Raw genomic sequence first — 72,089 nt, forward strand, 5'->3', positions numbered from 1 at the left:
CCCTAGGAATTACAAGGAAGAATTGAAATGTGGTCACTTGACAGTTGACCCCGTGAGGTCTTCGGCCAATTGGTTTCCATTGGAAGGTCTGAATTCCACGTGGCCCACGTTGCTTAATTCAGGACAGTAGGACACGTTTGTTTACTTACAAAAAGGAGAAAACATAAACATGACGTCATAGCCTTGGCATCACAACCTTGTTAGCTGGTCATTTCATTAAGCTTTTTAGTCCTTTTTAGAAACAGATTAAAAAATAGTTTTTCCCCCCAATTTCTCATACTTGCTCAACGATTAAAACAAATAAACCACCAAAAATTATATAGAATTTAGTAATACTATGCATACAATATTTTCTTAATAGATCGTAGTTGATAAATTGTTATTAATTTTTTATTCTAAAAAAATTGTTATTAGTTTTGTAGGGACATAATTATTCAACGACCCAAGAATGACATTGGACTTGTATGTAAAGAGTCCGAACAATATAATTTGTAGAGTGTAGACTTGAAAAACTGGACATTGGTTACTGGTCAGCGGTTTAGTCGTGGTTTTTAGGGAGGTTTATATGAGAATGGGCTTGGCTTGACTAGTTAAGCCTTCCGTCGATGCGGCTTGTGGGGTTTAAGTCCTCCGACTACATCCGAGGAGCACAGCATCCTTCCCATTCTCCCTTTTGTAGGATTTTTTCTCCCCTGGGGTCCCTTTCCCCCTTGGCTCTCTTTCCCTTTTGTACTAGTATTTGCTTCCCATTTAGTGTCCACCTGTCAGTTTTGCTTTTTTGGGATACAGACCCGTCCTATCAATCCATACATAAGAGTGGTTGGGGGTGGTTGGGAAAAGTTAAATAGTATGGTTTGGTGTATAGCCTGTCAGATGTAGGGTTCCATATTACGGTGTTGGCAGCTTTCTCCCTTGTATTGCCCCTGTATTGAGTTTGTCATTTTCTTCAGGCGTTTTGTGAGGTGTTGAGCGTGAGGTCGTCCTCGGCCACATCCTTGGGCCTTTTGGGGCTTTCATCATGCGTCCTCCGCAATAGGGCTCGGCCTGGGTCTTGGGCCCTGAATGTAAAGTGGGCTGAGACCTCAAATTTTCCGGCCCCACAAGTTTTAATTTAAACCCACCAATAAAATTATTTTTTTACTCATTAGTAATAACTTGTTACCTAAAATTTTTTATAAAATTGATGTGGATGAAACATTACTCTATAAAATTTTTTTCTCACCACTATGTAGATACAAATGACTAAATACAAAATAAAATTTTCTTTCACTTTCTCACATTTTCTCTTTAACCAAACAACCCAAATCAAGGAAGATGACTCCGTGGCCATTGTAAAGGTGAACCTTGATTCTATGTGCCTTTCAAGTCTATAGACTGTAGCCCAAATAACTTGGATTATTTTAGAGTATCGTTGTGACTTGTGAGTTTGAGTGTGATTTTCATTTTTTGTGTTGACAGTAAAGTGCTTTTAAAAAAAAAAAAAAAAAAGATTTGTTGAGTTTGTTTGACCACCCTATAAATTTTCCATGACAATTAGAAAAAGGTTTGAAAATCTCAAGTGTCTCATAAAATCAAATTTCACCTTCACCATGGCCATGGAGTCATCTTCCTTGGTTAGGGAGAAAATCTAAGCAAGTGAAATAAAATTTTATTTTAATTTTTCTAATCATTTGTTCTAATTGGTTGGTGATAAGAATTTTTTATTATTATTTATTATTAATTTTTTTTGGTGGTGTGTATTTGGTTGGTGAGTAATAGAAACTGAGGAAAAAAAGGGTTTAGTTTCTTTATCTAAAAATTAAACTTATATCCATTCTTATTAAAATTTATTTTTTCAAAAAATGATTTTATTGTTTAAAAATAATTATAAATTTTTTTGCTATTTCAGTTTTTTTTTTTTTTTTAAATAATTGGTGACAGCTCTAGAATTTTTTTTTTTTAGAATGGTCACTAAAACACTTAAATGATAGAAAATTTAATAAAGAGATAACATAAATATTTTAACGTCACAAAAATGCAAATAAATAAATCATTACAATTTCCTTCTACTAACAAAGAGAAAAAGAAAAAAGAAAAAAGTACAAATAAGAGATAAAACGGAAAATGAGAAGTGAGAGAGCATGAAATGATAAGAGAGAGAGAGAGAGAGAGAGAGAGAGAGATAATACTTGTTACAATTGAGTTGAGTTACTAATGAGAGAAAAATTGCTACAAATGCAAAGCTAAAAATAGCATAGTTGCTGGTTAAGGAGAACTCATGATCACAGTATTTCTCTTATTATCCATTTTTTGAGGAAAAATGAAATTAAAGGTTATTTTTATGTAACAGATTGAACGAGTTACAAATTAGAATGATAATGTATTTTTAATTTTTTGTTTTTGAATAGGATTTTTGTTGAATTAATTTGTTCACTTGTTGTTTGGCCTAGTCTTGTTTTTGTTTGGGTGAATAATTGTTGTTATTTAAGCCTTTATTTTTTGTTTAAGAGGTTAAGGATTATGTTTAGGTCGTTTAGGGGCTAAAATTATTTTTGGAGTAATGCTATGTCAACAACATTTTCATAATGTGACATACTATTATTAGTGAGCAAAAAAGTGATGTTAGGTTGCCACATAGGATTTGCGGTGAACTTATTTGTGAAAATGTTATAGATATAACATTACTTTTATTTTTGTTGAACCCAAATTCTTGTGATTATCAAGTCAAAATGTTATATATTTTTTTAGGATGGTTAAAATAGGTTAGTTTAGTGTGTTTGTGTATATATATAATTTATTTTTGCAAAAAGACCTTGACTTGAACAAAAAATACTTACATAGTCTTGGATTAGTGCTCCAAGCTCTCACATAGGGGGTGGGCTGCATGGGAGAACCCACGTGGGAGGCCCACCCCTTGTGTGAGAGTCCAGAGCACTGTTTTGACATAACAAACTTTGGTTTTGATTAGACTGCAAGTCATAGCCTTAGCATCACAACCTTGGTAGTTGGTTAGCATTTCAACTATTCCACGACTCACCTAAGCCAGTCAACTTTTGGTACTTTCTAACGACAAACTATTTATTAGGGTTTGTCTTTTTCTCTCCTCTCATCTGAGGGCTTAAGGATTTAGATCTAAGGCATTCCCCTGATGTAATAGCTTTAGATGGTTGAAATTGAGAATTAAAAAAAAAAATAACTTTCAATCTTAGCTATTTAATAAAATAATGTAAAAAACAATTGAAAAATGAGTGTAATAAAAAATTTTGTGAGAGAAACTGGGTAATTGCACCCAATACACCAGATCCAAATCCGGCTTTTAAGGGCCTAGTAGTTTATTAATTATTGGTACAATTTGCTCTTAAGGCCTGACATTGACATTTAATTACTATGCTAGCCTAGGTTGTGACTTATTTGTTCGTATTAAACCCAATAAATCATATCTAATTAATTAGAATATGAAAAAAAAAAAAAAAAGACAAAAAAGTAAGGAGTGTTTGACACATGCACTTAAAAAATAAAAATAAATGTTTGAAAATATATGTAAAAATACATATCGATAAAAAAAATGTAAAAATATATGAAATATTATTTAAAATCTAAAAACATGTGGTTAGAATGGGTGTTTAAATATCCAAAGACTTGGATCTATAAAGTAAAGAACCAAGGTACAATTTAAGTCAACGACTGGAGCACATCACACGTCATTCCATCGCATGTGGCTAAAGTTGTCGGCATCCAAAGTACATATATTAGAGGTACCGGGTCTAAGTTTTGCTCTTGTTTATTCTGTCGACACAAGTGGACATATATTAGTGCATTCAATTCAACTCTCAATATTTAAAAAACTTTCTCTCTTTTTTTTATATGTGTGTGTAAAAAATACTTAGTGTTCTTAAAAAAAAATCGACTCTATTAATTTGTAAAGTTTTTAATGATTGAATTTGAGATTTGATGTTTAATTCTCGCATACAACAAAAACTAATCGATGTTTTGATCTGATAATAAAAAGCACAATTATTAAAAATGAACATCATACATCGAAAATCTATATATAAAAAAAAAAAATCGACTCTATCAAACATACTTAGTATTATTTTATACTCACCAAAACACACACACACACATATATATATATATATATATATATAAGAGATGCTTTTCAAAATATAATATATTTGTTATTCTCTTAGTTATTATACATCCAAACATACAAAAATAATTAGTTTACAATTATTACATACAAATTACAAATTTTAAACTAAAATTATAAAAAAAAATTACATGATTTCAGTTTAAAGACAAAATTGTATATATGGTGTATAAAATAGTGCGCTTCTAATACAAGACTCTAGGAATTACAAGGAAGAATTGAAATGTGGTCACTTGACAGTTGACCCCATGAGGTCTTCGGCCAATTGGTTTCCATTTGAAGGTCTGAATTCCACGTGGCCGACGTTGCTTAATTCAGGACAGTAGGACACGTTTGTTTACTTACAAAAAGGAGAAAACACAAACATGACGTCATAGCCTTGGCGTCACAACCTTGGTAGCTAGTCATTCCATTAAGCTTCTTAGTCCTTTTTAGAAACAGACTAAAAAATAGTTTTTCCCCCCCCAATTTCTCATACTTGCTCAATGATTAAAACAAATAAACCACCAAAAATAATATAGAATTTAGTAATACTACAACATACAATATTTTCTTAACAAATCTTAGTTTATAAATTGTTATTAATTTTTATTCTAAAAAAATTGTTATTGGTTTTAATTTAAATCCAATAATAAAATCATTTTTTTACTAATTAGTAATAACTTATTACCTAAAATTTGGGTAAAATTGTTGTGAATGAAACATTACTTTATAAAATTTTCTTTTCACTACTACGTAGATACAAATGACTAAAAACAAAATAAAATTTTCTTTTCCTTTCTCACATTTTCTCCTTAACCAAACAACCCAAATAAAGGAAGATGACTCTGTGGCCATGGTAAAGGTGAACCTTGATTCTATGTGCCTTTTAAGTCTATAGACTATAACCCAAATAACTTGGATTATTTTAGAGTATGGTTGTGACTTGTGAGTTTGAGCGTGATTTTCATTTTCTATGCTGACAGTAAATATTTTTTTTATTTTATTTATTTTTTATTTTTTTTTACGTTGAGTTTGTTTGACCACCCTATAAATTTTCCATGACAATTAGAAAAAGGTTTGAAAATCTCAAGTGTCACATAAAATCAAGTTTCACCTTTACCATGGCCATGGAGTCATCTTCCTTGGTTAGGGAGAAAATCTAAGCAAGTGGAAGAAAATTTTATTTTAATTTTTCTAATCATTTGTTCTAATTGGTTGGTAATAAAAAAATTTTTTTGTTTGTTTTTTGTGTTTTGGTGGTGTGTATTTGGTTGGCAAGTAATAGAAACTGAGGAAAAAAAAACTGTTTAGTTTCTTTATCTAAAAATTAAACTTATATCCGTTCTTATGAAAATTTATTTTTTCAAAAAATGATTTTATTGTTTTAAAATAATTATTAAAAATTTATACTATTTTAGTATTTTTTATAATTGGTGACGGCTCTAGAAATGTTTTTTAGAATGGTCACTAAAACACTTAAATGATACACAATTTAATAAAGAGATAACATAAATATATTAATGTCACGAAAAATGCAAATAAATAAATCATTACAATTTACTTCTACTAACAAAGAGAAAAAGAAAAAAAAAAAGGATAGATAAGAGATAAAACGGAAATTAAGAAGTGAGAGAGTATGAAATGATGAGAGAGAGAGAGAGAGAGAGAGAGAGAGAGAGAGAGAGAGAGAGAAATAATACTTGTAACAATTGAGCTGAGTTACTAATGAGAGAAAAATTGCTACGAATGCAAAGCTAAAGATAGCTCAGTTGCTGGTCAAGGAGAACTCATGATCAGAGTATTTTTCTTGTTATCCATTTTTTTAAGGAAAAATGAAATTAAAAATTATTTTTATATAACAAATTGAACGAGTTACAAATTTGAATTGTGGGGCCCAATAATTTAAGGACCAAGCCCAATTGCTCCTGGAAAATCCGAAGGCCCAGTCCGAGGAGAGCTGTGGCCCAAGCTCTACAGTACAGAGCACAAAACAACTTTGGAAGGCAGCCGAGGACTGTTTAGTCCTCGGCAGATCCAGAACCCCATCAGAATTAAGGGGTAAAACTGGTATAGGGACGAATTCGTAAGGAGATCCAAAATATCTTGGAGAAGTTACCCTTACTACCCTTCCAGATAAGATCCAACACATGACAGAGCCGTACTCTGCAGCCTTATCAACCATACCCAACAATTCTGGGATTAGACTGATGGGACAAATATCAGTCTTGTAAAGATTGACCCTACACGTGGACGAAGGACAATGAACACGGACGAGTATAAGAGAAGAAAGTAAATAAATCTAAAGGGATCCAATCTGACCTCCAAGAAAAAGAGAGATCACATGGGGGAGAACATCTCAACAACACCGGACTTCACTGAAGAAAGTCCGTCGTTGGATAACCGGGGGAAGGCCTCAATGGTCCTCGGATCAACTCCGAGGAGTCCCATCCCATAGGGTGCGACGTCTTAGGGCTTAAATGTTCAGGCCCAACTCCTTTTTCTACCTGAATTCCTATAAAGCCAGGATCGGACATCGCCCCGTGACCAGCGGCTAGCTTTTCAAGCCCACTCTCTACAAATCATATTGTGAGGGATCTTTCGTACGCGAGCCCAACATCTTGATTGGGCCGCCGGAGAATTGTGTCCTTATAATTGGCGCCGTCTGTGGGGAAGCTTGCGCGTTGGCGCAGGTGGCGGTGGAGTCAGCTCTCTAGCAAGCAGAAATTTCTGGGATTTCCCCCGTCTCCGACGACATATAGTTGTTGCTCCGACGTAAGCTTCTGCTAGGGGCTACGCCTCGCAGTGCTGAGGGCGCGGGCGTCTCTAGGGGCTTTCAGCCTCAGGCCAACTGTCCCTGCCTTGGTGTAGGGGCTGGTGGTTGAAAAATAAAACACATAAAAAGATCGTAAGTTTTGGACAGAATCAAGGCCTTGCATGGTCCTCGGACTCAAGCCTATGGGGAAACCAAGCACATAAAAAGATCGTAAGTTTTGGACAGAACCAAGGCCTTGCATGGTCCTCAGACTCAAGCCTATGGGGAAACCAAGTACATAAAAAGATCATAAGTTTTGGACAGAACCAATGCCTTGCATGGTCCACGGACTCAAGCCTATGGGGAAACCAAGTACATTAAAAGATCATAAGTTTTGGACAGAACCAAGGCCTTGCATGGTCCACGGACTCAAGCCTATGGGGAAACCAAGTACGTAAAAGAAATCTTATAAGTTTTGGACAGAACCAAGGCCTTGCATGGTCCACGGACTCAAGCCTATGGGGAAACCAAGTACGTAAAAGAAATCTTATAAGTTTTGGACAGAACCAAGGCCTTGCATGGTCCACGGACTCAAGCCTATGGGGAAACCAAGTACATACTTATAAAAGAAATCTACATAAAAAGATAAGTTTTGGACAGAACCAAGGCCTTGCATGGTCCTCGGACTCAAGCCTATGGGGAAACCAAGTACATAAAAAGATCATAAGTTTTGGACAGAACCAAGGCCTTGCATGGTCCTCGGACTCAAGCCTATGGGGAAACCAAGTACATAAAAAAATCATAAGTTTTGGACAGAACCAATGCCTTGCATGGTCCACGGACTCAAGCCTATGGGGAAACCAAGTACATAAAAGATCATAAGTTTTGGACAGAACCAAGGCCTTGCATGGTCCACGGACTCAAACCTATGGGGAAACCAAGTACGTAAAAGAAATCTTATAAGTTTTGGACAGAACCAAGGCCTTGCATGGTCCTCGGACTCAAGCCTATGGGGAAACCAAGTACGTAAAAGAAATCTTACAAGTTTTGGACAGAACCAAGGCCTTGCATGGTCCTCGGACTCAAGCCTATGGGGAAACCAAGTACGTAAAAGAAATCTTACAAGTTTTGGACAGAACCAAGGCCTTGCATGGTCCTCGGACTCAAGCCTATGGGGAAACCAAGTACGTAAAAGAAATCTTACAAGTTTTGGACAGAACCAAGGCCTTGCATGGTCCTCGGACTCAAGCCTATGGGGAAACCAAGTACGTAAAAGAAATCTTACAAGTTTTGGACAGAACCAAGGCCTTGCATGGTCCTCGGACTCAAGCCTATGGGGAAACCAAGTACGTAAAAGAAATCTTACAAGTTTTGGACAGAACCAAGGCCTTGCATGGTCCTCGGACTCAAGCCTATGGGGAAACCAAGTACGTAAAAGAAATCTTACAAGTTTTGGACAGAACCAAGGCCTTGCATGGTCCTCGGACTCAAGCCTATGGGAAAACCAAGTACATTAAAAGATCATAAGTTTTGGACAGAACCAAGGCCTTGCATGGTCCTCGGACTCAAGCCTATGGGGAAACCAAGTACATTAAAAGATCATAAGTTTTGGACAGAACCAAGGCCTTGCACGGTCCACGGACTCAAGCCTATGGGGAAACCAAGTACATAAAAGAAATCTTACCAGTTTTGGACAGAACCAAGGCCTTGTATGGTCCTCGGACTCAAGCCTATGGGGAAACCAAGTACACAAAATAAAAACTGTTACTAGAGCATTAAAATCCATCCGAAGAGAACTTCTCGTTAACAGTTGGGTCAGTCTTTAATTGCACGGTTTCCCCGGTCTACCCTCAGATCCCCAGTGCCAAAGGGGCTGATACGATACGGCACAGTATGTTGTCCCAAGGGCACAATCCAAGTCCATCGCTGCTCGGCTGCTCTCTCGGATATTCGTCTAGCGTGCATCACGCAGCGCTCAGCAGCTATCTCGGTTAGTTCCATGAATTCAATCTATTGAGGATTACCATTGTTATACTTGATAATATTTGCGAGTTTAAACTAATAAGGGTTTATATTAAAGTGTTCTTCCGTCCAGAATATTGTTAAAGGCATGCTTAGACTTAATATTCAGACCCAAAGTGGTTGTTGCAAAAAAAAAAATATGTATAAAGAAATAAACACATCTTTTATTAAGACAAAAGAACAGTACAGTGTACAATAAAAGCTGAAACCAGCTTACATTAAAGTTAACTGCGTAAGCAAAAGAAAAGTACAAAAGAGTGAAGATGGTGCCGAGGAAATATCTCAGAGGAGAGGTTGGCTACTGTTCCAAGATGTCGTCTAAGGAAACTATTTCTCGACGCTTCTACATGCCCATAACTCAGGCAGCCAAAGAACCTGACCTCAGGCTAACACCATCTACGGAAAAGATGCAGGGAGCCGGAAGTTGGGAAGCCCCCGCAGAAATTTTCCTGCTACAAGGCAGACGGCGCTGATGGCGGAAATTCCTTCTTCGGGCATGCCAAAAATCTGGCATGACCAGAACCTGCTTCGGATTTTGACTAAAAGAGGGAGAAACATCCTTTCCCCTCTCTCGAACTGAAATATTCTCTTGAGCCTACGCCTCCTTGGCCCGCACCTCACTATCTGGAGTCGCAGGAAGACACGACGCTTTCGTGGCGGAGAGGGCTCCTTTGCCCCAATCCTCGCCTCAAACATGATGTACTAAGAAAGGAGACTAAAGAATTCGTGTGAAAGTAAAGCAACCTTCTCTCCTATTTATTTAAAAGATGAGGTGACGGCATTTAATTCACGCAGCGTCCCAAGGAACGCTACAGACAAAATGTCTCCGGCTCGATTTCCAATGCCGTCTGCAACCCTGAGATTAAAGGAGCCTCGTGAAGGCGCAACTCGAATACTGGGACGCCAAAAAGTACCGCGTGACCAAAGACTACGGAAATGCCTCTAAATCTGTGGGCCTAATAAATTCGCGGCCCAGGCCCGTTCTGCACGGAAGCCCACAGACTATGACCCACACCAAGGAATAACCGTTGCCAAGGACAACTTCCTGCTCGGCAACTTATGAGACACCTGAGGAAAGACAGGTGCAAAGAGAAAGAGGAAAGAGCATAAAGTCTTGGACAGAACCAAGGCCTTGCATGGTCCTCGGACTCAAGCCTGTGGGGAAACCAAGTACAAAAAAGAAAATATTACAAGTTTTGGACAGAACCAAGGCCTTGTATGGTCCTCGGACTCAAGCCTATGGGGAAATCAAGTACAAAAATTATAAATATTACAAGTTTTGGACAGAACCAAGGCCTTGTATGGTCCTCGGACTCAAGCTTATGGGGAAACCAAGTACAAAAATTATTATTATTACAAGTTTTGGACAGAACCAAGGCCTTGTATGGTCCTCGGACTCAAGCCTATGGGGAAACCAAGTACAAAAATTATTATTATTACAAGTTTTGGACAGAACCAAGGCCTTGTATGGTCCTCGGACTCAAGCCTATGGGGAAACCAAGTACAAAAATTATTATTATTACAAGTTTTGGACAGAACCAAGGCCTTGTATGGTCCTCGGACTCAAGCCTATGGGGAAACCAAGTACAAAAATTATTATTATTACAAGTTCTGGACATAACCAAGGCCTTGCATGGTCCTCGGACCCAAGCCAAGGTGGAAAGTACTACTTTTTATTGGTCTGCCTTATTGCGCCCAGCACTTCTGTTAAGATTATGGCAACATCTTTTTATTATTAAGTATTTTGGTCTTAGTCGTCATAGATTTAGATGCGGTATTATTGAGCCGAGCAGCACTTGCAAATTTATAAAAACAAAGAGACAGAACATGCAAAGTGAAATAGAAACAACTTTTATTAATATGAAAAATTATTACAATGTACAAAAAGAGGTTTCAACCAGCCTATACAAAAGAGGGGCTGCCGAAGCAGTACTAACATCCACAGTACAGATAAGCAAACGGTCAAGCGCCTTTTAAACTTGTCTTTAAAGTCTCTCCAATCTCTGCCTCATTGTTGCTCATACTAAGAGAAGAACTCACTTAAAAAAAAAAGAAGAACAAAGAAGAAGGAAATAGTAAGGAAGAAATCAATGAAGAAGATGGAGGACATGAGTAAGGGAAGGAGGAGAAGAAGAGTGGGAGAAATGAAAGGACAAAGAGAGGAGCAAAAGAGGGAGAAGGACAGCACCAGGGCGGAACTGGTGCTGGGAAGACTATAAGAGGAAGGCGGAGGAGGGCACCAGTGAGCAAAGAGGGGGGAAGCAGAAGCACTTCGCCCCTGCCTCAGCCCTGACTCCTAACACACTGGTGCCATGTTAGGTACGCTCGTGAGGAGCCGAGTGGTGCTAATATTGGGTGTTCTCGACTCAGTCACGCCAAGAGTTTGACATGACGAGCCCCTGCTTCGGATTTTGGCTGAAAGAGAGGTGGGACAGATCTTAAGTCTGCGCCACCCCTGCCCCGATCGAGCCATTTCAAGCTTTATCGGAACATGGTGTTTTAAGGAGGGGCATGGTTCCTTCATCGTTCGTTATGGTAGGCGTGTACTGATACGACGTATAACAAACAGGCTAAGCAGGCGCTAAAGGAGACTACGAGTTTCAGATCTCAGAGGGAAGGAGAGGAGTTTGCACGAAAGTGATGGCCTCCTGCTTGCCTTCTTATAGGAAGGGCAGAACGGAGGGTATTAAATGCATTCAAGTTTCCCAAAGGAATCTGAAGAAAAAAGAGGCGTCCGTTCCATTTCCCCACCTTATCAGATGAGCCGCCGGACATAAATGAGTCTCGTAAAGGGGATTCATTAAGGGCGCGTCTGGGACAGCCAAGCGGCAGGAGTGGATCACGAGCAGATTAAACGGAATCCCTAGAAAACCGGCTAACCTCCTGGACAGATGGAAAACCGCCCACATAAATGCGGGGTTGAACTAAACAAACCATATTAAGGGCCCGGGTTTGCCAAAACCCTCCCTTCCAACCTGGAAGTCGGATAGAAGGGTTTTGAGGGACTATTGTGGGGTCCAATAATTTAAGGACCAAGCCCAATTGCTCCTGGAAAATCCGAAGGCCCAGTCCGAGGAGAGCTGTGGCCCAAGCTCTACAGTACAGAGCACAAAACAACTTTGGAAGGCAGCCGAGGACTGTTTAGTCCTCGGCAGATCCAGAACCCCATCAGAATTAAGGGGTAAAACTGGTATAGGGACGAATTCGTAAGGAGATCCAAAATATCTTGGAGAAGTTACCCTTACTACCCTTCCAGATAAGATCCAACACATGACAGAGCCGTACTCTGCAGCCTTATCAACCATACCCAACAATTCTGGGATTAGACTGATGGGACAAATATCAGTCTTGTAAAGATTGACCCTACACGTGGACGAAGGACAATGAACACGGACGAGTATAAGAGAAGAAAGTAAATAAATCTAAAGGGATCCAATCTGACCTCCAAGAAAAAGAGAGATCACATGGGGGAGAACATCTCAACAACACCGGACTTCACTGAAGAAAGTCCGTCGTTGGATAACCGGGGGAAGGCCTCAATGGTCCTCGGATCAACTCCGAGGAGTCCCATCCCATAGGGTGCGACGTCTTAGGGCTTAGATGTTCAGGCCCAACTCCTTTTTCTACCTGAATTCCTATAAAGCCAGGATCGGACATCGCCCCGTGACCAGCGGCTAGCTTTTCAAGCCCACTCTCTACAAATCATATTGTGAGGGATCTTTCGTACGCGAGCCCAACATCCTTATTGGGCCGCCGGAGAATTGTGTCCTTACATGAATGATTATGTATTTTTAATTTTTTGTTTTTGAATTGGATTTTTGTTGAATTAATTTGTTCACTTGTTGTTTGGCCTAGTCTTGTTTTTGTCTGGGTAAATAATTGTTGTTATTTAAGCCTTTATTTTTTGTTTAAGAGGTTAAAGATTATGTTTAGGTCGTTTAAAGGCTAGAATTATTTTTGGAGTAATACTACGTATACAACATTTTCACAATGTGACATACTATTATTAGTGACTAAAAAAGTGATGTTAGGTGGCCACATAGGATTTACTGTGAATTTATTTGTGAAAATGTTGTGGACATAATATTACTCTTATTTTTGTTGAACCCAAATTCTTGTGATTATCAAGTTAAAATGTTAAATATTTTTTTAGGATAGTTAAAATAGGTTAGTTTAGTGTGTTTGTGTATATATATAATTTATTTTTGCAGGAAGACCCTGACAACTATTCTACGGCTCACCTAAGTCATTCAACTTTTGGTCCTTTTTAACGACAGCTTATTTATTAGGGTTTTTCTTTTTCCCTCCTCTTATCCGAGGGTTTAAGGATTTAGATCTAAAGTATTCCCCTGATGCAATAGTTTTAGATGGTTGAGATTGAGAATTAAAAAAGAAAAAAAACAACTTTTAATCTTAGCTATTGAATAAAATAATGTAAAAAATAATTGAAAAATGGGTGTGATAAAAAATTTTGTGAGATAAAGTGGGCAATTGCACCCGATACACCGGATCCAAATCCAGCTTTTAAGGGCCCCGTTCTGCAAATTTGATCATGGATTGTAGTGTTTATTAATTATTGGTACAATTTGCTCGAAAGGACTGACATTGGCATTTAATTACTATGCTTATAATTCGAGCTAGGTTGTGACTTATTTATCCGTATTATTAAACCCAATAAATCATATCTAATTAATTAGAATATGAAAAACAAAAAAGACAAAAAAATAAATACCCAAGGACTTGGATCTTTAAAGTAAAGATCCTAGGTACAATTTAAATCAATAGCTGGAGCACATCGTACGTCAATCCGTTGCATGTGGCTAAAGTTGTCACCATCCAAAGTACATATACTAGAGGTACCGGGTCTAAGTTTTGCTCGTGTTTATTTTTTCTATTAGTGCAGTCAATTTGACTCTCAATTTTTAAAAAATCTTCTCCCCTCTTTTAATGTGTGTGTTAAAAATATTTAGTATTCTAAAAAAAAAATTAACTCTATCAATTGGTAAAGTTTTTAATGGTTGAATTTGAGATTTGGTGTTTAATTCTTGCATACATCAAAAACTAATTGATGATTTGATCTGATCATAAATAGCACAATTATTAAAGATGGACATCATACATTGAAAATCTATATTAAAAAGAAAAAGAAAAATCGACTCTATCAAAACACACACACAAATATATATATATATATATATATATAAGAGATGATTTTCAAAATATAATATATTTGTTATTCTCTTAGTTATTATACACCTAAACATACAAAAATAGTTAGTTTACAATTTCTTTATTGCCTTTTAAAAAAACAAATTGCATTCCTATAACTTAAATTAGTAAATCATCATAGGGGGTAAATATATTTTGTAGTCAAGAAAAAAAAATTCCCTAATAGGAATGATCCAAATTTTTTCTTTTAAAAAAAAATAATAATAATGAGAGAGAGCGAGAAATAATACTTGTTACAATTGAGCCGAGTTACTAAATTGAGAAAAATTGCTATGATTGCAAAGCTAAAGATAGCATAGTTGCCGGCTTCGTCAAGGAGAACTCATGACCACCGGTATTTCTCTTGTTATCCATTTTTAGGTAAAATGAAATTAGCGATTATTTTTATGTAATGGATTGAGTGAGTTACAAATTTGAATGATTATGTATTTTTTTTTTTTTTTTTGAATAGGATTTTTGTTGAATTAATTTGTTCACTTGTTGTTTGGCCTAGTCTTGATTTTGTTTGGGTTAATAATTGTTGTTATTTAAGCCTTTATTTTTTGTTTAATGGGTTAAGGATTATGTTTAGGTCCATTAGGGGCTAGAATTATTTTTGGAGTAATGTTCTCTTTACAACATTTTCACAACAAATCTTCTTTAACATGCTATTATTAGTGAGCAAAAAAGTGATGTCACCTTACTACATAGGATTTGTTGTGTGAACTTATTTGTGAAAATGTTGTGGACATAGCATTACTCTTGTTTTTATTGAACTCAAATTCTTGTAATTTTCAAGTCAAAGTGTTCAATATTTTTTTAGGATAGTCAAAATAGGTTAGTTTAGTGTGCTTGTGTATATGTATAATTTATTTTTGCAAGAAGACCCTGACTTGAACAAAAAATAATTACATAGTCTCAGAGTAGTGCTTCGAGCTCTCACATAGGGGGTGGGCTCCATGGGGAAACCCATGTGTGAGACCCACCCCTTGCGTGAGAGTCCAGAGCACTGTTTTGACATAACAAACTTTGGATTTGATTAGATTGCAAGTCATAGCCATAGCATCACAACCTTGGTAGTTGGTCAGCATTTCAACTATTCCACAGCTCACCTAAGCATCCAACTTTTCGTCCTTTCTAACAATAGCTTATTTATTAGGGTTTGTGTTTTTTCCTCCTCTTATCCGAGGGCTTAAGGATTTAGATCTAAGGTATTTCTCCTGATGCAATAGCTTTAGATGGTTGAGAATGGGAATTAAAAAAACAACTTTCAATCTCAACTATTGAATAAAATAAAATGAAAAATAGTTGAAAAGGGGGTGTGGTAAAAAACGAAAAGTGAGTAATTGCTCTCAGTGCACTAGATCCAAATCCGGCTTTTAAAGGCCCAGTCCTGCAAACTCGACCCTAGATTGTAGTGTTTATTAATTATTGGTACAATTTGTGATCTTAAGGACTAACATTGACATTTAATTGCTATACTAGCCTATGTTGTCACTTATTTCTCCGTATTAAACCCAACAAATCATATCTCATTAATTAGGATTTGAAAAACAAAAAAGACAAAAAAAAAAAAAAAAATCCAAGGAATTGGATCTATAAAGTCGAGATCCAAGATCCAAGGTACAATTTAAATCAACGGCTGGAGCACATCACACATCATTCCATTGCATGTGGCTAAAGTTGTCACCATCTCCAATACATATAATAGAGGTATTGAGTCTAAGTTGTTCTCTTGATTATTTTCTCGACACAAGTGGACATATAATTGTGCATTCAATTCGACTATCAATTGCTAAAGTTTTAATGGTTAAATTTGAGATTTGGGGTTCAATTCTCGCATATATGAAAAATTAATTGGTGTCTTGGTTTGCTGATAAAGAACACAATCATTAAAAACAGTCATCATAGGTCAAAAATCTATTAAAAAAAAAATTGACTATGAAGATGATGAAATATGAGTCCTGACGGGCCTACCTTAATGGGCCTGACGGATATAAACTGTTGGGCCTATGTAGAGGTGATCCTGCGCGCCTTGGAGGCCCATCGCTGAGGGCCCATAATCCGAAATGACCAAGTAAAGCCCTGAAAAGATTGGTATCAGAGTCCCACATTGGAAAGATATGGAGTTCTAGAAGAAAAGCCTACTCTCCACCACTATAGTCCCACATTGGAAAGATCTGGAGGTAAAGAGCCACCTCTCCACCACTATAAAAGGGCCGACATTCTCACAAATCGAGGTAAGATTAATTGACCCCTCTCTAACGCTTTAGAAAGTGGAAGGACGAATTCTGACTTGATCTTCGGAGAGCGTTAGGCCGGCCCCATACCGGTGCTCTCTAAAGGTTTTCTCTCGATCGTTTTTGTCGTGCAGGTTCGATTCTGAGTCGCGAGCACGGTGTGACCCATTGGTGACAAATTTTCAACATCATCAGTTGGCGCCGTCTGTGGGAAATCGGTGTGGCACTTCATCGCTTCCTAGACAAAAGAGTTACATGGTACTCACGCGCTCAATGGCAACCACGCATGACGTCCAAGAAGAAACCCCTACGACTGCCCTTGAGAAACAAGTCAGGACGCTCGCCGCAGCAGTGAAGCGCCTAACCAAACAAAACCACGACCTAGAAGAGCAACTGAACCAAAAGACTGCGGCGATCAATAACCAAGGAGCGGATCAGGAGGGGACCAGCGCTGAAAGGAGAGATCAGGACGGACAACAGGAGAGTAACGCCCCGAGCAGACCAGTGCGACGGGACGTTAACATCCCTACCCCGACGGATACGACTCCCCAATCCATCATCGTGGAGATGCAGGCGATTAAGGAACAGATGGATGTAATGATGAACGCTCTCAAGGGTCGAGTGTCGAGTGATCTTGACGACCTTGTCAACAGGACTGACTCGCCCTTCACAACAGCCGTCAACTCTTTCCCCCTGCCGAGCAAGTTCCGTATGCCAAATATGGATAGTTATGACGGAGTCAAGGACCCTCTAGATCACCTAGAGACCTTCAAGACCCTGATGCACCTTCAGGGAGTGGCAGACGCGATTATGTGCAGGGCCTTTCCTACAACCCTGAAGGGAGCAGCAAGAATTTGGTTCGGCCGGCTAGCGCCCAACTCCATTTGCACCTTCAAGGAACTAAGTGCTCAATTTACTACGCATTTCATCGGAGGACACCGACATAGAAAATCCACGGCTTGTTTAATGAATATCAAGCAGCGAGAGGAGGAGACACTGCGGGCCTACATATCACGCTTCAACAAGGAAGCACTCTCGATCGACGAAGCCGACGACAAGATATTGGTAGCAGCATTCACGAACGGGCTGAAGGGGGGTAAATTTTTGTTCTCCCTATACAAAAACGATCCCAAGACCATGACGGAGGTGCTTTACAGGGCCACCAAATATATGAACGCTGAAGACGTGCTACTAGCCCGAGAAGATAGACCCAAGAAAAGGGAAAGACAAGAGGATCCCCGACAAGACCAGGGACGGAAGAAAGGAAGAATGGGAGATCGAAGGGAGGACAGACGTCCAAAACCCACGGGCGGAAGATTCACAAGCTTCACCCCATTGACCGCGCCAATAGACCAAGTCCTAATGCAGATTAAGGACGAAGGGTCCCTGACGTTCCCGGGAAAGCTGAAGAGTGATCCCAGCAGAAGGTCCAAAGACAAATATTGCCGCTTTCATCGTGACCACGGCCACGACACGGCCGATTGCTACGACTTGAAACAGCAAATCGAAGCCCTTATCCGACAGGGGAAGCTGCAGAAGTTCGTCAACAAGGGAAGAACGGATCAACCCCCACAGGAACAACACCTCCGCCGAGAAAACGAGCGACCAGGACCCCCAATTGGAGACATAAGAATGATAATCGGAGGAACTGCTGCGGCCGGATCGTCAAAGAAGGCTCGCAAAACATACCTTCGGATAGTACAGAATGTCCAGTTTACGGGCAGAGTGCCAAGGATAGCAAACGGAGAAGGCCCTATTGTTGGGTTCACGGAAGAGGATGCACGGCGCCTACACCATCCACACGACGATGCCCTCGTCGTCAGCATGCGGACAGGAGACTACAACGTGCACCGAGTGTTGATCGACAACGGCAGCTCGGCCGACATATTGTACTATCCGGCATTCCAGCAGATGAGGATTGACAGGGACCTGCTAATACCGACAGACGCCCCGCTCGTTGGTTTCGGAGGGAGTAGGGTATTCCCTTTGGGCTCGATAACGTTACGAGTGACAGTAGGAGATTACCCCCAACAAATCACCAGGAACGTGACATTCTTGGTGGTCGATTGCTCGTCCGCCTACAATGCCATTCTTGGACGACCTACGCTCAACTCGTGGAAGGCGGCAACATCAACTTACCACCTAATGATAAGGTTCCCGACGGAGTATGGGGTAGGAGAGCTACGCGGAAGTCAAGTTGCCGCACGAGAATGCTACGTCGCTATGATGGAGATGCAAGACCAAATCCAGGCCTTGAATATAGAAGAGCACCGAACGGTGGCGGAACCAACAGAGAAGCTGGAGGAGATAACTCTGGACAGTTCCAATCCGAACAGAACAACCAAGATCGGAACGCTTGCCAAACCCGCAATCCGTCAAGAGCTCGTAGCTTTCCTGAGGAGCAATAAGGACGTGTTCGCCTGGAGCCATGACGATATGCCGGGAATCGATCCTTCGGTCATGGTACACAAATTGAATGTATTGCCCTCATTTCCACCCGTCCGACAAAAGAAGAGAGTGTTCGCAACGGAACGAGACCAAGCAATAGCGGAGGAGGTCCGCAAACTCCAAGAGGCAAGCTTCATCAGGGAGGTCTACTATCCCGATTGGCTGGCGAATGTGGTAATGGTAAAGAAAGCGAGCGGCAAATGGCTTATGTGCGTGGATTTCACAGATCTTAACAAAGCGTGCCCCAAAGATAGCTATCCCCTTCCAAGAGTCGACGTCCTAGTAGACTCGACGGCTCAACACCAATTATTAAGCTTCATGGACGCTTTCTCGGGTTATAACCAGATCCGCATGCACGAGGCCGATCAGGAAAAGACTTCGTTCGTAACCAGCCAAGGGCTATTCTGTTACAAAGTAATGCCATTCGGCTTGAAGAATGCGGGGGCAACATACCAAAGGCTAATGAACAAGATGTTCGCGCAGCAAATCGGTAGGAATGTTCAGGTCTATGTCGACGACATGCTGGTGAAGAGCCGGAAGGAGGAAGACCACCTGGAAGATCTTAAGGAAACGTTTGGTACGCTTCGATCCTACAACATGAAACTCAATCCGGGAAAGTGCGCATTCGGCGTAACGGCAGGCAAATTCCTAGGGTTCATGGTATCCCAGAGGGGGATTGAGGCTAACCCGGACAAAATCCGAGCCATAGTGGAGATGGCCCCCCCGCGAAATGTGAAGGAGATACAAAGCCTTAATGGCAAGGTAGCGGCATTAAATAGATTTGTGTCGAAAGCCACGGACAAGTGCTTGCCCTTCTTCCGCACATTAAAGAAATCCTTCGAGTGGACGGACGAGTGTCAGCGAGCGTTCGAGGAATTAAAGTCATACCTATCTTCACCACCCCTATTGAGCCCCTCGCAACCTGGTGAAGAACTTTTCCTCTACTTGGCTGTCTCCTCTGCCGCCGTCAGCGCAGCTTTAATTAGAGAAGAGGATAATGCACAGAAGCCTGTATACTACGCCAGCCGGGCGCTCCGCGGCGCCGAAGAAAGATACCAACCTATGGAGAAACTCGCTTTCGCATTGATAACAGCGGCTCGCAAGCTCAAACCTTACTTTCAAGCCCATACCGTGAACGTAATGACCGACAAGCCCTTGCGAAGGGCACTGAGTAATCCTGAAGCCGCAGGTCGACTGACGCTGTGGGCAATAGAATTGAGTGAGTTTGATATCAAGTACCGTCCGCGTGTGGCCATTAAAGGACAAGCTGTAGCCGACTTCATAGCAGAGTTTACGCGTGACGAGGACAAGGGGGCAGAAGAACCCCCCAAGTGGAGCATCTACACCGACGGGTCATCCAATCGGCGAATTGGAGGGGCCGGCATAGTGTTGCTGTCACCAGAAGGAGACAAGATCGAATGTATGGTCCGTCTCGACTTCCCAATTACCAACAATGAAGCAGAATACGAAGCGGTGGCGGCAGGACTTGACCTAGCCAAGGCCGCCGGAGCTGAAAGTGTAGCCGTCCATTGCGACTCTCAGGTCGTGACCAATCAAGTAAACGGAGACTACGAATGCAAGGGGGAAAGGTTGAAGAGATATCTTGATCAAGTGAGGGCAAGAGTTAACGGGCTAAAAGCGACGGTCGTCCAAATCCCAAGGGGAGAAAATGAGCTCGCCGATCGGCTAGCCAAAGCCGCCTCAGCAGAACATGTGACGACGCCGGGTAATGTACTTTCCTTTGTTCAACTCTTTCCACTAATAGACCCCGACAATATGCAGGAGATACGCTCTGAAAGAAACTGGACCACCCAGATAACTTCGTACTTGAAGGACGGGTTACTGCCACAAGAGAAGAATGCAGCGAGGAAGCTGAAAGTCCAAGCTGCAAGATTCGTCCTGATAAAAGACATTCTTTACAAGAGAGGTTTCTCCCACCCTTACCTAAGATGCCTCGGGGTTGAGGAGGCAGACTACGTAATGAGGGAAGTACACGAAGGAATATGCGGGAACCACTCTGGATCGCGGTCGTTGGTGCACAAACTGGTACGGGCTGGGTATTACTGGCCAACCATGCAGAAGGATGCCGAGTCTTACGTTAAAAGCTGCGACAAATGCTAGAGGTTCAGCAATTTTATCGGACAGCCAGCTGAGGAGCTGACCCCTATCACGGCTCCATGGCCGTTCGCTCAGTGGGGACTGGATATCATGGGACCTTTCCCAACAGCGGTAAGGCAGCTGAAGTTCTTGGTAGTGGGTATTGACTACTTCACAAAATGGGTAGAAGCGGAAGCCTTGGCCACCATTACAGAAAAGAACATTAGAAGTTTTGTTTGGCGGTGCATCGTATGCAGGTTTGGTATTCCTAGAGTCCTTGTCTCGGATAACGGGAGGCAGTTCGACAACAGCCACTTCCGGGATTTCTGCACACAGCTAGGAATAAAAAACCATTACTCATCACCCGCCCATCCTCAGGCTAATGGCCAGGTTGAAGTCACGAACCGATCCCTGCTAAAGATTATCAAGACTCGGCTCGAGGGGGCAAAGGGAATATGGCCCGAAGAATTACCGAGCATACTATGGGCATACAGGACAACGGCGAGGACTCCGACAGGAGAGACGCCGTTCCGACTGACATACGGGAGTGAGGCGGTCATCCCCGCAGAAGTTGGCCTCACAAGTTACAGGGTTCACAACCATGACGAAAGCAGAAACGACGAATCTATTAGGCTACAGCTGGACCTGATAGATGAGGTAAGGTCGGTGGCGGAGCAAAGGATCGCAAGATACCAGGATCGCATGGCCAGACATTACAATTCCCGAGTCCAACACAGAGACTTCCAAGTAGGAGACCTGGTACTTAGGAGGGTCCTGGGTGCAGCTAGAGACCCTACACAGGGAAAACTCGGCCCCAACTGGGAAGGACCTTACAGAGTCACGGCATGGAAAAGGAAAGGAACATACCACCTGGAGACTACAGAGGGGGAGAAGCTACCGCATCCATGGAATGCTGAGCATTTGAGGAAATACTACCAGTGATAGTAACACGGCGAACGGCAACCAATTTTCCATTTGGCTTTTATTATAACTATTTATAAGTTTTTTCTTTAAGCTGTGTTTCTCTTGCTACAATCTTGTCGTGCCTTTTTTTTTAAGCCCAAGGGGGCAGGCACTTTTCCTTTACGCATCTCTATAATTAGATACAACTAGGATCTTCTTCTACATGGATGTCATTACAATTGTCCTCAAAGTTAACGAATGCTAGTCCATAAAGTGGACGGTATAGCCTCCACAAAGTGGACGGATCACCAAAACGGTGAGAATTATACAAGTCCATAAAGTGGACGGTATAGCCTCCACAAAGTGGACGGATCACCAAAACGGTGAGTAATTCTACAAGTCCATAAAGTGGACGGTATAGCCTCCACAAAGTGGACGGATCACCAAAACGGTGAGAATTCTACAAGTCCATAAAGTGGACGGTATAGCCTCCACAAAGTGGACGGATCACCAAAACGGTGAGAATTATACAAGTCCATGAAGTGGACGGTACGGCCTCCACAAAGTGGACGGATCGCACAAAACGTTGTATAAATTATATACGTACATAAAGTGGACGGTATAGCCTCCACAAAGTGGACAGATCACCTAAACGGTGAATAATTTAATAAGTCCATAAAGTGGACGGTATAACCACCACAAGGTGAACGGACCATCGACTTGATAAAAAACTATCCATAAAAATGGACGGATAGTATATCGTATACGTCATAGACGGGTCCGATTAAAGTTGAGGAAAACTTATTGAGTGGACGGATAAACAGAACAGTTTGTCCAAATTAACGCTTAATATGCAAGGAGACGGAGAGAAAATCCTTAAACGGATACAAATAATGAAGAAGCATATTATGAAAGAAAAACATTGTTCAATACAATAGCAAACTTAAAACAAACCGTTCACAAAGTACTAAAAATATTTAAAAAGGGGACGGATCCTCCTCAACAGTTACAAGGGTTTAATCAACTTTCTTGACGTCGGCAACAGGAATCTCCTTCGGCATAGCGGACTCTCCGTCACCCTGAGCTGCTTCGTCTCCAAAGAGGTCCTCCGTGTTGTCTGAAGCGACGGGCAAAGCAGATGTCTGATCTTGGTCGCTGACGGATATCATGGAGACGTCCAGCTCTGGGTAGGCCTTCTTTATCTGACGGAGTGCATCATCGAAGCCTTGAAGGAATGATCCCCCAAGCTCCTTCAACAATGCCTCTGAGTCGCGATACTCGTTGACAGCATCTTCCTTGGCCTGACGGAGCTTCTTCTTCAGGTCCTTCACTTCATCTTCCTTTCCCCTCAAGGCCTTCTCAGCTTCTTCCGTCCTCTGTTCGAACTCTTGCCTGGTCTTCTCAGACAGTTCAAACTTCTGCTCCATTTTGGACTTCCACTTGTACAGTTGGCTAAGCTCCTCCTCCGTCTGCCCAGCCTTTGTCCGTACACGCTCCAGAGCCGCTTCACGGTTAAGGCAGCGATCCATCAAACCCTTCATCATAACTAAGGACTGAAATAGGCAAAGTCAAAGTGTAAGATTGAGAGCAAAGAGTGGACGGGCATACAATGACGGATGTAAACCGGTAAGAAAAACAGTTACCTGTCCAATAGCGAATAAACCCGTCTCCCCCATTGCCTCTGTCGAATGATTCCCCAGATCCTCGTAATCCTCTGCGGAAATTATCGACGAAAGTTTCTCCAAGGCATATTTCGAGTCGTCACGGAGAAGGGAAGGGGGCTTCTCCTCGTTGACGGGTGGGGCATGCATTAAGCCCTTACCGGTTCCATGTTTGGCTTGGGTGACGGTCTTAATACCTTCAGCCATCAAGCCCACAACAGGTTCCAAGGAAACCTTTGGCTGCTTGTATGGACGGTCAGACTTTGGCGGCTGCTTCCTCTTAGCCGACGACCCCGGCATCTTAGGAACAACAACTTCACCCGTCTTCTTTTGTTCGACGGCTAGTGATTTTATCATCGCCCTTCTCTTGGCGTCGTCCATTTCTGCAAATACAGGACGGATTAATATTTTTACTCATTAAAAGCTAAGTTCAAGAGTGAAAGTTGACGGACTCACGTTTGTGTATTCTTTCGTCGTATGCAATGGCCTCGCGAGTAGGTTCTGGACCGTCACAATACCAATGTATTGTTTTTGGATTCACTAACTTGGCCCAGGTCCTTTCTTCCGGCTTAGTTTTTCTGCAAATCTCTTCAAGGAAACTGAACTCCTCAAGGCTAACTTGCGGGCGCCGTCTACCTACAAAGAAAGACGATCAGAATATACACATAAAAATGGACGGATATGAAAAGCAGAACAAAACTAAGACGGGTGCATACGCAATTGGTTTATCACTGCCCAGGTTGTGTCAACGGGCAGGTTCATCCGTCTCCCCTGGATGGTTCATCCATCACCTTCAACAAGGGGCTCCGACTAGCAAAGCTATACATCCCCCTTGACCCAGAGATCTCATCTGGACGGTAGTTGTGAAGAAATTCACGTACCGTCAGTCTCCTCTCTCCGTTCGACCATGCACCATAGAGAATCTCCATGGCTATGAAGACTCTCCAGGCGTTAGGGGATATCTGTGTGACGGACAGCCCTAGGTAATGCAAAAGTTCCCTATGAAGTGTAGAGAGCGGGAACCGGAGTCCTGCCTTCAACGCCTGCTCGTATATCCCGACACCCTCTACCCCTTCATAGTAACACTTCTCCGACACATGGGGCAGACGGATGGAAACGTAGTCCGGTATTTGGAAGTTAATTCTAAAAATGCTGATAACCTATCAGTACACTTCAACAAATTGAACCCTTCATGTAACCATCAACTTGATGAGTCTTCTCCTGACGGGTTGATCCGTCTGGAACCGTCATCTTATCTTTTATGAATCCGACAATTAGTGTAAACTTTCTTAGCCTCACGGATCTCATTCCGTCATTAAAATACCCGTCATGCTCGTACTTTGTGATCGTCACCCCATTGATCCTCTGACCTAGAAGCGGATGGATCATTGGGGTGAAGGGGGCAACTGAAGATGATGAAATATGAGTCCTGACGGGCCTACCTTAATGGGCCTGACGGATATAAACTGTTGGGCCTATGTAGAGGTGATCCTGCGCGCCTTGGAGGCCCATCGCTGAGGGCCCATAATCCGAAATGACCAAGTAAAGCCCTGAAAAGATTGGTATCAGAGTCCCACATTGGAAAGATATGGAGTTCTAGAAGAAAAGCCTACTCTCCACCACTATAGTCCCACATTGGAAAGATCTGGAGGTAAAGAGCCACCTCTCCACCACTATAAAAGGGCCGACATTCTCACAAATCGAGGTAAGATTAATTGACCCCTCTCTAACGCTTTAGAAAGTGGAAGGACGAATTTTGACTTGATCTTCGGAGAGTGTTAGGCCGGCCCCATACCGGTGCTCTCTAAAGGTTTTCTCTCGATTGTTTTTGTCGTGCAGGTTCGATTCTGAGTCGCGAGCACGGTGTGACCCATTGGTGACAAATTTTCAACATCATCAGTTCATTGGTGACAAATTTTCAACATCATCAGACTATATCAAACATACTTAGTATATTATTTTATACTCACCAAAACACACACACACATATATATAAAAGATGATTTTCAAAATATAATATATTTGTTATTCTCTTAGTTATATCAACACTGAAACATACGAAAATAATTAGTTTACAATTTCTTTATTGCATTTTTAAAAAAAATTGCATTTCTATAACTTAAATTGGTAAATCATCATAGGGTGTTAATGTATTATGTAGTCAAGAAAACAAATTCCCTAATAGGAATGATCCAAATTTTTTTCATTTTTTCAAAAATAGAGAGAGAGAGAGAGAGAGAGAGAGAGAGAGAGGTAGAGGTTTAATTGTGCTCCCTAAAACAAATTCCATTGATATATACTTATTTTAAAGACAAACAAACTCTATTGATGTATACTTATTTTAAAGACAAAGTAAACTGTTGGTTGTTAAAGTTTATGTGTAGTCCCTAAAATTTTAAAAATAGGTGCTTTTGATCCCTTACTTTAATTGTATTAATTTTATATTGTTTTTGGCTATCAGATCATTGAAGTGGTATTTTTTTAATAACATGATTATGAATGAGTTTTTAAAAAAAAATGAAAAATCACTCACCCATTTGCACATTTATAACAAAGTTTCAAAGATGTTTATTTATTTTTGATAAACTAGATATAGAAATTGAACTAATTATCAAAATGAAGTACCTCTCATGGGTCCTTTTTGATCACACTACTCTTCCTCACCACTTTTCTCTAGTTGGCAGTTAGCTTCTTCATTTTTTTTTTTTTTTTTTTTTTTTTTTTGCCTTTTTCCTTCTGGCTGAATAAAAAAGTAGGTTTTCGGTGTGGACTCATTTACCCTACGCCATGTGACGACAATAAGTAATACCACGCATACCTCTGGGACTTTGTTGGGGCTTTTGCTCATACAGCTTACTAAGTAAAACAATTTGAAGATTCTTACTATCAAGCCACACTCTGCTGTGGTTAGTTGATAGTTAGCATTGTCCTTGGCCTTGACTCCCTATTTATCTTATTAGACTAAAGTATACTAGCAGACTTTAAAATTTTGGCTTTTCATTTTGGCCATTTGTTTTAATTTCATTTTTATATTGACCCTTTATTTTTCAAAATTCCATTTTTATGAAGGATCAAACGAAAAAAATGAATTAAACATCAATGGCAGAAATAAAAATATTGGCTAATATGAAAGGTACATAATGACAAAAAAAATGTCAAAAGGAAAATTTTGAAACATAAAAGGCCAAAATGAAAACAACCACAAATTTTATTAAAGGCTTAAAGTGTACTTTAACCATCGCCGGAGCCAAGGGGGTCGAGAGGGGGCAATTTTCCCCCTAACTTTGTGGAAAATTCCTCTTAGTATTGCTAATTTGCTATAGTTGAGTTCTTCGCCCCTCATTGTCTCCTAGATTAGACAAAGGATAAAGAAATTCTTACTCTAAGAGCATTAGCATTTGGGGGGGGGGGGGGGTGGTAAACACCCCCCAGTTTCTATTTTAACAATTGAGAACACAAAAAAGTGTTCCAACCCGATATGTAAAACTTAAAAATTTTAGAACCCGTGAACAATAGGTACTTATATTTACAACCCACTATTCATGAGTTTGTAAACACAAATAATAATAATAATAATAATTTATTCACTCTTTCTCTCCTCTACACTTCACTCCAGTCTCTCAATATCCAAAACTCTCCTCTCTCGACTTTGTGCAGTTCTCCCTCTATCTTCTCTCTCTCAATTCCCCTTTGTGATCCTCGTGATTTTAGGTGGTGGGTTTTGGTGATGGCACAGATCAGAGTTTGGGTCAGTGGTTGTGGTTGGAGTTTGGGTTGGTCGGTGGCTGGATCGGTAATGGTTTCTTGGTTAGTGATGGGTTGCTCGGTCTGTCGGTGGCTGGATCGGTGATCGCTGTTGGCTAGATTGGAGTTTGGTGGTGGGTTTTAGTGATGGTTGTCTTGGTGGTGGGTTTCGATGGTGGTTGGGTTGGGAGTGGTATTTGGGTGGTTGAGATTTTTTTTTTTTTTTGGTAAAATGAGTATGATTTTGGGTTAGGTATTGATTGTGGTGATGTTGGGTGGTGGTGGTAATTTTGGTGGTGAAGAATTGGTGTTTGTGTAGAGTTTTGGTGGAAGGTGGTTGTGTGGGTTTACGAGAGAGAGAGAGAGAGAGAGAGAGAGAGAGAGAGAGAAGGGAAAAGAAAAAGGAAAGAGAGAGGGAAGAGAAGAGATAGATTTCAATTGTTTATATTATTTAATGTTGTAATTTATATTATTTTAATAAATTGTATGTAAAAATAGAATCTAAGATGTAGAGTGAGTTGTAAAATAAAATGGTAAAATAGATAAAATAGATTTTTAAAGTGTAAAATATAATTTTTTTGCATCTTTGGATGCTAATGCTCTACGTGGTTCACGTGATAGAAAAAGATAGAAAAAGACAGAGAACTAGAGAAGTAATGTAAAACAAAACACATCTCCCACTAGAAAACAACAATAACTCTCACATAGAATTTAATGCCACGAGACTCTCATTCTTCTTTTTAGTTATACCTACCACATTTTAATTTAATGCCACGAGACTCTCATTCTTCTTTTTAGTTATACCTACCACATTTTTAATCATCCAATTGTGGGAAAATTTTTATGGAAATTTGAAAAAATTGTCAACTCAACAAGTTATTTTTCAATTTTTCTTAAAAAGTTTTCTAAAATAGTTTACTAACGTATACCCTTAAATATACGTTAGTAAAATCCATATACCTATTCACGTCACTTTTTAAAAAAAAAAAATTATTTTAAAATTTTCACTTATTCTGACTTTTTTTTCCTCACTGAAACCCAGCCCGTGTGACTCAAATTCTAAACAAAATAATAATAAAATGTACATGCTTGTGTCCAAAACGGGCGGGTCTGGTCGGGTTCGGGTTGGGTCAATCGGGTCATGGGTCAAACGGATCACGGGTCAAAAACGGATCATTTTAAGTGGGTTGAAATCGGGTTCGGGTCAATCGAGTTGCGGGTCGGGTCGGGTTGGGTCGGGTTGACCCCTATTTTTCACATGATTTTTTTTTTTTTTAATAAAGAAAACAATATGTATTTGCCATTTGGATAGTTATGCAACATATTACTTGATGTAAAATGCATTATTTTGAATTCACTACTTATATCAAGAATAAACTCAGTTAAACTTATTAATATTTATTCAATAATTTTAAAATTATACAAATCCTAACATTGCTATCTAAAACAAAACAACACAAAGATAAGTAAAACAAATATACAAGTTTTATTTTTACACAATATCAACATTCCAAAAAAAAAAATTACAAATGACTTATTGGATAACTCATTTGATAAAGAATAAAAACATATAAGAAAGTTACAATTTTAAAAATTAATTTTATAATCTATTATCAATTGTAGTTGACACTCTATTTCAATTTGAGATATACATTAAAGTTTGATTGCTTACTTATTTATACCTAGTCTCTTTTATGAAGATCATATCACTGTTAAGCAGCACACACTCTAGGAAATATCATAATTTATTTTGAAAAACTGTTTATTTTGAACATAAATTGTTAAAAAATAGATCTAAACATTCATAATTTATGCTAATTTGATACTTTGGCTTTACTATTTTCACACTTATGAATGTGCCTCACACATATCTACAATTTTAAATCTATTTTTAACTTTACTATAACCAGATTATCTTAGCATGTACTTTGCTATTTGATATCTAAAAATCTTTACTCATTACAGAATGCTCAACAATTTATTTTTCAATTAATTTGCATGCAGTTATGTAAATGTATCAATTGTTTCCTTAAAACTCATAATAAACAATTAAACTAATATTGTCTTAATTTCACTATTTTTTTTTACCCCAAAAAAAAAGTTTTAAAAAAATGGTTTGGGTTCGGGTCGTGTTGGGTCGGGTTGACCCGCACAAAACATGGGTCGGGTCATGGGTCAATCCATTTTTACTTCGGGTAAAAAAAAAATCGGGTTCGGGTCGGGTTTTTTGGGGTCGGGTCGGGTCAGAAAATTCTGACCCGTTTTGCCATGTCTACTTGTGCAGCACCAAAACCTTACCGCATCCTTTATATTTTTTGCTTCACTTCTATATCTTACTTTTTCACATGAAGTTCGAATTTTGCTATAAATCTAAAAGTTTAATACTTAGAAGAACAGAGGGGAAAAAACCGTTCGAAAAGGATGCAAAGCTATAATTTTTGAAGTACATTTATACTTTTAACACTTTTAGATTAAATTATCTTCTCAAGTTATTTTTAGTAATCAAATTAGATGTCTAAACTTTTGGTCTTCTGATTAATCTCTTACTTTAATTGTTAGTAACTATGGATGGGCCATTTTTTTTTTTTTTTAATATATGAAATATATATTTGTAATTAATTGAGTTGTGGGGAATCATAAATGTAATAATGAGTCCTGAGAATTCTAAACAAACTTATATTGAGGTAGATTTTGCAAATCATCCTTCGGATTCTTCTTTAAGAAGAAATTTTTTTATTACCATCCTTAAGATATAGATCAAGTTTGGAGAACATATCTACAATGTGAACCTTGTCAACTAGTTGACCATACTTTTCCACAAAGAGAATTTGAAAAAATAAAGTGTTGATCTAATTCAACATGGTTCAATGAATATAAAGATCAAATTTTTTATTATTGTCTTTTAATGTTGTTCCCTTAAGCTGAAATCTTGGCTCCACCAATAATGTGATTAATGAGTGTTTTTATTACCAAAAAAAAAAATATATATATATATATATATAAAAAAAATGAAAAATCACTCACCCATTTGCACAGTCATAACAAAGTTTCAAAGATATTTATTTATTTTTGATAACCCAGATATAAAAATTTAATTAATTATCAAAATGAAGTATATCATAATACATTTACACAACGCCTTGAAGCAAGTCAGGGTGCTCCTTTAACAAATCTATTCTTTCTCAGTTGTGCGTGCATATTTCTCTAAAAGTATTTGTTGGTGTTGAATATCTCCCATCGATCAGTGACGCAGTTCTCCCAATTCCATTCACACTTCCAACGTTATATCAATTGCTGTACTTTGATTGGTCATCCTCCTCAGTTTCGCATGCTTCTATAATTATGATTACAGGCATCACTACATACTGTACACAGTACACCCACAGCCTTTGCAAACCCCGCTCTCTCTTTTGATCCCCGGAGCTCACCAATAGTTTGTAGCAGTTTGTCAGTGGTGGTGGCGATTCCCATTGCTTAGGTCTTTGTGGCTTGGGATTTACTACTATAATGCTTAGTTTGGATGGAAGGAGAAGGAAAGAAAATAGAGTAAAATTGGCTGAAAATCGACTCGTATTTTAGTCAATACTTTCCAGTGGCTTTCTTGTTTTTGTCACCTTCGATGAGTGATTTGCCTGTTATTGTGTAAATTTTTTATAAAACCTCAATTGTTATATCATAATAAAATACAAACCTCTCTCTCTCTCTCTCTCTCTCTCTCTCTCTCTCTCTCTCTCTCTCTCTCTCTCTCTCTCTCTCTCTCTCTCTCTCTCTCTCTCGTATAAGGAAATTAATGGATTATAAACGGAAGAATTAATAGCATTCATTTTTTAAACTAGTGGTTGGGTTAGAAATATTTTCTAGAGGGCGTCAAATTAATATATATCAATAGTTTTGGTTCCCCACACACATATAATTTATACTTATCAAATTTATGTGTGTACTTCAAATATGTTTTCACATGATTTATGCCTATAAAAAAAGATTTATTATTTATTATTTTAGGAGTAAGGCTTCTTTTTTTTATTGTTGTTGTTTAAGAAAATTTCATCAGCTGAATTTTATATAATTCAAGACATGTATTTTCTTTCCTTAAGTCATTGCGTAGTTATCACTTATATTATATTAATCACACTTAATATTCTTTAAACATTTTAAATCATGGATTTTCTTTTTAATAAATTGAAGATTACACATTAGAGTATGATGATATTTTTAATAAACATAAATTGTATATAAATTATTTTTGGATAATTAAATAATAAATGCCACTTTTATTTGTCTTAAAAGATAAAATGCAGTACAAAAAAATAAAAATAAAAATAAAAATAAAAACAATGCTAAATGAATAATTTTTATTTGGGTAAATTCCACAAACTACCCTTGAGGTTTGTGATAATATCCAACTAAGTCCAAAACATTTTAAAACCTACCAATTTCGTCCAAAAAAGACAATTTTGTCCCTGAACTTAAAAAAAAAAAAAAAAAAAAAAAAAACTTCTTCCTCTGTCTTCTGTCTCTTTCCTCTCCCCGTCTCCCCTGAGTTCTCCATCTCAAAACATATCCCAGAGTCACCATTGCCATTCAACCACCACCTGACCAAACACACCACCCACCTAACCACCACGGCAACAACCCACCCCACCACCACGGTAACATCCTACCACCACCACCATGAACCTATAATGCACAAAAACCCACAAAAAAATCAAAGCAAAATTCACACAACTGAAACCCACAAAATCTGAATCCAAAAGGCAAGACCCATCCCAAAATCCATCAATAAATCAAAACCAGAAAATTCCAACCCAAAACCCATTGGAACCCACCTAAAATCAAAACCCATGAACCATAAATCAACCCATCATGACCCACGCCGGACTTGAGAGACCCACAACCCACGACCACACCGGACTTGAGAGAGCCATGACCCACAACCTACGCCGAACTTGCCATGATCCACGCCGGACTTGATGCACCCACGACCCGCAATGGAGCCATGACCCATGGAGAAGACGGAGAGAATACAGGCATACGGCTTGGTCAGGTGGCTTGCGGTGGCCTATGATGGTGGTGGCTTGGTGTGGGACCAGTGATAGAGGGTCTAGCCATGGTGGCTTGGTGATGGGTTGGGTTTGAAGATGAAGAACTCAGAGGAGAAATGGGGAAAACAGAGGAAGAAGAGAAAATAAAAAAAAGTCACGGCGTTTTTTTGTTTTTTTAAGTTCAGGGACAAAATTGTCTTTTTAGGATGAAATTGGTAGGTTTTTAAATCTGTTGGACTTAGTTGGTATTATCTCAAACCTCAGGGGTGGTTTGTGGAATTTACCCTTTTTATTTTGTTCATGGATGGCAAAATAGAACACGTCCTAAACAATAAAAGTCATCTTATATTTTCTTCTAATGGAAAATGAAAAGAAAAAGCATTTACTAAAGAGATTTACATGAAATTTTTAGAAACATATGTTTTAAAGCTCTTAAGGTTAATGAGTTCTATATGGTAAGAAAATTAAATATGAAAAGAAAAAAAAAATAGACATCATTATTTTAAATTATCCTTTTTTCTATTAAAAAAAAAAAAAAACAGGTCAAGGGACCAATTAAGTAAAATTTATTTAGCCTTTTAAAAAATGTATAATTTGTTGACAATTTAAAAATTTTGTTAATAAAATGAAGGGGGAGTGCCGGAATAGGCAAATTTAAAACTTTGAGGACTTTTTCTTTTGAGAAACTTTAAGCACTAAAATATTAGGGACTAAAATTTCTTAACATGTAAACTAGAATTCCATATAAAAAAAAATAATAATAAATATTTAATGCTAGAATATATAATTCTATATACAAACATAATCATAATCAATGTCTGTTAATAACTATATAATTATCAAATTTCTGATTTCATATTGAAAAAAGATTTTAAAAAATATATAAAAAAACATATTATATTAAACATAGCTCGTTTGGTAAGTAAATGAATTTCTTTCTTGACCAAACCCAACAGTTAATTTATAACCCTAGTCAAGGCGCAAGGGCTATATAAAGGTGTCCATGTGAAGTAATATGTTCCCAAGTAACCCATTCCACTAAAAAACGTAGTAGCTTCACCAAAGACCTTAGTCAATGGCTCTTAAACTACTTGCTTCACTCCATATCTGCAAGTTCAATAGACCACCACCTATCCCATCTAAAGGTCCTATCTCACTTGTAAAATCCAGAAGTGGCATCGTTGTCCAATGCATGCCAGCCAGCAAAATATCAAATAGTCCCACTACTTTGCGGCGATCAGCAAATTACCAACCTACCGATTGGCACAATAACTACATCCAGTCATTGAGAAATGATTATACGGTACGCTTGTGTTACTGTTTTCATTTGTTAATTTTACTAGTGATAGTAATTGTTAATAATGGAAACTGATTATACCCATTAATGACAAACTTGTGATGTAGGGGGAATCATGCACTAGACAAAATAATATGTTAAAGGAACAAGTGAGGATGATGCTTCACAAAGTGGTGGATCCTATAGAGCAACTCGAGCTGATAGATATCTTGCAGAGATTGGGAATATCTTATCACTTTGAGGGAGAAATAAAGAGAATATTAGAAGGACTTTACAACAATATTGACCATGGTAGTGATATTGACACATGGAAGACGAAGAATTTATATGCCATAGCTCTTAAATTTAGACTCCTAAGACAACATGGATATATTGTGTCTCAAGGTATTAAAGCATATTAAAAAAAAATTGACAAGTGGGTGTTTACTGTTTACACCTAAGATAAAAATGAAGTATAGTTTCTTAGATTTTGTAACTTAGGTTATCCAATTAAATTCAACTATGCATGCGTGGTCATTTTGATCAATAAATTATATGGTTGAATTTAATGTATTTAGAAAAAATAACATTGTTGATTAATGCATCTATATATATAGTTAAATTTAATTAGAAAACCTATAAATATAATATAGAAAAATTACTAGTATCGAATTTTTAATGCCTAATCCTTCATTTATAGTTAACATTATTTTGTTGGTCTTCATAGAAGTTTTCAATAGTTTCATGGATGAGAGAGGAAATTTCAAAGCATGCCTTTGCGAGGATACGAAGGGTATGCTATCCTTGTATGAAGCCTCATTCCTTTCTATAGAAAATGAAAATATCTTAGAAGATGCAAGAGAATTCTCAACAAAACATCTGAAAGTATACGTCAAGAAGAATAAAGATAAAAATCTTTCTGCTTTAGTGAGCCATTCCTTGAAGGTTCCACTACATTGGAGGATGCTTAGGTTGGAAGCAAGGTGGTTCATTGATATATATAGAAGAAGAGAAGACATGAACACTATCTTGCTTGAGCTTGCAGAATTGGATTTCAACATGGTACAAGCAACCCACCAAGAAGATCTAAAAGAATTGTCAAGGTAAAAACTAATAAGCATGGGTATGTTTGGATACAAGTAGAAAAACTAGTATACGATATACTGGGGATATGTGAATTAATATATATATATATATATGTTAAGAATATATTAATTTAAGAGTAATAATGAATATTAAAGTAAATCTCTAATCATTAAATCATATTATGATGTTCATAATGCAAATTAAGATTCAAAAAAGTAAATAACGATAACTAGATAAATATTCAACATTGAAGTCAATATATAAAAAATATAAAAGAAATAAGTTAATAACCTTAGGTTTTAAGCTTTTGTTTAATTTACTAAACTTGAAAGACGCATTAAATTGCTATAATTAATTATAACACTCATGTATTCTTCTTTTGTTCAAACAAAGGTCGTGGAAGAGCACAGGCCTTGTAGAAAATTTGAATTTTGTGAGGGATAGGCCAATGGAGTGTCTCTTATGGACAATGGGACTAATGTTTCAGCCACAATTTGGATATTTTAGGAGAACAATAGCAAAGTTCGGTGCACTAATAACAGTAATAGATGATATTTATGATGTATATGGCACTTTGGATGAGCTGGAGTGCTTCACAAATGCTGTTCAGAGGTTTGTAACATCAATGAGGCTATGTCTCGAATGCTTTAAAGCTATCTCTAACATATAGACTTAATGTTAACGGTACTCCGTATGATTCTAGATGGGATATCAACGCAATGGATGGGCTCCCAGAATATATGAAGTTGTGTTTCTTTGCTCTACACAATTCAGTTAATGAATTGGCTTTTGATATCCTCAAGGAACAAAGATTCAACATCATTCGTTACCTTAAAAAAGTGGTATGGACTTAATTTCTAAATTCATCAATATTGATCCTTAACATTTTTCTCTTAAACTCGTTGTGTTATACTAATTCAAATTCATTGTTTCACTATAATTTTTTTTTAGTGGGCTGATTTATGTAGAACTTATTTGTTGGAGGCAAAGTGGTACCACAACGGATATACTCCAAGCCTTCAAGAATACATTGAGAATGCATGGATATCGGTAGCAGGACCAAATTTAATGGTGCAGGCTTATTTTTGTGTCACAAATCCACTAACAAGTGAAGCCTTGGATTGCTTGGAAGAGTACCCTAACATGATCCGTTGGTCATCATTGATTTTACGACTTGCAGATGATCTTGGAACATCTACGGTATATAAATGGATCTATTTTATAGTTCATAATATTAAATATTACAAATTTAAAGGCATATGAAATTTTAAGTAAATAAATAATGTGACAATATGTACACAATTAGATATAAGAAATAAAATATGAGCCATGAAATGGATTCCCTATTAATTTCAATAGAATCCTTGTGCACAAACTATACTAGCTTAGTTTCATTATGAATTCTTTCTAATACTTCACACTAACATGCTAACATATGTTTTATATGTACATGGAAACATATGTTTTATATGTACATGGAAACTTAGGATGAGATAAAAAGAGGTGATGTCCCCAAAGCGATCCAATGCTACATGAACGAAACTGGTGCTAGTGAAGAAGATGCTCGTGAGTACATAAGGTGTATGATTAGTGCAACATGGAAGAAGATGAATGAAGTCCAAGTTGCAAGTTCTCCCTTCTCTCAAACATATATAGATATTTCGTTCAACGTTGCAAGGATGGCCCAATTCATGTACCAACATGGAGATGGACACGGTGCTGGGAACCAAGAAACTAAGGGTCATATTTTGTCATTACTTATTCAACCCATTCCAGTAAATAAAAATCGATGTGATTAATTATTGATACGTAAAGATGTGGACTTGAAGGTCTAGTTTGACAATTACACTAGTCGAAGTCATAAGAAAAATAGTTGGTAAAGCCATTGGCTAGCTAACACCTGTCCTCTTTCTTTAATTCCCTGTGTTATCCAAAACTGTTTAGTCAGTGTTTTCTTTTTCCTTTTTTCCTTTTCATTTGGACGATATTTTTGACAATAATGTATTGTTTTCCATTGATGAGTGTGTTTTATGGGCTAAAAGTTAATTACGTCTTCCTTACTGCACTAGTAATGCCTAGTTCTTTAAAAAAAAAATACATGATATTTTACAAGCTAACACGATATGATGTTATATTATGCTAGAATATTATGTTATTATAATTTTATATTAATATAATTTTAATACAAGAATACGATATTAAATTATTTTAAAAAGTGATAAGATTAAAATAATGTAATATATTTTATAATTTTAAATTATAATAACATTAAAATATATATATATATATATATATTACATCATTCTAATATATATAGCATTAAAAAAAGCATGTAACGACAAACACAATCCTCAGTTCTTCTTTGATCAAAGTCTTCGCAAGTTCTTTATTTGTGTGCATATTTGGCCCACACGTGGCCAGAAGCAGAACACCCCGGTTAATATCAGTACCTTATTAAATGTCACATCCTTCAAAAAAAAGTACCCTTCCCCCTTCTGCTCATTGCGGAAACTACGCTATTGTCCTTATATATTGTTAATGGCTACTCTACAACTGTCGATTTATCTTGCGAAAAAATTGCACCATTCACATAAACTTTATTCAGTCCAGAGGTGGTTGTGGCGGCTTTCGTTGGTTGTGATCCACTGTAGTACTGTACATGAAAGCTAGCTAGTTGCTGAAACTCTTTCACAGTGTGTACACACTACACGCTGAAAGAAACACCGCTCCTCTGGGACGCCATGATATTCGGGAAATTTTTTTTTTTTCTTTTGAGAAACTAGTAAAATATCAATTGAGAGAACAATTTGATTCAGTGTGTCTATCTCTTCGTTCTCCATGCACCTACCTATTTTGCTATTCAGGGCCGGCCCAGGACCTAGGCAACTTAGGCCTAGGCCTAAGGCCCCACAACCAAAAAAAAAATTCCCTACTAAAAAAAGGCTCCATCTCTCTCCATAAAGGCCCAAAATTTTATAAAAATATAACGTTTTTAAATAATTGATACTTTTTTTAAGAGTGATGTTAAATATATCACAAATTTTACTATAGGTTTAAGTTTAAGTTTAACTGACATGTCACCAATCATATAAAAAAGTAATTCAAACACAAATAAATTAAACTGTTGAAATTCATCAATTACAATAATTATCATATTATATTGTGAATATTTTGTAGTATCTTTAGTATTTTTCTTTTTCATTTCTAACAAGGTTTCCAAAATAGGAGACCAGTAGAAATTTAAACCAATTGAAACCCTAAAATGTTTCAAAAAAATAAATGCTGCAAATGTGATAGATCATCAATGATTAATCTCCTCTGATAATTTGAGATCTTAATTTTTGTAAACTAATCTCCTACAAAGCTACACATCGAATAATATCTATTTATCTCTTTCTCTTAAAATGAATATATAAAATTAAAATTTAGATTAGAACTATACTTAACTATGCATAGTCATATATCCAAGTTAAAGTAAGTTTCTTTTTTAAAAAAATAATATTTTTTTTTAGTTCTTTTTGTTTAAATTTATGTTTCAACTATGATATTCAATCATCTGTATGAAATTAACCTTAGTTTAATTAGTATTATTCATCAATTTCTATATTTACATCAAATAGTATATCAATTTATTTAATTAATGTTTACATATAAAAAGGCCCTAATAAAATTTTCGCCTTAGACCCCAAATTTTGTTGGGCCGGCCCTGTTGCTATCTCTATCCTTCCAAATGGAAATCTTTACTGGTGGACATAATTTTTGGCGTGACCTTGATTTTGTTGGCTATGAACGGTGGAGGGGGAAAAAAAAAAATATATATATATATATATATATATATGAAAGTGATAAACAGTAACTAAATAATTTGTCAATCAAAATTGTTTATGGCAAAAAATTGTGGTACATTTTTTTGAAGTTTAGTTTACTTTAAGTACTTTAAACTGGATATTTTCTTTTGTTTAAAATATACACTACCACTAGTGGTAGTGTATTTTAATCTCCACTTTTTATTTAGTTAGTGAGTAATATGACAATCTCTCGTTAAAAAAAAAAAAAAAAATCATATTGAAAATTTGTGGGACTTGTGGGTGTAATGAGTGAAGGTGGGACCAGGTTGGGTTGCTGTTGTGGTGATTTTTTGGAAGGAAGATTTTGACTTATCAGTGGAGACTTTCTCTCCAAATCATATTGATTCCACGATTAATAAGGGTAAAGACAATGAATGGAGATTTACAGCCTTCTACTGGGAACCAGATGCGAGATTTAGATATGAATCATGGGCAAAACTCCATACCTTAAAATCTTGTAGCAACTTGCCACGGATTTGTGCAGGCAACTTTAATGAAATTACAAGACAGTCCAAGAAGTTAGGAGGATGGACCAAACCGCATAACCAGATGCAACCTTTTAGAGAGGTACTTGATGACTGTGGGTTCATGGATATGGGTTTTGTTGGTGCACCATTTACATGGCACAAGCACTATGCAGACTATACAGTTTGGGATAGACTAGATCGAGCGGTTGCTACTAATGACTGGTTTTCAATGTTCTCGGGGACTAAAATTCATCACTTGGATGTCACTACCTCGAACCATAAGGCTTTGTGAATTGTCCCTTAAAAGATGGAGTGTGGTTTTCAAAAGCCCTTTCGTTTTGAACAAATGTGGATGAAGGATAGTGGATGCACAAATACTATAGAAGCAGTTTGGAGAAAACATACGGAGGAGTCGTGGGACACAAAAATTGTCACCAAGATAGATCATTGTGGTAAGGCACTTACACGTTGGAGCAAGCAAGCTTTTGGAAATGTCAAACGTGAGATTGAGAGGAAAAGAAAAGAATTATCTAAGGTAGAGAGAAGAGCTATCAGTGGAGGAGACCCAAGACCTATGAAAACTTTGCAAGAGGAGATAAACTTGTTGGTTGATAAAGAAGCCACTATGTGGCAGCAAAGATCCAGAATTTTGTGGTCAAAAGATTGGGACAAAAACACAAGGTTTTTTCATAGTAAGGCTTCCCAAAGACGACGAAGAAATTACATCACTAGACTCCATGATGCTGACGGTAATTGGTGCACAAATCAGTAACAAATCAAGGATACTATTGTAGACTTCTACACGAATTTGTTCACTTCAAACAGACCCGATCACTTGGAAGAAGTTATAGATGTTATTCCTGAGGTAGTCACTGCTGAGATGAATGCAAGCTTAACTTTTGAATTTACAGCTTTGGAGGTGGAAGTAGCCTTGAAACAAATGGCCCCCTTAAAGGCCCCCAGCCCTGATGGTATGCCCCTTTTGTTCTATCAAAGCTATTGGCCTCTACTTGGTAATGATGTTATACAATCTGTTTTGCACTTTTTGAATTCAGGTTCTTTACCTGCTGCCCTTGGTCATTCTTTTGTTACTTTAATCCCTAAAGTGAAAAATCCGAAGTTAGTGTCACAATTTAGGCCAATCAATTTGAGTAATGTTCTATACAGGGTGTTTTCTAAAGTCTTGGCAAACAGGTTGAAGAAAATAATGCCACAGCTTATTTCAGAGCATCAAAGTGCTTCCTCTCTGATCGTTTGATTACAAATAATATCATGGTAGCATTTGAAACTTTGCACTACATGAGAAATCACTGTGTAGGTAAGATAAGGTACATGGCTCTAAAACTTGACATGAGTAAGGCCTATGATAGAGTGGAGTGAGAGTTTATGGAGAAAGTGATGAGAAAGATGGGTTTTAATAATCGTTGGGTGGATCTAATGATGGAATGTATTACTACAGCCTCCTACTCTATTCTAATTAACGGTGAGCCTCATGAAAATATCAAGGCAAGTAGGGGCCTACGGCAAGGCGATCCTCTCTCTCCCTACCTCTTCCTTATGTGTACTGAGGGACTTCATGGGCTAATAAAAAAGGCAGCAAGCAATGGGGATATTAAGGGTGTTTCTTTATGCCGAAATGGCCCTAAACTAACACATCTTCTCTTTGCAGACGATAGCTTAATTTTTTGCAGGGCTAAAGAAGATGAATGCTTAAGGTTGCTTGAGATTTTGGTGACCTATGAGAGAGCCTCGGGGCAGCAAATTAATAGGGCTAAAACAACACTCTTTTTCAGTAAATCAACCTCATATGATGTGCAAGAGGTGATCAAAGAGGCTCTTGGGGTACAGGTGGTTCAACAATATGAAAAGTATTTAGCTCTACCTTCTCTTGTGGGTAGAAAGAAAAAGGAGAGTTTTGCCAATCTAAAGCAAAGAATTTGGAAGAAATTGCAAGGATGGGAAGCTAAACTACTATCACATGTGGGGCGAGAAATTTTACTCAAAGCTGTTGCACAAGCACTCCCTACCTATACGATGTCTTGTTTCAAGCTACCAATCACTCTTTGTCATGAGATTGAAGCTTTGATCTGGAAATTCTATTGGGGGCAACATGAAGATGCTAGGAAGATACATTGGGTAAAGTGGCAAGAGTTGTGCAAACCAAAGTCACAAGGTGGTATGGGCTTTAAGGACCTCTTCCGGTCTAATGATGCTCTCTTGGCCAAACACACTTGGCGACTCCTCCATGATCATCACTCCTTATTTTATCGAGTCTTCAAGGCACGATTTTTCCCGGATTGTAGTATTATGGAAGCAAAAGAATCAAGTAACGCTTCGTTTGTGTGGAGGAGTATCCTTAGGGGTCGAGATGTAATTAAAAGAGGGGCTGTTTGGCGGATTGGGAATGGCAATTCAGTTCATATATGGAATGATAGGTGGCTGCCAGGGGCGGTCAATAATAAAATCATCTCCCCTGCTATTGTAGCAAATAATAATGCCATGGTTAGCTCCTTGATTGATCAGACTAGCCGAGAATGGAAAGGGGAACTCATTGACTCCTATTTCTTTGAGTGGGAAGCTAATATCATCAAGAACATACCTCTTTGCCGTTCTTTTCAAGAGGATGTTTTGAATGGCCTTTTAGCCTGGACGGAGAGTATACAGTTCAAACAGGTTATAAATTTCTGCAGAAACAGTACACGGCTAGTGAACCTGGATCCTCGGATGGTACCAAACTACAACCCCTTTGGAAGAAGATTTGGGGGTTAAAAGTTCTTGGGAAGGTCAAACACTTGGTATGGCGTGCGTGCAAGAATGCGCTGCCCATCAAGATGAATTAGCTTAAATGCCAAGTGGTTACTAGTGATGTGTGTGAGCTGTGTAATCTGCACACTGAAGACTCAGCCTATGTCTTATATCACAGCCCAAAATTGGAGAATCTCTGGTAGAGTACCTCTCTATGGTGTCATAGCACCATCAAGCAATGCAGTAGTTTTTTAGATATAATGTTTGTTGTTTATGCAGATGGCAGGGACCCGGAGCTGTTCTTATCAATGGCTTGGACTTTGTGGAATAGAAGGAACAATATCAGGCTTGGGAAACCCTCTATCCCGCTGGAGTAAGTGTTGAACAGGGCTTGTGATCTCAATTTGGGCTACTTACCCGATCCTACAATAGTAACAACAACGCCGAAACAGACAGTGACAACATGGACACCTCCACGGCTACAAGGTTAACTTCGACGACGCACTTTTTGAACGTGAAAACAGAGCTAGTCTGGGAGTAGTCATACGGAACCATGATGGTTTACTGATGGCCTCACTGTCTGAAGTTGTTTCACTGCCGACCACAGTCATCGAAGTGGAAACTTTGGCAGCACGTCGAGCTATAGAGTTTGCACTGGAACTAGGATTTGAAAACAACGTCCTTGAAGGAGACTCCGAAGTCTTGATCAAGCTCTTGAACAGTTGCAGCAGGTCTTTGGCACCCTTTGGTCACATTATCAATGATATTATTTTTCTTGCTTCGCGCTTCACTTGCTTTAGAGCTACACACATCCAAAGACATTGTAATAAGGTTGCTCATTTACTAGCTAGAAAAGCAATCTCATTCTCCCCTTTGTGCGTCTAGATGGAAGATGTTCCACCAGACCTTTTATCTATCATCTAGGCTGATTTGAATAGCCTTCCTTAATAATATATTGTTGATTGTTTTCTCAAAAAAAAAAAAAAAAGTACTGATTTTAAATTTTTTATTTACTGATGAAAATTGTGGTACTAATCTCCTAGAATAACTCAATTATTATGTGAGACCCACTTCTTCAGATTTGTAAATATTATATGTAAAATTTATAGTATTATTAGTATTTTTTTTTCTAAATATTCACGGTTGTGATATTATATGAGAGAAGGGATAGGTGTTTATTGTACTAAAATATCTTATATTTTTCAACCACTTCTCACTGAAAATTATTGGATAATCACAAACATTGATGGGTCTAGTTAATGTATGCCTTTAGGGTACACATTAATAATTCATTTTTGAAAATATTTTATGGAGAATTGAAAAAATTGTTAAAAAATTTGGCAACTTTTTTATTTTTCCATAAAATATTTCTTAAAATGGTTTACTAATATATAACACATGTTAATAAAACCCAACATTAATTAGTTAGCAGTGTGAATTACTTTGGTACATTGGTCCTGTAGAAACCAAGTAGGATAAAATTCTGCTATTCAACAAAATGAGATTGTACATTTATTTATTTTCTGTTTAAACATATACATTCATTGTTTTTTTTTTTTGGTCGTTATTTGATATTTTCCTAACTCTTTTTTTTTTTTTTTTTTTTGAGACTCAATAGTTTTTTTTTTTCTTTCTTTTCTTTTCTTTTTGATGAGCAAAAAAAGGGCTCAAGCATGTGATCATTAACCTAGCCTATTTGAATCCACAGAACTCATGGTGTGGGATAATCCTGGGTGCGTTAGGACTATCCATGTCGTGGCAAATCATTTTTGCGAAGCGCACGACTTGAACCAGGCAACTCCTAGACCCATAAGTGTAACCCAATGGGCCAATACGAGACTCTTACCAATGAACCATGCCCCAAGGTAGAATCAATATTTTCCTAATATTTTTTTTTTGGATAATCAATATTTTCCTAACTAAACAAACATACAACACAATTAATAATTTTACCTATGATAAGTGTGGGGAGTAGGAGAATCCCCGTCCAAGCCTTAAGCCCAATAATGGGCTGGGCCACGGGAACGAACTGGGCCTGGCTTGCATGCTTGAAGGAAGTCCAAAAGGGCGATGGGCTATGAGGGAAAGAAAGCTGAATCGTTCCCCATACTAAAAAGAGGAAAACAACACGGGAAAATGGTTCCCGTGGAAAAGGTAAGAAACTAACCATACTTGAAGCAAGGTGTACAAATGATCCATGTGTAGTTCCCAGATGGTGCCAAGGACCACGAGAAACTTCTAGAACATGCAAGAAGGTTGAAGACTTTTACCTTCACATTAATGAGCGGGTTCTTACCTAACTTTCGCCACATTAAATACATATGAGACAACCTGAACAGTACAAACATTCCCTAGAAGTCAGAGTTCAAGGATAAGGGAGGGGAGGAAATTGATAAAGTAAGGAAAAATATCCCTGAGTGTTTAGCTGGCAATAGGACAGTTGTAGGGATAAGAATGAGAAGTGTGCCTATAAATAAGGAGGAAGAAGCAGAAAGGGGGGATCTTCTTGGGAGCTTGGAGAAGAAAAAAAAGGTGAACAACCTTTTAGAGAGAAAGAGAGAGAGAATGCATAACACCACGAGTACAAGAGAGGGGCTGGGGTGTAATACTTGAGATATAGTTGTAATATATGTTTTCAATGAAATCAACTGCTTGAGCTTCCCATTGTGGAGTGTTAATTATAAGTAGATTGTGTGAGGCTTTTTAGCTGTAATCTGTGGAGGTCCATGGGGGCCCGTTTTTGTCCGCCCACAATAAGATATGAAGATCTTTTACATTAGTAAATATATATAATTTTTTATTCTATTTCTACGTAGATGTTGGAGAGAGTTGTTGAGCCTTTTTTTTTCCCCTTTTATAATTGTCCCAAAGTGAAATCCCATCGAGAGACACCCGCCTTGTCAACAAAAACAACTGAAAATAAGTAGGAAAAAAAAGGCATTCCTTTAAATCTACTGAAAATTATTGGGTAGTCTCGAACTACAAGATCAGCATGCTGACCTTGTAGTCCCAGCCAATAAGAGCATGCCACCAAATCTAAGGTGGCTTACATTATCTTGTCTGCTAGCTAAGCATAATAATTGTTGCTCTCCTAACGTCTGCTAATGCCGTAAGGTCTATGCACATTGAAATTTCAAATTTAATTTATTTAAACAAATTTTTGAGGTGTGTTCCTTCATCTCTTCACTTCACCCACAAGTTCAGACGCCCACAAAGAAAAGAAGCTCCATCTCCTCACCCATGAGTTCCTCTATAGTCTATTATAGACTGTCTATCCCTCTCTCATGAACGATGGCTCAAGCACCATGATCTATTCCTCACTCCCTCTCTCATCTCCGTTAACATTGTGGCCGTTCACTGTGCGGCCACCTTGCTATTGCCGCCTTTGGTTTGGCTTGTTCTTTGATGCTGTTTTGATTATTATTTAAAACAAAAACCTATCTAGCCCAAGGACATGTGGTCCAACTTCTTTTCCGAGTCTTGAGTCTCAACAACAACATCTCACTCTGTGGTCCAACTCGAGATCTCTCTAGACTCTTTTTCTATGCGTTTTCCCCTCATCTAATCCATAGCTATAGGCCCCATTAGTGATTGTATTTTTTTTTTTAATTTGTAGAAATTTCATATATACATTACAAGAAAATCATTATTAATGATTTGAATTGCAAATTTTTGTGATTGAATATACTGTTTGGGGTTTAGGTTGTAATGTGATTTCGATTTGCAATTTTTTTTTCCCTATTGGGTCTTGCAGTTACTGTTTTGTTTTGATATGTACTCGTACATGTAATGTGAGTTGTTTCTTAGGCACAATGAGGTAGCTTTTGGTCACTTGATACCACAATTTAGATAGATCTCATTACCCTTAGATAGATCTCATTACCCGCACCCTTGTTGTACAAACCTTGTCCAACTTTTTGAGACAGAGTAAAAACACATACATAGGTTGGATTGTAAAATTTTTAGTTTCTTTGAATGAAGTATTTGTTGGTTCTCACAACATGGGCTCATTCTTTTTGTACTCCAATTGTTTGATAGAATGCTCCAATGAAAAGTTTTTGTTTTTCATTTTATAGAATTTGGGTATAGACCTTTCATAAAACTTGTTTATTTCCATGAGAAAAGCTTAGTTTAATCATCAAGGCTCATTCTTGGATATGTTATTGTTGTCATGTAAACTCTTAAGTCATAAACAAGGCATAAACATGTAACTTTGATTCGTAAGTCATTTTAGTTTCTAGATCTAAGGTGCAATTTTAGGTCCACTAATCAAGATTAGTGCTATGATTATGCTAGAAGTTACATTTTTTTTTTTTTTTGGTTTAGATATGATAAGATTAGTGTTGTAATCATTTTGGGCCCTACATGTATACTTGCACTATAGGGTACAAAGTGAATATAAGAAAATTTACATACATTTATGATTGAAATTTTCCAAGTGCCTTTTGTTTCTCCATTTATAAAATTTCCAAATTGTTATAGATTTGTCCCTCTTGCTTTCTTAGATGATATAGCATCTTGCAACATAGCTCGAGCAGAAAGATGCGTGGTGAGGACAACATATGGTACTTAGATTGATTTTGTGTTTTTCTTTTAGCCTTATTTTGATGTTAAAGAGGTGGTAAATATGTGATTGGTGGCTTGTTATTATTGTATTTCAAAGTGTTCTTTATATATTTATGGATGTGGTCTTTTCGCCCATCCACGATTATGGCCACTTGGATGTGAGGGCCATTTAGTTAACCTCTCTGATGTTGCTTGGCATTTGATTTAGTAGCAACTAGAAGCTTCAATGGATTATAGAGCTTTGATACCAAAAAGACTTGCATAACAAAGAGATATTGTTCCAAGAAATGGTGGGGCATGTTGTATAACATGAGTCATAAGAGGTGGAAGTTTTTTTTTTTTTTTTTTTTTTTTTTTTTTTTTTTCTGTTGTTGTAATCAAGCTAAGAGCCATTGGAGCTTACAAACAAAAAATTGCAGATTTTGGATGGAATGTATAGTTAAGAAGCAAGAGATACATCAAATGTGAAACTGTCATACTATTATAGCCTTTTGGAATCAAAGTGTATTTCAATAAGACTTTTGTTACTAGGGCCCTATAATCAAAGTGTACATTTAAATAAAATTTTGTTCATTTTTGGATCAAATTCTTTTCTTGTCTCCTTTTCTTTTAGATCAAATTTTGATTGTAATGAAAACATCAAAATTGTTCAACTTTGCAAAGGCGTAATCTAATTTGTTTTTATGAATGAATACAATAGAAGTTATTGATTGACAAATATAATCTAGTATTGATTGACAAATGTAATCGAGTATATGTTGTACAAGGAAATATGGGGCATTCTACATCTAGATTTCTACATTATCCCTACTGTGAGGGGTACGTCTTTGCTAACACATAAGCACTTGTATTGCCTTTCTTGGGTACAAGTTTAAACTCAAATAACTTTGCTCCATCTTTGACATCCTATAATAGATGACCAAGCTAGAGGTATTGAATTTGGTTGAGTAGATTTGAATACATAGGTAGCCCAGTACGTTCAATGTTAAAATTCTATAAGTCAAGTTCTTGATAGCATGAGAGCACCTCCCAAACCCTTGAATAGCTCAGTTATAGCTAGTTCACTCTATTGCTGCACACCAAAAGAGCGGAAATAAGCAAAGCACAAAATAACAAGCTTGAGCAAGCCAAATACACAAGAATCAATCCTTGAGAGCACTAAGAATCAATGATGGTAGTTGCATCGGAAAAAAAACTATCTTAAATAAGAGAGGAAAGAAGCATTGTTACCCTTAAGAAAAACAAGACAAAGAGAGAAGCACATTGGTCATTAGAGTATTCAATTATTAAAAATTAATGTAATGCAACAATCATTTGATTACTTCTTGCTATAAGGAAAAAACTAAGAAACAGGTGGACAATCTTCTTGCAATAAGGACGAGGTTGAACAAAATTAAACTCATACACCTAGCAAACAACCCAATCCTATCTTCTACACTGTAGAAAGTCTAGGAAATAAGCTATTAATAATTTCTATCTCTAACTAATGAATCCATCTCATTCAAAGCCAATAATGATAGCCTCTTCATGTTCAACTTGGTGGTCCTCATCCTTAGCCTATTGCTCATCCTCATCTTTAGCAAGCCGAGACTTCTACTGCTTCAAGCATCTTTCAAAATGCAAATTCCTTCCAAGTTTGTTTGAATCATAACACAAAATCACTAAGTTATTGTTCATCAATAGAAATCTAATGTCTAACTACTTTAGGGTAATCTAACAACTATCCAATATCCACCATTGCATCATTAACTGTATTCAAAAGTATATTAAAATGCACACAGGTTTGCTAGAACAAATGTCAATTATTATTACTGTCAAAAATTAGATTGACAAGCCTTTATACTATCAATTATTACCTATAGTTGTGAAAATAAGATTTTTTCATGGTAAGGATAACTTGAACTTCATATAAGGCATAAAAGCCAATATCTAAAGTCAATATCTAAAGCCAAAAGTTCAAAACATTCATTCCATGGGATTGGATTCTGTACGGCACCGTGGTACCCAGATCCATTTGAGCCTTAAATTCTAACCCAGCAGCTTGGCCCATGGCCCCAGTCTCTTTTTACCTAAAACCCCAGCCTGAACCCACATAAATTACAGGCCCAAGTTTTGCCACCTGGTCCTTGCTCGGCAAACCATTCCCGAGCAATAAAGAAAGAATGATGTTCAAAACTCGACAGTACCTTAGGAACATCGCTGTTGAGCATATTTGTTAGAATGGGAACCAAGTTCCAAATCCATTCTCACCACGTTCCACTCCCACCTAACCACCCACTTACGACAAATGATACTGGACCTCCCATTGCACTAACCATGTAAGTAATCATAGTCTCTCCACTAATTTAGAGATATAAATATGAGAAGTTGGAGGAAGAAAAGGGTTGTTAAAAGATTCTCAAGGAAATAGAGAATAGAGAGAAAAGATTGATTCAGAGAGAGATAGATGCAGTTTCATTGAGTCTCTGTACTGAGAACAACCCAAAGTAGGAAATCCTAGACCCACTTTACAAATAAGTTGTGAGCCCAGGTGAGATCAGGCCCAATAGCCTCATTTTAGGCGTGCACAATTGGCGCCGTTTGTGGGAATCTCCCACAAAGCTGTAGTTCGACTGAGACTTATGCATAGGAAAATCTCTGAAGGACGTTCGGGAAGCCACATTGAAAGCAGATTTGTGGGGTCTTCTCGAGAATCCACATGGCGGGAAAGAAGACATAGAAGACGTGAGGATAGGGAGTGTGAGCGAGAAGAGGAATAATCTGGCCTCGGGGAGGGGTTATATCAAACTCACCAAACAATGTTAAGTGCCTCGGGGCACGAAAAATTTAACGAGAGAGATCAAGAGTTGGAGCGGTTGCGCAGGCTGGTGAGAGATTTGGAGTTGGAGGCAAGAGGTAGGCATTAGAGAAGGGACCGAGATGACCGAGAAAGGAGGGATGCTAGTGTGGGAAATCGATGTGGGGAGGGATCCAGCCAGTCCGGTTCCCGTCCACGCCGAGATCGTTCCCTTTCCCGAGAATCAGGTCGATGCAGGAACCGTTCCCATTCTTGAGAGTCACGTCGACGTCGGGACCGTTCATGTTCACACGGGTATGCCAACCGAGGTTCAGATTCTCCAAAGGAGCGACAGCCCTACAACGTTGCTATGGATGCTATGAGTCGCGCCTTACGAAGAGCCACTAGATCGAGGTTCTCAAACGACATTGAACGGGCCCCGATGCCGAGCAGATTTACACGGCCACCATTTAACTCCTACGATGGGAAAACAGACCCGATAAAGCATGTCAATCATTATATCCATATGATGTCTTTGCACATACACAATGATGCGCTGATGTGTAAGGTGTTTCCCTAAAGGCTTGGGCCCATGGTGTTAAGATGGTTTAATGGGTTGCGAAAAGGTTCCATTCACAGTTTTACTGAGTTGATCCAGCAATTCAGTGCTCGGTTTGTGACATGCAGCCGGGTGCCACAACTGGTGGACGCGTTACTGTCCATGAAGATGATGGTCGGCGAAACCCTTTGAAGTTTTGCTAGTCGGTATTGGGAGCTTCACAATGAAATTGGTGGGGGTAACGAGAAGATTGCAGCAAGCACTTTCAGGATGGGACTGCCCGAGGATTCTGAACTATAGGAGTAGTTGACGAAAAGGCCACCTAAGGATATGAGGCAACTTATGAGGCATATTGAGGAGTATAAATGCCTTGAGGATGATCGGCTACAGAGTACAGGCAAGGCCTCGTTACTAAATCGTTCCCGGCAAGGCGTTTTTCCCCCAAGACCACGGAAAGATTTGAGGATGCAGGAACTGGAAGCACAAATGGAGGGGGGGTGAACATGGCGTTCAAGGAGTCGGTACACAAGATCGTAGATCGGATTAAGAACGAACCATTCTTTAGGTGGCCAAACAAGATGGGGGGTGACCCGTCTCAGAGGAACCAAAACTTATATTATACATACCACAGGGATAAGGGGCACACCACCGAGCAATGCCGGGTATTAAAAGATCATCTAGGGCAACTGGTGAAGGCCAGATATTTGAAAGAGTTTGTAGTGGATTTCGGAAACCGGGGTGTCAGTCATGGTGCTCAACAAAAAGGGAACCCTCTCCCACCGCCATTAGGGGTGATTGAGGTCATCCATGTTGCCCTGAGGGGTACGACTATAACCAGAAGAGGGGTGTTGATAGTGGCACCCATGGAAAATTGCTCATGAGAACAACCTCCCGAGAAGAAAATAAAAGTTGGTCGGGGGCCCATCACTTTTGACGAGGAGGATCTGGAGGGAATGATTCAGCCGCATGATGATGCAGCGGTAGTGATGGCATAGATAAGTGGCTTCTTAGTGAAAAGGGTGATGGTAGACCAGGGAAGGGGGGTCGACGTAATGTACCCGAACCTATTCGAAGGGCTTGGATTAAAGAATCAGGACTTGATGAAGTATGATACGCTGTTGGTCATGTTTGATGGAAGGGTGGTGATTCCCGGGGGTCAAATTTCCCTTCCTGTAAATATGGAAGGTAAGGAGGTGATGGTGACCTTCATAGTAGTCTATTTGTTCTCCCCATACATGGAGATCCTGGGAAGGCCGTGGATTCACGCAATAGGGGATGTTTCGTCCACCTTGCACGTGAAGGTTAAATTTCCAACCGAACAGGAAGCCAGCAAGTGGCTAGGCAATGCCTAGTTGCTGCAGTTAGTTGGAATGGCAAGCAAGATGAACAGAAGGAAACCATCGAGGAGACATCGTTATAGCAATTACAGGAGCCCCGAGAAGAAATGGGGGTTGGTTGTGCCGAGAAACTGATGAAGGTTAAAATATTACCAGATACTGACAGGTATTTTCAAATAGGAACGAGCATGAAGAACCAAGATAAGGCAGAAATGTCGTTATTCCTTATGCAGAACGTGGATGTGTTTGCATGGAGTCCGTATGAGGTGCTCGGGGTGGACCCTGAGTTCATTATCTATAAGCTTAATGTGGACCTATCATTACCTCCTAAGCAGAAGAAGCCAAAGAGAGTGGCCAAGGGGCATGTTGACACGGTAAAGTTGGAAGTTTAAAGGTTGAAGGAAGCTGGGGTGGTAAAGGAAATCTTCTTCCCGAAGTAGCTAGCAAATACTGTGGTAGTGAAGAAGAAGAATGGCAAGTGGAGGGTTTGTGTAGATTTTACAGATTTAAACTGGGCATGCCCAAAAGACCCATTCCTTATGCCGAAGATTGACCAGTTGGTAGATACCACGTATGGACACCTGAAGATAAGCATCTTAGATGCCTTTCGGGAGTATCATCAGATTGCCCTGGCACCCGAGGACCAAGAAAAGACAGCATTCATTTCCTCGGATGCCAACTATCATTATAATGTGATGCCATTTGGATTAAAAAATGCCGGGCCCACATACCAACGGATGATGACAAGGATGTTCCGGGATAAAATAGGGTGTACGGTTGAAGTATACATCGACGACATGGTAGTGAAAAATAAACAGGAAGCACGGCATATAGAAGATCTTCAGGGAGTGTTTGAGGTACTTCGACAACACAAGTTGTGCCTGAATGCTGAGAAGTGCACTTTTGGTGTGGAGGTTGGTAAGTTCCTGGGGTATCTGATCACTAATCAGGGAATAGAGGCCAACCCTTATCAGATTGAAGCAGTGAATCGCCTCAAGCCACTGAGCAATCCGAAAGAAGTGCAAGTATTGACCGGGATGTTAACTGCACTTAACCGGTTCATCTCCAAATTCGCCGATCGCTGCCAACTATTCTATCAACTTCTGAAAAAGTGGAAATAATTTCAGTGGAATGAGGAGTGTGACAGAGCCTTTCGAGATTTGAAGGATTATTTGATGCAAGCGCCCATGTTAACGACCCCAGAGTCCAGGGAGGATTTATTCATGTACCTTTCAGTGTCTGATCATGCCATGAGTGCCATACTGCTAAGGGATCAAGGAATATAGCAACCAGTGTATTACATCAGCAAAACCTTGGTTGATGCCGAGACAAGATACCTACCCTTGGAGAAGCTAGTGTTAGCCCTAGTGCACGCTACAAGGAAGCTGCCGCATTATTTTCAGGCTCATACTGTATTTTTCCTGACCAAGTATCATTTGCAATCATTGTTGAAGAGATCAGACTTCACTGGCCGAATAGCTAAATAGGGGACCTGGCTAGGTTCCTTTGACATATGGTACAGGCTGCGAAGCTTGGTGAAAGGCTAGGTCCTTGCTGATTTTGTTGTGGAGTTTTCTCTAAAAAACAACGGGAAGATGGCCTGTCATGTAGAGAATCGCCCATGGAGAGTGTTTGTGGACGGTGCTTCGAGTGTCATGGGGGCTGGTGCTAGAATTTCCATAATTACTCCGGAAGGAATACAGTTGGAGCATTCTTTTAGATTGGGGTTTAAAGCCTCTAATAATGAGGCCGAGTACAAGACCTTTCTTGCCGGATTGAGGACCGTTTTAGGCATGGGCGCTCGAGACGTAGAGATTTACTCAGATTCTCGGCTGGTTGTTAATCAAGTCCAGGGCAGCTTCGAGGCCCAGGATTCTCGAATGAAAGCATACTTGCAGGCAGTAAAGCAAATCATGAACAAGTTTTGCATGGAAAAAGTGGCCCAAGTGGGCCGGGCGTAGAACAGACACGCTGACTCCCTAGCTACGTTAGCGTCATCAATGACCGAGGAGGTGCCTCAGCTAATCAAAGTGGAGCTTATAAGGGAGCCAAGTATTAGCATGGCAGATAACGTTAGTACAGCCAGGGTTGACGTTGCCATGATTTCAGCAACCAGGCCATGTTGGATGGACCCGATCATTGACTTCTTGGCCGAAGATCGAGTTCCAGACGATGGAAAAGAGGCTAACAAGATTCGTCGAGTGGCTGCTTGGTATTAGTTGTCAACAGATTGCAAGTTATACCGAAGGTCTTTCAGGGGACTGTACCTCTCGTGCTTGCACCCTGAGAAAGTAAACGAGCTTCTGTTCGAGCTGCATGATGGGGTTTGTGACAGTTATGTAAGGGGGCACTCATTAGTACACTGAGCGATGAGTCAGGGATTTTGGTGGCTACAGATGCAGAAAGATGTCGTCGAATATATGCGTAAATGTGAACGATGCCAAAAGCATGCTCCTCTGATCCACCAGCCAGCAGGTCATCTGAATCCCGTCAGCAGCCCATGGCCATTCACATAATGAGGGCTAGATATTCTCGGTCCATTTCCTTGGGCAATTGGCAATTGTAGGTTCGTGTTAGCGGTAGTTGATTACTTCACAAAATGGGCAGAAGCCGAGGCTTTAGCTAATATCCAGGATGTAGACGTTAAGAAGTTTGTGTGGAAAAACATAGTTATGAGATTTGGGGTGCCGGACTCACTGATATCAGATAATGGACTGCAATTTGATAGTAAAGCTTTTCGCGCTTTTTGTAGTGATCTCGACATCAAGAACAGGTATTCCACTGCAGTGTATCCGCAGAGCAATGGCCAAGCTGAAGCTACCAACAAGGCAATCGTCAACAAGTTGAAGAAAAGATTGGATGGTACAAAGGGAAGGTGGGTAGAAGGGCTACCTAACGTTTTGTGGGCTTATCGAATAAACCCTAGGAGGTCCACAGGGGAGACTTCGTTCTCCTTAACATACGGGGCAGAAGTCGTGATACCGGCCGAGGTGAACTTATGCAGTGCACGAGTCGCAAGATTTGACCCCACCCAAAACAATGAGCTAATGGTAGAACGTTTGGATTGGTTGGAAGAGTACTGAGAAGTAGCAATTATTCGACTGGCAGAGTACTAGAAAAAACTTGCCCGACGTTATAACCGAGATGTAAAGACTAGGGAATTTAGTGCTGGAGACTTGGTGCTGAGGAAAGCCGTGGGGAATATGCGAGATACAAATGTCGAGAAGTTAGCCCAAGCTTGGGAAGAACCGTATAGAGTTACTGCCATTGCGGGAGCGTACTATTTAGAAGACCTTGACGAGAGGCCACTTCCCCGACCATGGAATGTCCATAATCTTAAGAAGTTTTATCACTGACTATCCGTGCACGAAAGTGTAAATCCGAATATGTACATTTCATTAGCTAATATGATGATGATGCTTCTCATTGCAGTTGTATTCGATTTTATTATTACTTATTTGGTATTGCCAGCTAACAAATATAGAGGAAGCTAAAAAGACTAGGGCAGCTTATCTTAAGGACAAAAACCTTCTTCCCGGTTTCGATTATTATCGCCGAGCAAGTGGAAACCTTATATTGAAAAATATCCTAAGGACGGAAACCTGCTTCCCGGTTCGATTATTATCACCGAGCAGGTGGAAACCTTATACTAAAAAATATCTTAAGGACAGAAACTTGCTTCCCGGCTCAATTATTATCGCTGAGAAGGTGGAAACTTTTTGCTGAAAAATATCCTAAAAACAGAAACCTGCTTCCTGGTTCGATTATTATCGCCGAGCAGGTGGAAACCTTATACTGAAAAATATCCTAAGGACAGAAACCTGCTTCTCGGTTCGATTATTATCGCTGAGTAGGTGGAAACCTAATACTGAAAAATATCCTAAGGACAGAAACCTGCTTCTCGGTTCAATTATTATCGCCGAGCATGTGGAAATCTTATATTGAAATATATCCTAAGGACAGGAACTTGCTTCCCGGGCAGGTGGAAGCCTACCGTACATCTTCTCGAGAAAGCAAATATATGCTGAGTGGGATTTCCAATGGCTGAGGGCTTAACTTATTCTACCCTTCAAACCAGCCTCGGCCATCAAGCCTTCCTGGAAGCAATCCTCAAAACCCAATCATTAGAAAGATATACATGCACGGAAAATAGACGAACATGACGAAGAAAACAACGCGGTAATTAAGCATTCATGAGTATGATTAAAGCAAATGTTCGGCAAATAAACCTTATTCCAACAGAGTCAGCACAAAAATGAAACCAAGGTCTCGTCACCAAAACCCGGTGACTGTATATGAGTTAAACCTGGCAAAGAAAATAATTTTTCAATCACCACAACCCGGTGACATAAGTGTATTAACTAAAAGGGATAAAATACGTAGGGACAAGAAAAGTAAATGTAAGCAGTAAGGGTTCGGTTTAGTAGTTAAGTCATTGGGTCTACAGGTTGTGTCTAGGTAGCAGTCTCAGTCGGCTACTGGTCTGTTGTGGGCTAAAGAATGTCCTTGCTGGGCTGATCACCAGCACGGGGGATACTGGTGGCTTCCATATCATCCAACTCCACATAAGCGTTTATTTTCTCCACCAACTCCCTCATGCTTGTTGTCTCTTCTTCGTTAATAGGCGCCAGGGGGTTCTGCGCGGCTAGAGTAAAGCTCGGGAAGGGTATCTGGCTGGGATCCCTAAGAGGAGAGTCTTCAGGGACCCTCAAGGCTTGTAGAGTAGCCAACCAACCGACCTCGAAACCCAGCCTCCGAGCCTCATTCACAACTGGCTCCACGGAATTCTCGATGTCTGCAAATCCTTCATTATACCACTTGTTTTCACAAGCCTCCAAAGCCACTCTCAGGTCAGCAAGTTCCTCGGCTTGAGCGGTATTCAGACTTACTACCTCGGCTAGCTTTAGATTGACTTCATTTTGCTTCGCCACGAGTTTTGTGGACCTCTTCTCTGCCAGCGCCTTAGCCTTTTCCACAGCAATAGCTCTCTTCTTGGCAGTATCAGCAGCTTTTATCTTGTCCTTTGCTGTCTTAACAGCCGCCTCCCTAACAGCCTTCTCCCGGTCAGCATCCTTGGAAAGTTCCTTTAGCCTCTCATCAAGGATATGGACCAGTTGAGCAGCCTAATGAAGCAACAGTAATCAGTACGACAATAAAAGAATACATATAAGGGTTAGTAAGAAATCAGTAAATGAAAGATTATCGCAATAGTATGCCACTGCAACCTCCTTCCCATAAACTCCTCTGTCCCCTCTTCAAAAGCGTGCACGTCCTCGAGCAAAAGAAGGCCGTGCACCAAGTTTTGGGCAACACGACCCCCTTCACCTTTCTCCCATACCCGTACACTAGCATTCGCGGGGAGTGGCTTGCCGTCCAACTGAAATGTGGGCTGTTATGCCTGCGTTGCTTGGGAGGAAGACGCCGCGCTTGCCCCGACCTAAGTTTGTGGCTCCTGAATGACAATACCCTAGATGGCTGGGGGGGAGTCATGGTTACAACATTGCCCAGACTTGTAGTGGTCTGCTTGGTAATACGTTGCCTCTTTCAGGTTCATCCAATTGGGGGGGAGGTGTCTGACCTCGGCCTTGAGGTGGTTGTTCCTGCGTGGTTTGCCTTGCCCTGGGCATAAAACGATCAATGGTCATGGTATTTCGGATCACCATGTCTCCACCACGGTCAGATTTGGTGTTAGAGGAGTTAATAAACTCTATAGCTACTTGCTCGGTTCCCTAAGCGGGAGCCTTAGGTTCAACGGGTTCTTCGGGTTAGGCGGGCTCTTCTTGAATGGGAGCCTCATTCTCAACAAGCACGTGAGTAAGTTCTCGGAGGTATCGAGACACGCTTTCTGCCGATTCGTCCCACAAAGGTGCAAGCTCATCCGAACAAGTGTATCACCGACCAAGTTCCCTAGCTTCTCCTACTGTGAACCTCGGGGGAAGAAAATTTGTGTGCCGAATGTCGATGTAGGATAGGAGGGGACTGTCTACCAAAAGCGCTTGCTTGAAAGGTTGCCAGGTAGAGTACATAGGTTCGACATTGAGGATTAGATGGGATGCTCGGAGCTGCCCATCCCAGTGAACAAATATCTCGGACCTGAGTACAAAATTCAGATCCCTAACGTGGACTACCCTGAGATCCGGGGTAAACACTCTACCATCTACAAAAAATATATATATATATATATATATAAAATAAAATAAAATACGGTGTCAGTATTCAAATAAATAGAGCAAAGACAAATAAGTTAGAGATCAGTATGAACCCACTTCACGCCATGAGAAGGGGCAAGGGATTTCACTGGCAAACCAATTGCCGCGCACCCGGACAAACTCCCCGACTGAGTTCCTATTAGAGTCAGGTAGGCATGATATTAGTCGTACCCTCATATCTCTAACCTTTAAGTAATAGGTCTTGTTCCCACACAGACTGTACATGTGGTTTATATCATGGTGGTCTAATTGCAAATCGAATGTTTGGTTCAACCTACTGACAAAACTAACTACCCAGTAAAAATTGGGGGGAAGTTGGTCGGGGCACAGCCCAGAGTACCTAAGTGTATTGAGTAAGAGAGGGTCCACAGGAAACCTAACCCCACCCTCTATAATCGCCATTAAGGGAAAGAAAGTAGTATTTTCCCCTCTGTGGAGAGAAATTTCGCTTTTGTGGCAATACGCCACTTCCACATCATCAGGAATGTCAAACTTTTGCCTAAATGTGGATAAAGACACCTCAGTGTTCAGAAGAAAACCATAACCCATCTTAAACTCTAAAATTGAAGGAAGAAACTTGAAGAAAGAAGCTGAAGTAAAAGGAAGAGGTAGAAAACTTACTTTGGGCTTTAGGAAAGAAAGGGACTCTGGACTGATGAATAAGCGCATAGACGAATGCATGGCAGAGAGAAAACTCAGAGAAGTGGAGAGTGAAAAAGTGAAAAAATGATTTGTGATGGGCTATTTATAGGGGCTAAAGAGGGGTGAGCAACGTCCAATCAACAATAATAGGGCTCAGTTAGCGAAAAAAACTTTACGGATGCCAACGCCAACTGACACGCACGTCGCCTCGATTCACGAACCATCAGGTCATGATGAAGGCTGAACTAAACAGCCCGGAATAACATGCCTTTTGAGATCGCATTAATGGGTTTCTAAAACCGCCCAAGTTTCCACCTGTTAAGCTTCTCAAACACAAGTGCCTTTTGGATTCCTTGATTCTTCCCGATAATCAGGCATGAATCAAGGGGAGGCTAATGTACGGCACCGTGGTACCCAGATCCATTTGGGCCTTGAATTCTGACCCAGTAGCTTGGTCCATGGCCCCAGTCTCTTTTTATCCAAAACCCCAACCCAAACCCACACAAATTGCAGGCCCAAGTTTTGCCACCTGGTCCTTGCTCGGCAAACCATTCCCGAGCAATAAAGAAAGAATGACGTTCAAAACACACGATCCCTAGCATACCCGGCAGTACCTTAAGGAACATCGCTGTCGAGCATATCTGCTGGAGTGGGAACCAAGTTCCAAGGCCACTCTCACCACGTTCCACTCCCACCTAACCACCCATTTATGACTAATGATACTGGACCTCCCATTGCACTAACCATGGAAGTAATCACAATCTCTCCACTAATTTAGAGCTATAAATATGAGAAGTTGGAGAAAGAAAAGGGTTGTTGAAAGGTTCTCATGGAAATAGAGAATATAGAGAAAAGAGTGATTCAGAGAGAGAGAGGCAGCTTCATTGAGTCTCTGTGCCGAGAACAACCCAAAGTAGGAAATCCTAAACCCACTTTACAAATAAGTTGTGAGCTCAAGTGAGGTCAGGCCCAATAGCCTCATTTTAGGCGTTCACAAATTCTTCTATATTCCCTCAATTTCTCAACAGCCAAACATGGCACAAAGTAAAATTGAATTAAGGAAAAAGAATAAAACGCTAGAATGTTCACAACACTCATAACAAAGAATAAAACTTATAGCATGGTCATAGCACTAATCTTGATATAGTATATAGAGCATTGCACCTCAGATCTAGCAACTAAAATTACTTGCAAATCAAAGTTAAATAAGACTTAAGAGTTCACATGATAACATGTCCAAGAATGAGTCTTGATGATTGAACTAAGTTTTTCTCATGGAAATAAACAAGTTGAATGAAAAAAGCTTATACCCAAATTCTTTAAAGAAGACATAGTTTTTTCATTGAGGCATTTTATCAAACACGTTGAGTACAGTGATAGGAGGAATGAACATAAATTGTGAAATCAATTGGCCATAAATACCTAAATAACCAAAACAAAAATCATTCAAGATGCATCATTCCATCAAAAACTAACCATTCTCATCAAAAAGATCAACATGGATATCAAAGGAAACCAAAGAAGATCAAAATAAAAAATAAAAATAAAAGATCATCAAAAACACCTACAGCAGAAAGTGTCATGGGCTAAGAAATCTAGAAATTTCATCTTACAAAAAGAATGGGAAAATAGAACTCATCCCATTCATTGCTTGAAAGGATTTGTTATTGTTTGAATCTTGAAGCGTTATCATCCTTTGCTAGAAGAACAACATACCTCTTAGATCTAAAAATTTGGATTACCTATCAAATCATTTGTACATCCAGGATGAGTAGGCGAGAGATTACGATGGAGAAAACATAGAGGAGGTGTACGGCGATAAGCAGGGTAGTGGCGAGGTTGCCATTGCTGGCGAGTGGGATGTTAGAGAAGAATTTGGCAGAAGTACATTTTGTTTGGTGTTAGGAAATACTCCATAAAACAAAATTTGAAGAACACCCAACTCATTTACATCTAAAATTTGAAGATCCCGCTCATTTACATCTCAAAAACAAAATTTGAAAATGCTCTCAATAGTCAGAACTGACGAGGTTAGGGGACGTTAGACATGGTGGGTGACACGGCAGGTTAGCTTATGTCATCAGTTTTTAATGATCTGTCTTCTTCTTATTGGCTAGGATTACACAATAATTTCCCTAAATCTACCCCACACCAACATGGGTTGGGCCAATCTAACCAATTCCAAATCCACACTTCACCATACGATTTGAGCACACCAAGCTTAACAAAAAACCTATTTCCTTCACTCTATGACATGGGCCACCAAACTCAAAAAACGCCCACCATCTTCGATACAAAACCCAACAAGTTTCATCACTAGGCCGTGTCCAAATTCTCCCTTCCTTGACATAGTGGATTACTGGATTGCCTTTTCTCCCTTCCTTGCACTACAAGAAACGGGGGCCTTGGGCCGCGTTTTTGAGGCCGCGGCCATAAAAAACGCAGCCCAAGTTGAGGCTAAAGCCCCGTTTTCAAAAACGTGGCCCAAGTTGGGTCTAAAGCCCCGTTTTGTACGCGGGGCCATAGCCCGGTTATGAGGCCGCGTTTTTTTGAGATAAAAACGCGGCCTCAGGACTTCCGCGTTTCCTTTTTTCACAAACTCTTATTTATTTATTTTTTTTGTTTTCTTTTACTGCAGCAGCATTTTTTAAATGCGGCTCTAGAGTTCCTGAAGCCGCGTTTTTAGGACGCGGCTTCAAGGTTGGTCTGAAGCCGCGTGTTAACAATTAAAAACGCGGCTCTAGAAAGGGATAGGGCCACGTTTTTGAAACGGGGCTTCAGATTTCCCCTATAGCCACATGTTAAAAATGCGGCTTTAGGGGAAGTATAAATATTACTATTATGTACTCTCTAACGCATCAACTACCCTCCATCCGATAGATCTGAAGCCTCCACCTTTCAAGCGCTCCATCCGATCTCAACCCATCCCAGATCTGCGATCCATCTGATCTCACCCCTCACCTCCGTCCGATCTCAAGCCCTCATCCTCCATCTCCGACCTCAACCCTCACCCTCCGTCCGATCTGAAGCCTCCATCTCTCAAGCCCTCACCCTCCATAGTGGATTACTGGATTGCCTTACTTGGAGTGATTCTTTATTATTTTTTTCATTTCGTCGTCAAATTTGTATGTCTATATTATTTTATCACTTTTTTTTATAATAAGAATATTACTTTTTCACTTTATTTAAATAGTTGGTACTTACTGTGGTTGTGATTTAAATTGGTGTCTAAACTAGTCTTTTCAATATATATTATTTCAATACAATATATATTATTTCAATAGTCATGATTTTCATGCATATTTTATAATTAAAAAAAAAAAAGATAAAATAGCACACACAAAAAAAACAAAAACAAAAAGACAGCCAAACACATTACCGAACACAAATTTTCCGTGGTCAATAAAATTATATTCACATTCCGACCAATACTGATTACAAGTAGCTTCCTTGTTTCTGTCAACCTCGATTGGAGAGTAGGAACGGAGCTAGAATTTTGAGTTAGAAGTACGATTTTACTGTTGACTGTGTGCGGCAGTTTCAACCCTAATTTTGTTACTTAGCTACTAAGTTATTTATTTTTTATTATTATTATTATTATTATTATTATTTTTTGTGTGTGGGGGTAAGAACAAAATTATTTTTGTTTAGAATTTTTTAAAAGGTATGGTTATTTATTTTGGATAAAATTAGTTATTTGAGCTTAATTTTGTTTTTAGTTTTATTGATAATTTTTGTTGTTGAGCTTTTTTTTTTTTTTTTGGGCTTGTATATTTTGTTTTAGATTTTAGATCTATAAATTTTTTTTATGGTCACTAAAATGAGGAAAATGCTAGAATTACAAGGATTTTATAAATTATCGATATAATAAGTGGTTATTGGTAAGTAGAAAAATGATGTGAGTGGTATGTCATATGTGAACCAATAAGAATTTGCTACCAAAAAAGTTTATAAAAATGTTATAAAAAATTTGTGAGTATAGCATTACTCTTAAAAGAATCAATGATATTGTTAAAGGGGAAGAAAATGTAATTTTTCAGAACAAAATTGCTAAAATTAGTACACATATATAATAATATTTTTAAAAAAAAAAAAAAATTAGGAGGGCCATTGCCCCCTAGTCTAAGGATGGTTCCGTCCCTGTCGGAGAGTAATTTGTCAGCATCTAATTTTTTAATAAAATCTCAATAGTCATGTTATTATAATAATTATAAAAAATAAAAAAAAATAAAAAAGACCTCCAAGATTATTTTCCTCATCACTTCGATCGATTGAACAAATCTTCAACAAATCAAAAATCCTGAATTTCGAATTTTCACTCAGAAAATTCCAAAACTAGAATTTTCATTTTATAATCTTTGTAAAACAATACTCTCCAAAATTATGCATCATTATTATAATCAATCCATGTATATATCTATATATCAACATGTCATATGTTATTCTCTCAATTAAACCCCAATGAAAGCTTATGATTCTTAAATATTTTATTGTGTAATGTCTAAAATAGTCCCACTAAATTTTAACATCCCAAAAATTTTCTTCAAGTATTTTGAGTTTTAGATGGTAGTAATGCTTAGAAAGTTGGAATGATAATATAAGGTGTTTTATTTGTTATCCAAAGAACATTGATTTTATAGGTTTAAATTTTTGAAAATTATAATTTATCTAATGAAAAATTTGATGACACATGCTTTTTGTTATCTTTTTCTTTTCTTAGCAAAACTCAGTTGCTTATTGTTGGAAGATGATGATATTTGTTAACATTCTTAGAAGTTTTTAGTGAGTGAATATATTGCCTTAATTTAGCAAATAGGTACTAAAAATATATTATAGTAAAATAGATATTTATATGTTAAATAGCTACCCTAATTTTGTGTGTGATCAAAATTCTTATACGAATGAGATTTCATAACGATCAAGGAATCAGTTAGTTGAACAGCATGGATAGCGATGATGTTGAGGGCCTGAAAGATAAGAAACAAGAGATCAGAGGAGACCGGGGTTGGCCGATCGCAAACCCTCCGATGGTAAAGTTAGCCTTTTCTTGTGAAGGAAAGAATTCTCCACTTAAAGAAAGATAGTGTCTGGAAAGAAATACTTAGCCTTTTCTTGTCAGAGATTTGTGCCCTTTTATAGGTTTAGGAAACGTTGGATAACTTCCCCCATTTTCACGGAGTCCGGAGCGTATAACTTGATAACAGCTATAGCAGTTATCTTTTCATGTCAAAACTGCCATTAGCTCATCCTAAGCACTGTTGGACGGGAGATTGTTCATCAGTCAGGAGACGTCGTCCAGAGGTTTCTGTCGACGACAGACGGGTAGTTTATATCCCTTGTGGACTAAGGACGAGTGTTCACTCTTTTACCTTTTATATGGATGACCTCTATGGACGAATAACGAGTTGGTTATTTTTTTAGACACCATTAACTTTTTATGACATAATTATCAAAATTCTTAAAATTAATGTCTCTTGTGATCAATGTAAATCTTTATGTACTTTAGAAATCAAATGATTTATATCTTTGTTTTGTAATATAAATAAAATTTAGAATTGACTTTAATTACTACTCTCGTTCCATAGCAAGCATGTGCCTTGCATGTGCTGCCCTAACTAGTATAGAAAACATAAACATGAGAAAAATAAACACGTTTGTTTATTTTATCGGATTGCACGTCATAGCCTTAGCATCACATCCTTAGTAGCTGGCTACTAGTCCCTCCATTAAGCTTTTTCATCCTTTTTAGTAACAGATTAAGAAAAAAAAAATTCCCCATTTCTTGTACTTTATCACCAATCAAATAAATAATCCACCAAAAATAATATAGAATTTAGTAATGCTATGTCTACAATATTTTCTTAACAAATCTTAATTAATTAGGTGATAAATTGTTATGGGTTTCTTCATCTCCAAAAAAGAAAAAAAAGAAAAAAAAAATTGTTATTGGTTTTAATTTAAGCCCACTAATAAAACCATTTTTTCACCCACAAGTAATAACTTGCTACCTAGAATTTGTTGTGAAATTATTGTGGATGGAACATTATTTTATAAAATTTTCTCCTCACCAACCAAGTAGATACAAATGACTAAAAACAAAATAAAATTTTCTTTCACCTTCTCGCATTTTCTCCTTAACTAAACAATTGAGATCAAGGAAGATGACTCCGTGGCCATGGTAAAGGTGAAGCTTGATTTTATGTGCCTTTTAAGTCCATAGATTGTAGCCCAAATAACTTAATTATTTGAGAGTATATATGACTGTGACTTGTAAGTTTGAGTGTGATTTTCATTTTCTATGTTGACAGTAAAATTGTTTTTCTAGTTGAGTTTGTTTGACCTCCCTATAAATTTTTCATGGCAATCAGAAAAAAGTTTGAAAAACTCAAGTGTCACGTGAAATCAAATTTCACATTTACCATGTCCATGGAGCCATCTTCCTTGGTTGGGGAGAAAATCTATGTAAGTGAAAGAATATATATATATATATATATATATATATAATCATTTGTTCTAATTGGTTGTTGAGAAGAAAATTTTTGTTTTTGTTTTGGTGGCTTGTATTTTTTTTTTTTTTTTTTTTTTGTTGGTAAAAGAAACTGAGGAAAAAAAGAAAACTATTTAGTTTCTTTTTCTAAAAATTAAATTTATATATGTTCTTATTAAAAATTATTTTTTCAAAAAAAAATGATTTTATTGTATTAAAATAATTTAAAAAATTTTATACTATTTTAATTTTTTTTTTTATAATCAATGATAACTCTATAAATTGTTTTTAGAGTGGTCATTAAAACACTTCAATGATACAAAATTTAATAAAGAGATAACTTAAATATATTAATGTCACAAAAAAAAAATGCAAATATATAAAGCATTACAATTTACTTCTACTAACAAAGAGAAAAGGAAAAAAAGGATTGATAGGAGATAAAATAGAGACTGAGAATGTTGAGTTGAAAGTAATAAAGTGAGAGAGTATGAAATGATAATAGAGAAGAAAAAAATGGAGAGAGAGAGAGAGAGAGAGAGAGAGAGAGATGATGCTTGTTACAATTGAGTCAAGTTACTAAAGAGAGAAAAATTGATGTGACTGCAAAGCTAAAGATAGCATAGTTGCCGGCTTCGTCAAGGAGAACTCATGACTACGGTTTTTCTATTGTTACCCATTTTTTTTAGGAAAAATGAAATTAACGATTATTTTTATGTAATGGGTTGAACGAGTTACAAATTTGAATGATTATGTATTTTTATTTTTTACTTTTTGTTTTTGATTAGGATTTTTGTTGAATTAATTTGTTCACTTGTTGTTTGGCCTAGTCTTGTTTTTGTTTGAGTTAATCATTGTTGTTATTTATGCCATTTTCTTAGGGGTTAAGGATTATGTTTAGGCCCTTAGGGGTTAGAATTATTTTTGGAGTAATGCTACGTCTACAATATTTTCACAACAAATATTATGTGACAAGCTGTTATTGGTTATCAAAAAAGTGATGTCAGCTTACCACATATGATTTGTTGTAAACTTATTTGTGAAAATATTGTGAACATGCATTACTATTATTTTTGTTGAACTCGAATTCTTATGATTATCAAGTTAGAGTGTTTAATATTTTTTTAGGGTTGTCAAAATAGGTTAGTTTAGTGTGTGTGTAATGTTTTTGCAGGAAGACCTTAACTTGAACGAAAAATACTTACATAGTCCCAGAGTAGTGCTCCAAGCTCTCACATTGGGGGTGGGCTCCATGGAGGGACCCACGTGTGGGGCCCACCCCCTTATGTGAGAGCTTGGAGCACTATTTTGACATAACAAACTTTGATTTTGATCAGATTGTGAGTCATAACCTTAGCGTCACAATCTTGGTAGCTGGTTATCATTTCAAATGTTCCACTACTCACCTAAGCCATTAAACTTTATGTCCTTTCTAATGATGGATTATTTATTATGGTTTGTCATTTTCCCCCTCTCAAATGAGGGCTTAAGGATTGTGATCTAGAGTATTGCCCCTGATGCAATAGCTTTAGATGGGTGAGATTAAGAGTTAAAAAAAAAAAAAAAAATTTCAATCTCAATCATTAAATAAAGTAAAGTAAAAAATATTTAAAAAGTGAGTGTGGTAAAATATTTTGTGAGAGAAAAAGTGGGTAATTGCATCCAAATCCGTCTTTTAAGAACCCAATTCTGCAAACTTGATCATGGATTGTAATGTTTAGGGCGAAAACACTATTTTGGTTTCTATATTTTGGAGTCCCAATCAATTTTGTCCCTACATTCTGGTAACAGTAAATTTAGTCGCTGTTATTTTCAATTTGCAATCAATTTGGTCTCTACCGTCAATTATTAACAGAAAATGCATACATGACTAACGGATTTCATAGTTGGTCCCTAGATTAATCACCTGTTGTATTTGAATTGCTTTACCATTCTCAATGGTGCCACGTTTTTAACAATTACTGAAACCCGAGAGCGGCACGAGATATTCTTAATTGCTTTGAGAGATTGGGGGTTGGTTCTGGTTGAAAATTGAAATATGTCCTGGCCCTGAATGTAATTCAAGATCTAAAGGGCACTTTCGTTGCTTTAAGCCCAATGGGTGGCCAGTTAGTTTCAAAATTTCTAGATTGGATGAGTTGTGGAATTGGACATGTGTGAATAGCCTGGGGGATTTAGTACTGTTTTTGGGCATTTATTGTTCCTTTTTTTGCCAATGACGTTCGTCTTCCCCCTACAAGGGGGGTTGTATAGTTTTTACCCAAGCCAACTTTGGAATCATCGTATGTGACGGGTCAATATCATGTTTAAGATCTAAAGTTTTAATTTTTAGAAAACCCAGGGCCTGTTTGGTAGAGTATTTTAGCAACATATTTTCAGTTTTTAAACAATATTACACACATTTTCACACACTTTTGGTAGAGTATTTCAAACACTCATTTTCAATTTTTAAACAACATTACACACATTTCTACACACTTTTTCACCCACACTTATTTCAAAAAACTACAAACAACACTACTTAAACTTCTTTACCAAACGAGCTTCACCCACACGTATTTCAAAAAAATACAAACAACATTACTCAAATTCTTCTACCAAATAGGCCCCTAACTTTTAGATTTTCTTTTCGCTGATTTTTTTTATTTTTATGTTTTGAGAAGAGAGAGACATAAAAGGATAGTAAAAATACAAGTTTACTCATACTTTTAACAGAGATGGGTAATGGGAGACAAACAGAACTTACCCCAGGTGGGCAAAGTGTCAATTTTTAAACCACAGGTAGGCAAAATGTTTTTCGAGTAAACCACAAGTGGGCAACATGTAATTTCCCCCTTTTTTTTTTTTTTTGAGAGAGAGAGTTATTATCAGACCAAGACACCAATCAGTTTTGGTGTAAACGGGGATTGAATCCCAGATCTCTTATACAACCATCAGAAACTTTACCAGTTGAGCTAACTGGAACCCACTATAATTTCCCCTTTTTGAATTATACATTTCTAAAATATATAATGGTTTTTTTTATTTTTTTAAATTTAATTGGATTTAGACTGTTCAGTTTTTGTATCTAATAATTCACTTGCCACAAAAATTAAAAAATTAGATAGACTTGTGGTGCAAAATTAGATTCTAATTAAAATTGAATTTAGAATCTAATTGGATTTAGACTTTTTAATTTTTATACTCAATAACTCACTTAGTACAGAAATTTGAAATTAAATGAGACATATGACCTAAAATTAAGATTCAATTAAAATCTAATTGAATTTTCTCTGAGTTCTAATTTTTAGGGCCGTTTGATAATGTTGTTCTAGTAATAAAATATATATAGATAAAAAATATATAAAAATACGTGTAATGTTATTTAAAAATTAAAAATATATATTCAAATACACGTACTAAACGTGCATCACCAAGTTGTCGCACAACTCATCATGCGGCCAAAAAATTATGAACTTTTTCGTGGCCAGAAAAACCAAAAGACACGACAATTTTGGTCTGATGATATCCCACGTCATAGCCTTGGCGTCACAGCCTTCGCGTCATAGCCTTCGCGTCAAACCTTGGTAGCAGGTATTGATTAAGCTTTTGGGCCCTTTTTTGTACTTCTCTTCTTTTAAGGACCCTGTCCTGCAAACAATTAATAAACAGTTTTGAAAAATTTTATAGGAAATTAAAAAATTAAGTGATCTTTAAAGTAATTTTTTAATTTTTTATTATAAAATAATTAAAATAGATGATTAATGAAGGTTTAAAGTGCACCAATTAACTTTTTTATTTTTATTTTTATTTTTTTAAGAAAAGTACATCTATTAACTAGACCCAATTAATTAAACTATAATTCAACTAATTGATCATAGAAGAATTATTTCCATCTTCAAAAAAGAAAAAAAAAAAAAACCCAAGGACTTGGACCTATAAAGTCAAGGTTCAAAGTACAACTTAAATCACGTGCTGGATGTGTCAACGGTCCAAACCGACATCTAATATTGCCATGTGAACAACAACAACTGGTCAGTGTGGCACATGCACATCACATGTATTGGATTGGATCCTTCATTTCGTTGCACATGGTTAAATACAATGGATCCAGACTCCAGTACATATATGGAAAGTACAACTATACTATGCGTCTAGGTCTAAGCTTTTCTCTTGTTCACACAAGTGGACATATATTGTGCTTTCAATTCGACTCTATCAAACATACTCAATTTGTATTCAGCCAAAAAAGAAAAAAACTCAATTTGATGGATCCAATACACACACATGTGACACTTTTAAAATATAAATTCAATAACAAGTTATTAAGAGGTGTAATATTACTTAAAATTATATATGAGATTTTTCACATGTTTTATATGTTTTTAGCATGCATGCTAATTTTTATGTCAATCGGATGTTATTTACTGTTTAGTTTATAAATTCATCTTTTATGCATTATTTTAAACTATAAAGACTTGAATTTTAATAATTGATTGATGACATGATAATTGACCTTTAATAACCTTGAAATGTCGCAAATTAAATGTGTAACATTTAATTAAAAAAATATTAAGTGGTGTAACATTACTTAAATGTGTAAATATATATATATAGAGAAAGAGTTGGATTCAAATTATACCTGGTGTAACTCTAAGTAATATTACACTAATCAAGATTTTTTAACTGTATGTGAATTTTGATAAATCGACCGTTAGATTATATTATTTTTTTATATTCTCCATACTTGCAAAATTTCATTATTTTAAACTATAAAGACTTGAATTTTAATAATTGATTGATGACATGATAATTGACCTTTAATAACCTTGAAATGTCACAAGCATAGAAAATATACAAAGATAATGTAATATAATGGTTTATTTGTCAAAATTTACATTTAATTAAAAAAATCATTAAGTGGTGTAACATTACTTAAATGTGTAAATATATATATATAGAGAGAGTTGAGTTCAAATTATACCTAATGTAACTCTAAGTAATGTTACACCGATCAATTTTTTTAACTGTATGTGAATTTTGATAAATCGACCGTTAGATTATATTATTTTCGTATATTCTCCATACTTGCAAAATTTCAAGGTGATAAAGGATCAATAGTGATGTCATCTATCAATTGTATAAATTCTAGTTTTTGTAATTTAAAATAATGCATAAGAGATGAGTTTATGGATCGAATGGTAAATAACATCCGATTGGTATAAAAATTGACATGCATGTATAGAACATATAGAACATATAATCCAACGGTGAAAATTTCAAAATATAAATTTATTAACTAGTTATTGGGTTGTGTAATATTACTTAGAATTACACCAAGTTTAATTTGAACTCAACCCATATATATATATATATATATATGGGGATATTAAGATTATTTATTTATTTATTTAAATTTGAGGTCGGTTGTACATTTTTTCCCCACTTATAAGAAAGTCCAAAAAATTAGAGCCATGTTAGCAATACTACAAATTTTATTACATAGGTCTCATAAATTGAAAAGAAGCATGTTTAGAATTTTGACAAATTTATCTTTGGATTATATTGTTATCGAATAAGAGATTTGGGATTCGATCGATCTCCACCTATACTAAAAACTAATTGGTGTCTTGGTCTAATGATAAAAAGCTCTCATTAGAAATTGATGTCATAGGTTGAAATTATCTATTAAAAAAGAAGGTCTTATAAGTTGATATGTTACCAATCACAAGAAGTAATTCGACTCATTTTTTTTCTTTTGTTGAAGTGTCACCTCATTACCACATCAAATAGTAAGATTTTTTGTAGTAACTATAGCATTTTTACCAAAAAAATGAATTAATATAAATCTAACCCAATTATCATTAACTGAATGAAAAAAAGCTAAAGTTACTACAAATTTTATTACAAAAAAAACTTACAAACTAATGTAACAATAATATGATTGGTATAACTTAAACAATATAATAAATGAATATTTGAATAAATTTTTTTTTATAAGTGACATATTAGTTTGTAAAACCTTTATAGTAATATTTGTAGTATCACCAGCTCACTCAACACTAGGTGGTGAATGAGTCATACTAAATAGTAAGAATTAATAATATTTTTAAATAAAAAATATTATAATATAAAAAATAAATTCAATATCATTTAAATAAAAAACTGGACCTTAAAAATTTTCACTTTAGGCCTCAAATTGTCTTGGGCCAAGAATTAGACTAAAGTATACTATTGGCCTTTAAAATTTAGGCTTTTTCATTTTGGTCATTTTTTTAAAATTCCATTTTTATATAGGCCATGAAGGACCAAATCAAAAAGTGAATTAAACATGAATGGTCGAAATAAAAATATTGGGCCAATACGAAAAGTACATAATTTGTTTCTCAAAAAAAAAAAAAAAAGTACATAATCAAACAAAAAATGGTCAAAATGAAAATTTTAAAATATAAAAGAGCCAAAATGAAAACAATCCCAAACTTTATTAAGGGCTAAAAATGTACTTTAATTATCTTATTACTACTCTCTCCCCCCAAGTTTCTCTAGCTGACTATTAGTATTGTTTTTGTTTTCAATTTTGTTGCTATATATATATGGTAGATAGTGAAGAAGGGGTTCAAACCATATATATGGGACATTACAAAAAATGTGATTACCATTAGTTCATCACTTGAACTTGCTGACATAGTATTATTTTAAAGCCAAAATGGACTATTGGTTGTTAAAGATTACGTGTAGTCCCTAAAATTTTAAAAATAAACGCTATTGATCCCTTAGTTTAATTGCGTTAATTTTATAATGTTTTTGGCTAATGGATCATTGAAGTGGTATTTTTCTTAAATAACATGTTTATTGAGTTTTTATTAAAAATAAATTAAATAATGAAAAATCACTCACCCATTTGCACATTTATATAAAAATTTCAAAGATGCTTATTTTTTTATAAAAAAAACCAGATATAGAAATTTAACCAATTATCAATATGATGTATATCATACCACATTTACACAGCGCCTTGAAGCAAGTCAGGGTGCTCCTTTAACGAAATCTGTTCTTTCTCAGTTGTGCATTAATATTGTTGAGTATCTCCCATCAGTGACACAGTTCTCTCAATTTTCCATTCTTTTTTCCTACTTTAGATCGATAGCCGTACTTTGATTGGTCTTCCTAGCTCCTCTGTCTCTTATGCTTCTATAATTATAATTATTAATTACATGCATCACTACGAACTGTACACAGTATACCTCACAGCCTTTGCAAACCCCGGTCTGTATTTTGATCCATTAAGCACAGTTTGTAGCAGTTTTTGCCAGTGGCGTTTCCCGTTGCTTGGTCTTTGTGGCTTGCGTTTACTACTGTAATGACTAGTTTGGATGAAAGGGTCAGGAAAAAGGAGAAATAGAGTAAAATTGACCAAAAATCGAATCACATTGCTAATATTAATACTTTCCAGTTTCCAGTGGTTTTCTTGTTTCTGTCAACCTTGCGTGAGTGATTTATTTTTAATAAAACCTCAATTGTTATGTCGTTAATAAAATATCGTTTTTTAAACCAGTGGCTGGGTTAGAAATAATTTCTAGAGGGTTCCAAGTTAATACATATCAATAGTTTTTAATTTCACCTTAAAAAAACATGTTTTTAAAGTGATTTTTTTTTTTTTTTTTTTGAGAAACCTGCATCTGATTTAAATTACTGAAATCAGCCAAAATGGGCTAAAATACATCACTGACTTGTAGTGGAACATCCTCCATCAACATAAAGAACTCATAAATATGTCTCACAAGTTTAGCTAAAGAATGAGCTACTGAGTTACCCGATCTACAGGTGTGAGAAAAGGAAATACAATTGCATGAATGTAAATAGTGCTTAATTGAGGAAATTAAA

General features: G+C 37.7%; 2 protein-coding genes across 3 annotated transcripts; both read left to right on the forward strand.

The window, feature by feature from the left end:
- Positions 1–33,265: 33,265 nt before the first annotated feature.
- Positions 33,266–36,608, forward strand: LOC115960589 (myrcene synthase, chloroplastic-like). 2 transcript variants are annotated; one of them, XM_031079529.1, is made up of 7 exons: positions 33,266–33,531; positions 33,633–33,909; positions 34,232–34,607; positions 34,984–35,202; positions 35,294–35,432; positions 35,542–35,790; positions 36,078–36,608. In XM_031079529.1, exons 1-7 carry the CDS (start codon positions 33,304–33,306, stop codon positions 36,387–36,389), a joined length of 1,800 nt encoding a protein of 599 aa, XP_030935389.1. In that variant the 5' UTR covers positions 33,266–33,303; the 3' UTR covers positions 36,390–36,608. The 2 variants fall into 2 exon arrangements, with proteins under 2 accessions (XP_030935389.1, XP_030935390.1); XM_031079530.1 differs by having other exon boundaries at positions 34,235–34,607.
- Positions 36,609–39,212: 2,604 nt separating this feature from the next.
- On the forward strand, positions 39,213–42,027 carry LOC115961454. The gene is made up of 5 exons (XM_031080434.1): positions 39,213–39,586; positions 39,731–39,876; positions 39,961–40,024; positions 40,597–41,561; positions 41,930–42,027. The coding sequence occupies exons 1-5, from the start codon at positions 39,213–39,215 to the stop codon at positions 42,025–42,027; spliced, it is 1,647 nt and encodes a 548-aa protein (XP_030936294.1).
- The last annotated feature ends 30,062 nt before the right edge of the window (positions 42,028–72,089 follow it).

The sequence above is a fragment of the Quercus lobata genome, chromosome 9 (assembly GCF_001633185.2).
Source record: "Quercus lobata isolate SW786 chromosome 9, ValleyOak3.0 Primary Assembly, whole genome shotgun sequence".
In the NCBI taxonomy this organism is placed as follows: Eukaryota; Viridiplantae; Streptophyta; class Magnoliopsida; order Fagales; family Fagaceae; genus Quercus; species Quercus lobata.

Coding starts and splice junctions, on each gene's coding strand:
- LOC115960589 (XM_031079529.1), top strand. CDS start 33,304: ATGGCTCTTAAACTACTTGCTTCACTCCATATCTGCAAGTTCAATAGA. Junction 33,532..33,632: donor CATTGAGAAATGATTATACG/GTACGCTTGTGT, acceptor CTTGTGATGTAG/GGGGAATCATGCACTAGACA. Junction 34,608..34,983: donor GATCTAAAAGAATTGTCAAG/GTAAAAACTAAT, acceptor GTTCAAACAAAG/GTCGTGGAAGAGCACAGGCC.
- LOC115961454 (XM_031080434.1), top strand. CDS start 39,213: ATGGAGTGTGGTTTTCAAAAGCCCTTTCGTTTTGAACAAATGTGGATG. Junction 39,877..39,960: donor AAAGGCCCCCAGCCCTGATG/GTATGCCCCTTT, acceptor TTTTGAATTCAG/GTTCTTTACCTGCTGCCCTT. Junction 40,025..40,596: donor CCTAAAGTGAAAAATCCGAA/GTTAGTGTCACA, acceptor AATTTTTTGCAG/GGCTAAAGAAGATGAATGCT.